The 60,948-nt window shown below is 34.5% G+C and overlaps 1 protein-coding gene and 1 non-coding gene across 5 annotated transcripts; both read right to left on the bottom strand.

The window, feature by feature from the left end:
- Nucleotides 1-9,837: 9,837 nt before the first annotated feature.
- Nucleotides 9,838-44,553, bottom strand: LOC138326072 (sodium-dependent lysophosphatidylcholine symporter 1-like). 4 transcript variants are annotated; one of them, XM_069272199.1, is made up of 12 exons: nt 44,436-44,553; nt 43,597-43,723; nt 33,666-33,744; nt 33,355-33,485; nt 32,099-32,189; nt 30,991-31,103; nt 30,326-30,409; nt 28,028-28,111; nt 27,371-27,483; nt 25,902-26,039; nt 21,623-21,831; nt 9,838-11,547 (listed from the first exon to the last, which is right to left on the bottom strand). In XM_069272199.1, exons 1-11 carry the CDS (start codon nt 44,489-44,491, stop codon nt 21,651-21,653), a joined length of 1,197 nt encoding a protein of 398 aa, XP_069128300.1. In that variant the 5' UTR covers nt 44,492-44,553; the 3' UTR covers nt 9,838-11,547; nt 21,623-21,650. The 4 variants fall into 4 exon arrangements, with proteins under 4 accessions (XP_069128300.1, XP_069128299.1, XP_069128302.1 ...); XM_069272198.1 differs by having other exon boundaries at nt 21,655-21,831; XM_069272201.1 differs by lacking the exons at nt 9,838-11,547; nt 21,623-21,831 and adding an exon at nt 21,926-22,157.
- Nucleotides 15,624-15,696, bottom strand: Trnak-cuu (transfer RNA lysine (anticodon CUU)). Its single transcript has one exon. It is a non-coding gene; the product is annotated as a tRNA-Lys (tRNA).
- Nucleotides 44,554-60,948: the final 16,395 nt, after the last annotated feature.

The following is a 60,948-nucleotide window of genomic DNA, read 5'->3' as shown; positions in this document are numbered from 1 at the left end:
AATAATTAGATAGTCCTCAACCAATCAAACTGTAATGATTTACATAGCAAGGCAATCCTTTGTTTTAATCCTAGTCAATAAATAATAATTAGATAGTCCTCAACCAATCAAACTGTAATGATTTACATAGCAAGGCAATCCTTTGTTTTAATCCTAGTCAATAAATAATAATTAGATAGTCCTCAACCAATCAAACTGTAATGATTTACATAGCAAGGCAATCCTTTGTTTTAATCCTAGTCAATAAATAATAATTAGATAGTCCTCAACAAATCAAACTGTAATGATTTACATAGCAAGGCAATCCTTTGTTTTAATCCTAGTCAATAAATAATAATTAGATAGTCCTCAACAAATCAAACTGTAATGTCTGGAAGTTAATGGTGGTACGATATCCATCATTATGTTTAACTATTCTAAATTTTAAAGATTTACAAAAGAAATTATTTTGAAGTCTTTTTGAACGTTCGAAGATAATTATACCGCATATAAATTTTAGCTAGCAAGAGAGACTCAGTGGAGCTGTGACACGGTTGGGGAATTAGCTGAACTCTTTTAGCTTCACCGTGACACGCAGTGTACCTTTTACTAGTAAATATAAAGAGAAGTCTTGAGTCAAGTCCAAAGTTTATTGCTGTCGTCGAAAGAGTGAAGGACAACAGCTTGGACCAGACTATATCAAGATTCTCAGAACTTTCCTTGACCAATCAAACCTGGGTTTACATTTCATTATTTGGATTTTGAAAGAGAATTATAATAATTAGCCAATGAGGACAAGCTGACCGATACGAAACGTGGCAAGGTCCGGTGACCAATACAGAACCTTAGGGTAAAATTAAATAAACCAGAACAGAAGGCAAGTTTCCGTAAATAAAGTTTAGCGCTGCTTTGATGACGGCTCTTGACATGCCATACGCATCCCTAGGCGAGGAATCGCTTCCTTTTTAAAGTCGAAAATAAATCTTTTTGTGTCATATATATGTACCAGTGACAGCATACAGGTAATAACTATCTAATAAAGAAACGTTGATAAAACCTTTGTGACAATAACCTTTCCGAAGTCTACTAATGTAAAATTTTGTATTTCATTCCGAAATGGTACTTTTTAATTCAACTATTAATAAGGTTAAATTTCATTTTGTATATATTTACATAAAATAAAACAACAGTGTTTTTTTACACTGTGACAGAACTGATGCCTCCAGATATTTATACCAAACACTAGATAGACATTGTAGTTATATATAACATACATTTGTTGTCTTTGCTCCACATATAGTATGGATGAATCAGCCCACCAGTTAATGGATGAATTACCGACAACATTGTCGGAGTAGTAGGCGGATTACTGTAAAAATGTAGGAGAGATTACCGCTCGGCAGTGTGACCCTAATCTATAACATGGCATCACTTCGAACCACTCAGTACTCATGGTTCAGCACTCAATCAGACGAGTTCCGTCTGTAAGGGTGACCTCTCACTACCCTGACCGATATATCATACAACTTGTGGTCAGCTGTGGTCAAACAGACGATAGGCAGGAATGTCTTTCATCAACTTCAGGCCAATGACACGTGAAGGCGAATGATGCTACAGTAGTACTGTATAAACCATAATACACAAGATAGAAGTAGGTATGTAGAAAGTCAAAGATCCACTATAGACTAATACACGCAGCACAAGATAGAAGTATGGGTATGTAGTAAGTCAATGATCCACTATAGACTAATACACGCAGCACAAGATAGAAGTATGGGTATGTAGTAAGTCAAAGATCCACTATAGACTAATACACGCAGCACAAGATAGAAGTATGGGTATGTAGTAAGTCAAAGTCAAGATCCACTATAGACTAATACACGCAGCACAAGATAGAAGTATGGGTATGTAGTAAGTCAAAGATCCACTATAGACTAATACACGCAGCACAAGATAGAAGTATGGGTATGTAGTAAGTCAATGATCCACTATAGACTAATACACATGTACATGTATATATACTGGGTTTTTGACTTATACCTATAACAGTGTAATAGTAAAAAAAATCTGGTTTTAGCAATTCGCAGTTACATATTCATGACTATTGTTCTACAAAAAGTCAATCGATTTTCGCAAAATTCCATATCTCATGAAGAGTATGCAAAACTTATAACACACGGAATTATATAATTCTCTTTTATTATTTTAGATTAATATAACACCATCAAACTCATTTTGAACATTTTGCGTTGATATATACATATAACAATTTTTATAAACAAATTTTATATTATTGTTATATTCTTCTTTTCTGTGTTGTATAATTTAGGAACTTTACAAAAAGAATTTAAAAAAAATGAATAAGGTTTCGAGTTTTATAAGTAAAATATAATGTATATATTTTAGAACAATTTAAAATAATACTAAAACGAAAGTATACATTACAGTTTATTGCTTTATCCATGCGAATAAGAATATCAAAATGAATATGTCAGGATATATTTTCAGAATATTGATTTACCGTAGTTTGTCGGCAACGTTTTCAACGATGTTGAGAATCGCATCAAATCATAAAGGTTAAAAGCTAGGACAGTGTCCCGGTTTTTGACTTCGCCTGATCATCTCTTAGTGTCAATCAATAACATATCTATATATACAGTTGATGTTGTAGCGGTTTTTTTTTATTAATTTAGGGTAGGAATGATTCAGCACGATATATGTAGATATTTGTATTGATGTTCGGGTGTAATAGATAACAATGATAATAAATCTGATATCCATTGTGACATCTATTGTAGCATGTTACGTACATCACTCGTGCTTTAATGTGTTAAAATAGAAAACAACATTATCGCCACATTATCTAACTCATCATTAATATTTCACCTATCAATACGGATTTTCCATAGAAACGAGAAACAAAACTTCTTTCTACAATGAAAGTTATAGTTTAAATAAGGCAAGAAAAGCATTTTCGTAATCACAAATCAATAAGTGTTTTTAATATTATTCACCACAAAAAGTTAGCAACATTTTGGGAATTACAATAGTAACAATGCATATAATTTAATTTTGCTAAGTCAAATAAGAACTTATAATTCATGTCTCCAGTGCAGTAAAAAGACTACCGGTACACACGACCAAACCGAGAAGTCAAGTTGTGTTCATTTTACTGTGATAATAATAATTATAAAGGGACTTCTTCAGATATGTTTTCACCTTTCTGTACAAAAACCATAAAACAAAAAAAACAAAAAACACACACACACACACATACAAAAAAAAAACCAAAAAAAAAACCAATGCATTTATTCCGTGTTGCTGCAAATGCTTTAAAGTAGGATACATGATTATCCGTGCCTTTGAATGATTTTCACAGCTTAATTCACCAAAACATGGTTTTCTATAGATTACTGAAGAACAAAATTGGGACAAAAATGGAATGAAATACAGATTGCGCATCCAAAAAAAGCAAAACAAGTTGTTTTATATTTATATAATTATTTGTGTTAATTAGGTATACGTTTACATGAGTAAACACCAATTACTGTTCAATACCATTCAACTACATAGGAAGCGGAGTGTGAAAAACTTTAGGTTTCAATTAGGGGAAAAGTAAAACTGAAAAATAAGCTTCCTATTTCTCCTTCCTTGTAAAGGGCGTCACCGAATATATAAGTGTATTTGTCTTACTATGTCACACAGACATCATATTGTTCAATATCACATCCCCCGGGCATGTGTAGCTTTTAACTTTCATTTGTCTTACTATGTCACACAGACATCATATTGTTCAATATCACATCCCCCGGGCATGTGTAGCTTTTAACTTTCATTTGTCTTACTATGTCACACAGACATCATATTGTTCAATATCACATCCCCCGGGCATGTGTAGCTTTTAACTTTCATTTGTCTTACTATGTCACACAGACATCATATTGTTCAATATCACATCCCCCGGGCATGTGTAGCTTTTAACTTTCATTTGTCTTACTATGTCACACAGACATCATATTTGTTTCAATATCACACATCCCCCGGGCATGTGTAGCTTTTAACTTTCATTTGTCTTACTATGTCACACAGACATCATATTGTTCAATATCACATCCCCCGGGCATGTGTAGCTTTTAACTTTCATTTGTCTTACTATGTCACACAGACATCATATTGTTCAATATCACATCCCCCGGGCATGTGTAGCTTTTAACTTTCATTTGTCTTACTATGTCACACAGACATCATATTGTTCAATATCACATCCCCCGGGCATGTGTAGCTTTTAACTTTCATTTGTCTTACTATGTCACACAGACATCATATTGTTCAATATCACATCCCCCGGGCATGTGTAGCTTTTAACTTTCATTTGTCTTACTATGTCACACAGACATCATATTGTTCAATATCACATCCCCCGGGCATGTGTAGCTTTTAACTTTCATTTGTCTTACTATGTCACACAGACATCATATTGTTCAATATCACATCCCCCGGGCATGTGTAGCTTTTAACTTTCATTTGTCTTACTATGTCACACAGACATCATATTGTTCAATATCACATCCCCCGGGCATGTGTAGCTTTTAACTTTCATTTGTCTTACTATGTCACACAGACATCATATTGTTCAATATCACATCCCCCGGGCATGTGTAGCTTTTAACTTTCATTTGTCTTACTATGTCACACAGACATCATATTGTTCAATATCACATCCCCCGGGCATGTGTAGCTTTTAACTTTCATTTGTCTTACTATGTCACACAGACATCATATTGTTCAATATCACATCCCCCGGGCATGTGTAGCTTTTAACTTTCATTTGTCTTACTATGTCACACAGACATCATATTGTTCAATATCACATCCCCCGGGCATGTGTAGCTTTTAACTTTCATTTGTCTTACTATGTCACACAACATATATTGTTCAGACATCATCATATTGTTCAATATCAATATCACATCCCCCGGGCATGTGTAGCTTTTAACTTTCATTTGTCTTACTATGTCACACAGACATCATATTGTTCAATATCACATCCCCCGGGCATGTGTAGCTTTTAACTTTCATTTGTCTTACTATGTCACACAGACATCATATTGTTCAATATCACATCCCCCGGGCATGTGTAGCTTTTAACTTTCATTTGTCTTACTATGTCACACAGACATCATATTGTTCAATATCACATCCCCCGGGCATGTGTAGCTTTTAACTTTCATTTGTCTTACTATGTCACACAGACATCATATTGTTCAATATCACATCCCCCGGGCATGTGTAGCTTTTAACTTTCATTTGTCTTACTATGTCACACAGACATCATATTGTTCAATATCACATCCCCCGGGCATGTGTAGCTTTTAACTTTCATTTGTCTTACTATGTCACACAGACATCATATTGTTCAATATCACATCCCCCGGGCATGTGTAGCTTTTTAACTTTCATTTGTCTTACTATGTCACACAGACATCATATTGTTCAATATCACATCCCCCGGGCATGTGTAGCTTTTAACTTTCATTTGTCTTACTATGTCACACAGACATCATATTGTTCAATATCACATCCCCCGGGCATGTGTAGCTTTTAACTTTCATTTGTCTTACTATGTCACACAGACATCATATTGTTCAATATCACATCCCCCGGCATGGTAGCATGTGTAGCTTTTAAATCTTTCATTTGTCTTACTATGTCACACAGACATCATATTGTTCAATATCACATCCCCCGGGCATGTGTAGCTTTTAACTTTCATTTGTCTTACTATGTCACACAGACATCATATTGTTCAATATCACATCCCCCGGGCATGTGTAGCTTTTAACTTTCATTTGTCTTACTATGTCACACAGACATCATATTGTTCAATATCACATCCCCCGGGCATGTGTAGCTTTTAACTTTCATTTGTCTTACTATGTCACACAGACATCATATTGTTCAATATCACATCCCCCGGGCATGTGTAGCTTTTAACTTTCATTTGTCTTACTATGTCACACAGACATCATATTGTTCAATATCACATCCCCCGGGCATGTGTAGCTTTTAACTTTCATTTGTCTTACTATGTCACACAGACATCATATTGTTCAATATCACATCCCCCGGGCATGTGTAGCTTTTAACTTTCATTTGTCTTACTATGTCACACAGACATCATATTGTTCAATATCACATCCCCCGGGCATGTGTAGCTTTTAACTTTCATTTGTCTTACTATGTCACACAGACATCATATTGTTCAATATCACATCCCCGGGCATGTGTAGCTTTTAACTTTCATTTGTCTTACTATGTCACACAGACATCATATTGTTCAATATCACATCCCCCGGGCATGTGTAGCTTTTAACTTTCATTTGTCTTACTATGTCACACAGACATCATATTGTTCAATATCACATCCCCCGGGCATGTGTAGCTTTTAACTTTCATTTGTCTTACTATGTCACACAGACATCATATTGTTCAATATCACATCCCCCGGGCATGTGTAGCTTTTAACTTTCATTTGTCTTACTATGTCACACAGACATCATATTGTTCAATATCACATCCCCCGGGCATGTGTAGCTTTTAACTTTCATTTGTCTTACTATGTCACACAGACATCATATTGTTCAATATCACATCCCCCGGGCATGTGTAGCTTTTAACTTTCATTTGTCTTACTATGTCACACAGACATCATATTGTTCAATATCACATCCCCCGGGCATGTGTAGCTTTTAACTTTCATTTGTCTTACTATGTCACACAGACATCATATTGTTCAATATCACATCCCCCGGGCATGTGTAGCTTTTAACTTTCATTTGTCTTACTATGTCACACAGACATCATATTGTTCAATATCACATCCCCCGGGCATGTGTAGCTTTTAACTTTCATTTGTCTTACTATGTCACACAGACATCATATTGTTCAATATCACATCCCCCGGGCATGTGTAGCTTTTAACTTTCATTTGTCTTACTATGTCACACAGACATCATATTGTTCAATATCACATCCCCCGGGCATGTGTAGCTTTTAACTTTCATTTGTCTTACTATGTCACACAGACATCATATTGTTCAATATCACATCCCCCGGGCATGTGTAGCTTTTAACTTTCATTTGTCTTACTATGTCACACAGACATCATATTGTTCAATATCACATCCCCCGGGCATGTGTAGCTTTTAACTTTCATTTGTCTTACTATGTCACACAGACATCATATTGTTCAATATCACATCCCCCGGGCATGTGTAGCTTTTAACTTTCATTTGTCTTACTATGTCACACAGACATCATATTGTTCAATATCACATCCCCCGGGCATGTGTAGCTTTTAACTTTCATTTGTCTTACTATGTCACACAGACATCATATTGTTCAATATCACATCCCCCGGGCATGTGTAGCTTTTAACTTTCATTTGTCTTACTATGTCACACAGACATCATATTGTTCAATATCACATCCCCCGGGCATGTGTAGCTTTTAACTTTCATTTGTCTTACTATGTCACACAGACATCATATTGTTCAATATCACATCCCCCGGGCATGTGTAGCTTTTAACTTTCATTTGTCTTACTATGTCACACAGACATCATATTGTTCAATATCACATCCCCCGGGCATGTGTAGCTTTTAACTTTCATTTGTCTTACTATGTCACACAGACAGTTCAACCCTTCATTCATATCATTTTGTTCAATATCACATCCCCCGGGCATGTGTAGCTTTTAACTTTCATTTGTCTTACTATGTCACACAGACATCATATTGTTCAATATCACATCCCCCGGGCATGTGTAGCTTTTAACTTTCATTTGTCTTACTATGTCACACAGACATCATATTGTTCAATATCACATCCCCCGGGCATGTGTAGCTTTTAACTTTCATTTGTCTTACTATGTCACACAGACATCATATTGTTCAATATCACATCCCCCGGGCATGTGTAGCTTTTAACTTTCATTTGTCTTACTATGTCACACAGATCATATGTTCAGACATCATATTGTTCAATATCACATCCCCCGGGCATGTGTAGCTTTTAACTTTCATTTGTCTTACTATGTCACACAGACATCATATTGTTCAATATCACATCCCCCGGGCATGTGTAGCTTTTAACTTTCATTTGTCTTACTATGTCACACAGACATCATATTGTTCAATATCACATCCCCCGGGCATGTGTAGCTTTTAACTTTCATTTGTCTTACTATGTCACACAGACATCATATATTGTTCAATATCACATCCCCCGGGCATGTGTAGCTTTTAACTTTCATTTGTCTTACTATGTCACACAGACATCATATTGTTCATATCACATCCCCCGGGCATGTGTAGCTTTTAACTTTCATTTGTCTTACTATGTCACACAGACATCATATTGTTATCACATCCCCCCGGGCATGTGTAGCTTTTAACTTTCAAAAGTTAATTGTGTGATCTATTGTATAAATTTGTCATGATTATAGATAAACATAAAGCCTAAGCATCAATCATACAAGACTCGTGCGGTCAAATGAAGAATTGTTATATATTTGAAAACCACAGGCCTGTATTAGTAGATTAAAAGAAACGTGCATATCCGGACTGTATTAATAGATTAAATGTACAATAACAACATTATGGTTAACCACTGCATTGAAGTCCCGGTTCATTTAGGTCAAACATCAATAAACATTTGTTTTTTCATATTTTTTTTAGATTTTATAATATATATTAACCATAACAATAATCTCATACTGTCGGCATATTATAATTTTGATTATTATACATCACATTCATTTAGAATGCTCCGATTGGACTAGTTAAGCTTGATCACATGACATTGAATAAGTTAGATATTTCACTGGAAGTGAAAGGCAAGGGAAATAACACCAGGGAAATAACCTATGAGGGAAATAAGTCAAGAGAAATAACCCCGAGGGAAATAACCCCACGGAAATAACCCTTGAGGGAAATAACCACAGGGAAATAACCCAATGGAAATAACCCTAGAGGGAAATAACCCTTGAGGGAAATAACCCCACGGAAATAACCAACGAGGGAAAAAAACCAGGGAAATAACCGCTCGTAAGTTCCGCACGTGACAGGGGGTGGAAGTCGTCTGCAAAATGGCAACGGTGTTGATTAAATGTTTACGACAAATGATGCTACAGACAACAAAGGAATCGACTTGGATGTTTATCTTTATGAGTTATGCGTACTTTTGCTCTTATTGGTGTTGAATATAACAAATTTATGGATTTATATAAATTTTGTTCGGTATAATAAAATAAACTATTTCAAACTCGTGACCTTATGATAGATGGAGTAGTGAACACTATAGACAGACAAACCAATGTAATTTTTAACTGGGAGATCGTTCCTGTGTGCAACTGCATGAGTATGAATGGGAAAACCTAATGGTGAACATGTCTGTAAATATCCAGGAAATGCTAAAGGAGATGAGCACAGTTCTTGACTTTTCTGTGTCTTAATGTATTATTTATCATGTAAATATGTGTACTGTAATATTTGAAATGGTATATTGTTTGATTGACATAATCTCTTGTAAAAAGAGGAAATAAAGAATGTCTGTCTGTGTCAGGATACAGCTATAATTGTCTCCTTGGAATGAGTTATTTTCTCGATGGCGAAGTTCCACAGAGGGCCATAATTACATATTATACAGTGAAACCTGCCTTAATTTCTACACAGACTGCTTACTTGATAAGACCACTTTCTTAAGGTCCCAATGGGTCAATTTCAACACAATTTACAGTGTTTAAAAAAATTTCTTGGTGCCTTGGGTGGTTTTTACACATAGCATCTGAACATAACATACACAACAGAATTTCATAATCTTTAATGCATTTTTCATGAAAATATAACAATACATGTATCGAACTACAAATCCAATAACACAATAAATAATAGAATATAATGAATGGTATAGACACAAATATGAGCACAATTGAAAGCCTAGTTTTCTTAGTTTAAAAGATATTTACTGAAGAGGCTGATATCGAACAATGTCTGGTTCACAATGGAAATGAAGACATGCACAAACTTCATCAGAATTTTTCAGTATCCATTCTGTATGAAAAAATGACATTTTAATTATTTTTCTTACAGTTTTCTAATTAGCAGTAATTAGCACGAAAAAAAATAAATTACTTATTAAATTGTTAATCTAATCGATTTTAAATATCAAATACATTCCTGAAACAATTGGTATGATAGTCGTGTATCATTATAGTTGTTTTAGCCAAGGTAATCATCCAAAGATGCATAGACTGTGTAATTGTGAAAACAATGTCAACATTGGACATTTTTAATTTAACAAATTTTAGATTTCTCCTAAAGATGTATCTTTAATGCCTCATATTCTCAGTAAACATTGAGCTTGTACAGGAATTGCGCTCGATTGTTTCTAACATAAAAACTAGTAAAACCAGACCAAAAGTGACCTCAAGTTTGCTTAATTTAAGCGCAATGCGGATGGACTCCCATAACAAATAAAATAACAATAATGAAAAGCTCTAGTGAATGTATCAACAACTTTAAATTCTAATTAACAAACTTAATTTCTTACTTACAATACCAATTTAAAATACATACGTTTTCTTAATTTCTAATACAGTTGCCAATACCAGGGTTTCGAGATACCAAAAAAACCTTGGGTAAAGCACTATTTACCGCCGATTAGTCAAACTTTCCGGTGATTATGACGTCGTCATATGACGTGATTTTTGTGACGTCATAATCACCGAATTTAAGAAAGTAGGCTAAATGACCATATTGATTAACGCTCAGATGACAGGTAAATCTTGTTTTAGCGACCACCTCGGTATAAAGGCCACCTGTTTTGTTGTGGTACCAAGTGAGTCATTTTAACACAACTAGACCTTTAAATATTTCTATGTGTTAAGAAGCTGGACGGCCAGACAATCATGTAAACTGTATAACATTCGTTTTAGATCGTGACATTAGTAGACACCTAATTATATTAACGCATTATAAAAAGTAGTTCAGTGAAAGTTTTTTACACTTTAATTTCGAATTAGTAAAATTGAGTGAAATATGTGAACAACGTTTAATAATCACCTTTATCGAAACAAAAATGAAATATCTTCGTGAAAAATAAGCACCATATGAGGTATAAATCAGCCATTGACATTAAGCTGACCTTTGATTTGTTTTCTTAAGTCATGTTGTGACCTTTAAACAACTATACAAATTAAAAGTGAGAAAAATCAGAAGAATACGGTCAAGGTAAAACGATACCGGTGATATTTATTATATATTGGTTTTCACATAGAAATAACTCCGCTGAATTTTCCAGTGAAAAATTAAAAAAAAAAGTAAAACCTAAACAAACAAAACAAATAACCGTTAAAATATTTACATTTACAGAATTAAGAGTTACAAACCAACAAATACTTTTTAGCATTCAGTACTGTATTCATCTATAGTGGTATAACTAGCACTTCTCAGGAAAGCTTCGTCTGGTGGCGGAGGGCAGGCTTTCTTACCCCGGGATATTGCCTTTCTGAAATTAGAAATTGAAATAACAATTGATGGCATTTATAAAATGATATGAAGTATAGTTGTGCATTATTCTTTGAATCCTAAATTCACGTTTTAACATATAAATGCATTTTGTCAGGACGCGCATCGGAAATAAAATGAATAATTTAAACCAGTGAAAATATGTATCAGTTTACAGTGAAGTGGTTTAACAGGAAATAATTAAATAATTCACACATCAATAGTGACTGTGATCAACGTCATGAATTCACAACGACAAAAGTTCCATAATGGATGTTGGTGGATACACTGAGCAGTTGAATGTCAAGACAATGAATACATACTAGGAAACCACAGAAACAACTTAACAACAACTGTTTTGATTTCCTGTTAAGTTTTACCAAAATCGAATAATTGAGTAAAATTCTGATACAGAGGTAGCTAATTCTAACATATTGCACTAGCATAAAATGGTAATAGGGATTTAAAATAGAATTGAATAGGTTAAGCCTAATACATTTGTATTGACACAAAAGCAGTATCTCTTGAAATTAAGTTTGTAGACAATGATTTAAGAAATATATTTTTACACAGAAGTAGTATCTTTATATAATTGAACTGATTTTATGATATATAGCAAATAAATATAATAAGGGCTTTAGTAAGTACTAATTACTGAAAACTGGTCTTTACTGTGACAATGTACCATCTGGTTTGTCTTATCAGAGCAGACAGCTGGGATTCAAATCGTGTTTATTTTCCTGTAATAGTACAACAGTGAGACAACCATTACAGGGATTTTTTTAAGAAAGTAAACTATTCTTTATGGTATTTACGTCCATCCCCAGAAGGTGCGTACACATTTAATTCAATAGTATGATGCTCGCCTGATGGTGTTTATCAGTACCATCAGAAGTTACCTTACAAATTAAAAGTGAACATATATCATAAAGGGTAGATATGAAGGCGCTCGAGCATGACTTAATATAACAGTCTAAGGTGCTAGCTACCTCTCATTTTATAAATTTGGATAAATGGATTAGGAAAACTCAGAATGATTGTATGTCATGTGGGCTTCAAGAAAATAGCTTAATGGAACAATTGATTACAAAACATATTTTTAATCATTGTTTTATGCTGAAAGACTTACTCAGAGGCAGAGTGGTAAACTTGTGTGAAAGTTTACCACTTGGATTCCATCTTATTGTAAAGAATTCAATGTGTAATGTTGGGCAGTTTTCTAGCTCTGGTACCCAAAATTCTCTGATTTTTCTCTACCACAAAAATTTCAAGCCCCATTCCATTTTTTTTTGCTAACAAACACACCAAACCAAGCTGGTTTCCATGAGTTTTTTTAATTTTTTGTTATGGTGTTAAAAGTAATTAATAAATAAGCGAATTAATTGATACAGAAATAAATTCATTAATCAATCGATGAGTATATAAAATAATATTTTAATCATTCATATATTTTGAAGCAAAAAAGGTAAAATGGATGTTTTTCATCAAACAAGTAATAAGAATTTAATTTTTTCTGATGACTTTTCAAAGGGAATATTATTCCAAACCAGTGCCTCTATAGTGACGTCAAGTGATGTCAAGATAACGTCGGGTTTTATTTTCAAAGTGGTATGACAAAAGTAAACTTGTATATCTTGAATTAGTTGACTAAGTAATAATACTGATTTTACAAGTTGTATCTGTGCAGTCTTGTTATGAATATTAAAGATGCTCCACCGCTGACAAATGGTATTTTTTCACTATTAAAAATTGGAACAGACGATTTAGTATTTTTCTTCAGTTACAAAAGTTACTTACTTTACACCATTACCACCATTGAAAAGTTTGAGCTTCTAATTTTACCTCAAGTTAAAAATATGAAAAATAATTAATTGCATCCCGAAAAAAATCCGTGTCACTATATCCTATATGGAAGGAAGTACTGATTGCGCATGCACCAAATGCGAAATAAACTATCTTATATTTTGTGTTAATTAGACAATATATATACATAATCAAACACCAATTATTGTTCAACTAATGAATATCATTTATGCTCTGTCGGCGGTGGAGCATCTTTAAGTTATTGGTATGTCATTAAGACAATGAAAGTAGGCAACTCTATGTATGTAAAATCACCACAGCTTTATCAGTTTGCTGATTCTTCCTTGACCTTATGACCTAAGGGCAAGATAATACCTCGCCTTTTTTATTTGTGTACAGGAAGGAAGTAAGGAGGGTAGCTACCATAGTTAATCCCCCGTTGGTAACATGTGTTTCCGATTGCATAAGGTCGGTGATAAATACTCTGACTGAGCAATGGGATTAAAAGCCTTACATTAGTAAATCAGCACTTAATTATTATAACTGACCAATGGGAAATAATGAAAATGATATAGAACTATGCCCTGTCTGATGTGAAAACATCAGCACTTCAAAATTTGCAAGGTATGCGGCAGCAGGCAAATGCCTTTCTTTCTATTTTCCCATCCATCCTAGAATTTCCCTTTTTATTTATATTTTAAAACTTAGATTAATTATATTAGATAATTGAGGTAGCTTTAGTAATAAGTATAGAAGGAGGATCACAGTTTAAGTTTATTCTATAAAAATAACTGTATTTCATTATGGTTATATAATGCGCAATAAACTGTGGTCTCAATTTCACCCAAACCAATGTGTGTGTTATTTTGCTCAAAGGGCTAGCATCTTCTACTAGAATTAGGATTAATTCATACATCTAGGATGAACAATTGTAAATTATACTGCACGAATGACCAAAAAGGCGACTAAATTTGGGATTATGTTCTTTACGATTATATGAACTATTTAGATCCTAGTAAAACAGAAAGTGTGCAACAAATATATCAAGACTTCTGATTTTTCATTTTGTATCTGTACAGTCTTATTTCATACAGTTAGGATGAACAATTGCAAAATGACCGAAAAGGAGACTAAATTTGGGATTATGGTCTTTAGGATTATATGCATTATTCCGCTTTGCGTGTCAAAAAATTCTTTTTTTAGACAAGATTATAGTAGAAAAGAAGGTGTACAACAAATTAAGACTTCTGATTTTTCATTTTGTATCTGTGCAGTCTTATTTTATACAGCTAGGATGTACCGCATAAATTACCGAAAAGGCGACTAAGTTTGGGATTATGCTCTTTAGTATTATATGAATTAGTTAGATCTTAGTAGAATAGAAGAATACAAAGTGTTTAACAAATTAAAACTTCTGACGTAACATTTTATATCTGTGCAGTCTTATTTCATACATCCTGACTTGAACAATTGTAAATTCTGCCGCACAAATGACAAAAGGCGACTAAATTTAGAATTATGTTCTTCAAGATTATATGCACTATTCCGCTTTACGCTTCAGGAAATTCTTTTAAGACAAAATTTAAGTATAATAGAAAGTCTACAACGAATTCAGACATCTGATTTTACATTTTGTATCTGTGCAGTCTTATTTTATACAGCTAGAATGAACAATTGTAAAACATGACAGAAAAAGCGACTAAATTTGGGATTATTTTCTTTAGGATTGTACACAGATTTTTATATTAATAACAATTTTATCTGCTATCGTGACAAGCCCCAAGTGGATAGAGATGGAGAGTATTAAAAATATCGATAATGAAAAAAAAATCAACAAAAGGTGGCAAAAACTAAAAAAAGAAAAAAAAAAGGCTAAATGAAATGATTTTTTCAACCTCGATGGATGAATTTATTATCAAATTTCGACATCGCACTTATTTAAAGTGTCATTTACGGTCGAAGGGCAATGTGTCCACGCCCAAAATTTGTGTAATGGAAATTAGTATTCGCACCTGAAATTATAAAACTCAACATATTAAATACATTTTGTTTTTCCAAGAGCGGCCAGAAGATAATGAACTCATTCATGCCAGATACGTCAAATCAAACTGGAGTAACCTTGCTGAAATGGATATTTAAGCATAAAAATAGCTGCGTTTAGCATATTAGATATTGTTATGTTTATGCACTAGTAGTGTCATTAAAGCTTTCATGTTGATGAAATAGATTTGCCTTGAAATCTTTTACTTTTTGAAGAGAAAAGCAAAAATGTAACGCCCAACGTGGGGCTCGAACCCACGACCCCGAGATTAAGAGTCTCGTGCTCTACCGACTGAGCTAGCCGGGCAGATACCCGGACTGAAACGTATCTGAAGGAGACTAATGGTTTCCACAATAGCTAGTGACGTAACTCTAACGAAAAGAAAATATGCTTTTGAATAGTTTCACGCTATCATTTTCATTAACTGACTCGAATAATGTAACAAAATAGATTAAGAACGTTGCCGACGTTCATACACAATAGTCGATATGTAAACGTGATAATTTTCGTGTTGGACGCATGCGCAGTGGCACAATACACTGGTCTAAATAAAGAACGCCCTCTACAATAGCAGTGAGTAGCTAGTGTATAGATAAAGTGTAGTGTAGTGTGTAGTTAGAGGGTAGTTCTGTACACTGTAACGGGTCATACGTGTGTGTTGATAAGGAATACATTGTCAAAGGAGAACAAAAACCTCAGAAAGTGTCCTCTTTTCATCAAACAAAAAGGCCTTAAGGGCCTGTATCGTCAAACAGACTTACTAATACCTTCAAACACCTGTAATTGATTAATATTTTAACAACTTCATTGATATTTGTTAAAGGACCATCAAGATAGATGTAACAGGAGGCACATGGAACCTTACAGTCAGCCATATTTTGTTTGATTCAATACCTTTCTGCCCAATACATGCATCAGTCAGCCCTCGATGACTAATACGCGCATATATAGCATTAAAATATAGTCTGAATGCTGTAAGACCTAATTTTAACAAGAGATCCCAGAGGGATCTTGGCGCCCACCAAAGATTGATCTATGTCTGACAAATGAAAGAGGGATCTTTTCTCTGCTTTTCAAACTTACAATTCTTTTTTCTGCTTTTCAAACTTTAAACTATCAAAATCCAAGATGGTGGTCGCAAAATGCAATAGGCAGAACTAGGGTCCTAGAGGAACCTACATATGATATTTGAGAACAATCCCTTCAATACTTTCTGAGAAATAGCGGTAACAAACTTTAACTATCAAAATCCAAGATGGCCACCGGTCGGCCATCTTGTTGACCGATCAGTCCCAAAATGCAATATGCACAACTGGGGTCCTAGGGGAACCTACATATGAAATTTGAGAAAGATCCCTTCAGTGCTTTCTGAGAAATAGCGGTAACAAACTTTAACTATCAAAATCCAAGATGGCTACCTGGCGGCCATCTTGTTGACCGATCAGTCCCAAAATGCAATATGCACAACTGGGGGTCCTAGGGGAACCTACATATGAAATTTGAGAAAGATCCCTTTAGTGCTTTTTGAGAAATAGCGGTAACAAACTTTAACTATCAAAATCCAAGATGGCTACCTGGCGGCCATCTTGTTGACTGATCAGTCCCAAAATGCAATATGCACTACTAGGGTCCTAGGGGAACATACATATGAAATTTGAGAACAATCCCTTCAATACTTTCTGAGATATAGCCGTAACAAACTTTAACTATCAAAATCCAAGATGGCCACCGGTCGGCCATCTTGTTGACCGATCAGTCCCAAAATGCAATATGCACAACTAGGGTCCTAGGGGAACCTACATATGAAATTTGAGAAAGATCCCTTCAGTACTTTCTGAGAATTAGCGGTAACAAACTTTAACTATCAAAATCCAAGATGGCGGCTTGTTCGGCCATCTTGTTGACCGATCAGTCCCAAAATGCAATATGCACAACTAGGGTCCTACGGGAACCTACATATGAAATTTGAGAAAGATCCCTTCAATACTTTATGAGAAATAGCGGTAACAAACTTTAACTATCAAAATCCAAGATGGCTGCCTGGCGGCCATCTTGTTGACCGATCAGTCCCAAAATACAATATGCACAACTAGGGTCCTAGGGGAACCTACATATGAAATTTGAGAAAGATCCCTTCAGTGCTTTCTGAGAAATAGCGGTAACAAACTTTAACTATCAAAATCCAAGATGGCTACCTGGCGGCCATCTTGTTGACCGATCAGTCCCAAAATGCAATATGCACTACTAGGGTCCTAGGGGAACCTACATATGAAATTTGAGAAAGATCCCTTCAGTACTTTCTGAGAATAAGCCGTAACAAACTTTAACTATCAAAATCCAAGATGGCGGCTGGTCGGCCATCTTGTTGACCGATCAGTCCCAAAATGCAATATGCACAACTAGGGTCCTAGGGGAACCTACATATGAAATTTGAGAAAGATCCCTTCAGTGCTTTCTGAGAAATAGCTGGTAACAAACTTTAACTATCAAAATCCAAGATGGCTACCTGGCGGCCATCTTGTTGACCGATCAGTCCCAAAATGCAATATGCACTACTAGGGTCCTAGGGGAACCTACATATGAAATTTGAGAAAGATCCCTTCAGTACTTTCTGAGAATTAGCGGTAACAAACTTTAACTATCAAAATCCAAGATGGCGGCTGGTCGGCCATCTTGTTGACCGATCAGTCCCAAAATGCAATATGCACAACTAGGGTCCTAGGGGAACCTACATATGAAATTTGAGAAAGATCCCTTCAGTACTTTCTGAGAAATAGCGGTAACAAACTTTAACTATCAAAATCCAAGATGGCTGCCTGGCGGCCATCTTGTTGACCGATCAGTCCCAAAATGCAATATGCACAACTAGGGTCCTAGGGGAACCTACATATGAAATTTGAGAAAGATCCCTTCAGTACTTTTAGAGAAATAGCGGTAACAAGAATTGTTAACGGACGGACGGACGGACGGAAGGACGGACGGACGGACGGAAGGACGGACGGACGACGGACCACGGACGAAAGGCGATTTGAATAGCCCACCATCTGATGATGGTGGGCTAAAAAGTTGGTAAAAAAAAACTTTGAACATTTTTCTTTTTGTCTATTGCGCCACCCCTCGGACCGCTGTACATCAGTCTATGACAAATTGGTTGAAATATACCTAATTATAGTTCAAACTATGGTTGATTGTATAAATAATACTCCAGATATGTTTTCTCCTAAAAACGACAGAAAAGTACCCATCAACTAAGGGACATGAAACTTGCAAAAGTTGTAAAGGGCTCTTCTATCTAAAAAAATATTTATACTACCATGATTCATATGATAAGTAAATTAAATATGAATTTTTAATTTCGTCCGAGCTGCAATAGATTTCGTCCTTAAAAATGAAATAGTGTGAGGCAAAACATGATAAAAACTATGAATTCATAACAAGACAATTCGACAAATTAAAAGAGATCCCAGAAGGATCTTGGCGCCTACAAAAGATTGATCTATGTCTGACAATTGACAGAGGATCTATATTTCAAACTTCAACAACTATCAAAATCCAACTTGGCGGCCTGTTAGCCATCTTGACCGATCGGTCCCAAAATGTAATATGCACGACTAGGGCTCAACATATGGAATTTGAGACAGATCCATTCAGCACTTTCTGAGAAACAGTGGTAACAAACTTTAACTATCAAAATTCAATCAATCATGGAATTTCATCGTTTAGAGGTTTATATAACATAAAAGGTATATGATAAGTTTTTCTTAAATAGAGGTCAATATATATGTCACAGTGACAAAGGTCAATATATATGTCACTGTGACTTTATTACGCAACACACCTAGAACCAATATACCAAATACGAAGTTGCAATGCCTTGTAGAAAGTCCAGAGACAAAATAGTGCACGGTATCACCTAGGACCTATATACCAAATACGAAGTTACAATGCCTTGTAGAAAGCCCAGAGACAAAAACGTGCACGGTATCACATAGGACCAATATACCAAATATGAAGTTGCGATGCCTTGTAGAAAGCCCAGAGACAAAATGTGCACGGTATCACCTAGAACCAATATACCGAATAAGAAGTTGCAATGCCTTGTAGAAAGCCCAGAGACAAAATAGTGAAGGTAAAACCTAGGACCAATATACCAAATATGAAGTAGTAATGCCTTGTAGAAAGCCCAGAGACAAAAGAGTGCACAGTATCACCAAGGACCAATATACCAAATATGAAGTTGTAATGACTTGTAGAAAGCCCAGAGACAAAATCGTGCACGGTATCACCTAGGACCAATACACCAATTACGAAGTTGTAATGCCTTGTAGAAAGCCCAGAGACAAAATCGTGCACGGTATCACCTAGGACCAATACACCAATTACGAAGTTGCAATGCCTTGTAGAAAGCCCAGAGACAAAATCGTGCACGGTATCACCTAGGACCAATATACCAAATATGAAGTTGCAATGCCTTGTAGAAAGCTCAGAGACAAAATAGTGAACTGTAAAACCTAGGACCAATATACCAAATATGAAGTAGTAATGCCTTGTAGAAAGCCCTGAGACAAAAGAGTGCACAGTATCACCTAGGACCTTTATACCAAATATGAAGTTGCAATGCGTTGTAGAGAGCTCAGAGACAAAAGAGTGCACAGTATCACCTAGGACCAATATACCAAATATGAAGTTGCAATGCCTTGTAGAAAGCCCAGAGACAAAATAGTGCACGGTATCACCCTAGGACCAATATACCAAATATGAAGTTGCAATGCCTTGTAGAAAGCCCAGAGACAAATTAGTGCACGGTATCACCTAGCACCATTTTACCAAATATGAAGGTGCAATGCCTTGTAGAAAGCCCAGAGACAAATTAGTGCACGGTATCACCTAGCACCAATTTACCAAATATGAAGGTGCAATGCCTTGTAGAAAGCCCAGAGACAAATTAGTGCACGGTATCACCTAGCACCAATTTACCAAATATGAAGGTGCAATGCCTTGTAGAAAGCCCAGAGACAAATTAGTGCACGGTATCACCTAGGACCAATATACCAAATATGAAGTTGTAATGCCTTGTAGAAAGCCCAGAGACAAAATAGTGCACGGTATCACCTAGGACCAATATACCAAATATAAAGTTGTAGCCTTGTAGAAAGCCCAGAGACAAAAAAGTGCACAGTATCACCTAGGACCTTTATACCAAATATGAAGTTGCAATGCCTTGTAGAAAGCCCAGAGACAAATAGTTCACGGTATCACCTAGGACCAATATACCAAATATGAAGTTGTAATGCCTTGTAGAAAGCCCAGAGCCAAAATAGTGCACGGTATCACCTAGGTGCAATATATCATATATGAAGTTGCAATTCCTTGTAGAAAGCCCAGAGACAAAATAGTTCACGGTATCACCTAGGACCAATATACCAGATATGAATTTGTAATGCCTTGTAGAAAGCCCAGAGACAAAATAGTGCACGGTATCATCTAGGACCTTTATACCAAATATGAAGTTGCAATGCGTTGTAGAAAGCCCAGAGACAAAATAGTGCACAGTATCACCTAGGACCTTTATACCAAATATGAAGTTGCAATGCGTTGTAGAGAGCTCAGAGACAAAATAGTGAACGGTAAAATCTAGGACCAATATAACAAATATGAAGTTGCAATGCCTTGTAGAGAGCCGAATGACAAGATAGTGCACGGCAAAAGGGGCGAGACATAAGCGTGACGTTTCTCTTTTACAGAAATATACTTTAAATCATTTTATTTTCGAACGATTAATTTTTGAGTAATATTGCGGGAGCTGCTTGGACATGAATTGAAATGTTTCAGGAACCTTATCATAAGTATGCACGATTGTCAGTAAACCTTCGGTCGAGAAGTTAACGTTAAATATTGTAAATAATGTGGTTTACAGTATAACATGCACATATAACTTTTAGTGTTTATGATATTTTGGGTGATTTGGGTCAAGGTCACTGCATTTTTTTATCAAGATCACAAAAAAATGGCAATTCATAAATCTACATAAATTTCATAGTTATTTCTATTTCACTTTATTACCGATTATTTTTACTAACTTCCGCCAAGTGTTGTACAACTAAAAATATATGTAAATAAAAACATGCATATTTACCAAAATTATACCAAAAAATGTTTTTAAACAGAAACAAAAAGGCAAAGCAAAAACATATATATATGTAATTTCATGCACGTGTGTAGTGGTAGTGACCTTGACCCTGCATTTGTCCAATCAAACGTTACTTCTTTTCCTCGATCAGGTTGCGGATCTGGTTGCGTCTTGCTTCGTCTATAGGATATATCCAGAGGAATATTAAGGCGACCAGACAGAATATAACTGGCCCGGGGACAATCAGTAGGCGTAGAGCTAGGCCTACAGACTCAGGCTGTCGACATTCACCTGTCTGGTAACCACCTAATCTGTAAATAAACCAAAAATATAAGTGGTAATGGGACAATCAGTAGACGGAGAGCTAGGCCTACAGACTCACTCAGGCTGTCGACATTCACCTGTCTGGTAACCACCTAATCTGTAAATAAACCAAAAATATAAGTGGTAATGGGACAATCAGTAGACGGAGAGCTAGGCCTACAGACTCACTCAGGCTGTCGACATTCACCTGTCTGGTAACCACCTAATCTGTAAATAAACCAAAAATATAAGTGGTCCTGGGACAATCAGTAGACATAGAGCTAGGCCTACAGACTCAGACTGTCGACATTCACCTGTCTGGTAACCACCTAATCTGTAAATAAACCAATAATATAACTTGCCCGGGGACAATCAGTAGGCGTAGAGCTAGGCCTACAGACTCACTCAGGCTGTCGACATTCACTTGTCTGGTAACCACCTAAACTGTAAATAAACCAAAAATATAACTGGCCCGGGGACAATCAGTAGACGTAGGGCTAGGCCTACAGACTCAGGCTGTCGACATTCTCCTGTCTGGTAACCACCTAATCTGTAAATAAACCAACAAGAGATCCCAGAGGGATCTTGGCGCCCACCAAAGAATGATCTATATCTGACAAAGGAAAGATGGATCTTTTTTCTACTTTTTAAACTTTTTCAAACATACTACATATAAAATTTGAGACAGATCGCTTCAGTACATTTTGAGAAATAGCGTACAAACTTCAACTATCAAAATCCCAGATGACTCATTGGCAGCAATTTTGTTGACCGATCGGTCCAAAATCACAATATGCACAACTAGGGCCCTAGGGAAACCTACATATGAATTTTGAGACAGATCCCTTCAGTACTTTCTGAGAAATAGCGATAACAAACTTTGAATGACAAAATCGGTCGGTCCCAAAATGCAATATGCACAACTAGGTCCCTAGGGGAACCTACATATGAAATTTGAGACAGATCCCTTCAGTACTATCTGAGAAATAGCCATAACAAACTTTAACTATCGAAATCCAAGATGGCGGCCTGGCGGCCATCTTGTTCACCGATTGGTCCAAAAATGCAATATACACAACAAGGGCCCTAGGGGAACCTACATATTAAATTTGAGAAAGATCCCTTCAGCACTTTTTGAGAAATGGGGATATCAAACCTTAACTATCAAAATCCAAGATGGCCGCCTGGCGGCCATCTTGTTTTTCCTATCAGACTCAAAATCTGTATGGCACAAATAGGGACCAAGGATAACCTCCATGTGAATTTTGAACAAAATTCCTTCAGTAGTTCTCAAGAAATATCGATAACAAACTTCAACTGCCAAAATCAAAAATGGCTGCCTGGCGGCCATCTTGTTTTTCCGATCAACCGCAAAATTTGTATGGCACAACTAGGGACCAAGGGTACCCTCCATGTGAAGTTTGAACAAAATCCCTTCAGTAGTTCTCAAAAATATCGATACGAACTTCAACTGCCAAAATCAAAGTGGCTGCTTGGCGGCCATCTTGTTTTTCCAATCAGCCTCAAAATCTGTATTGCACAACTAGGACCAAGGGTAACCTCCATGTGAAGTTTGAACAATATCCCTTCAGTAGTTCTCAAGAAATATCGATAACAAACTTCAACTGCCAAAATCAAAGATGGCTGCCTGGCGGCCATATTGTTTTTCCGATCAGCCTCAAAATCTGTATGGCACAACTAGGGACCAAGGGTAACCTCCAAGTGAAGTTTGAACAAAATCCCTTCAGTAGTTCTCAAGAAATATCGATAACAAACTTCAACTGCCAAAATCAAAGATGGCTGCCTGGCGGCCATCTTGTTTTTCCGATCAGCCTCAAAATCTGTATGGCACAACTAGGGACCAAGGGGACCCTCCATGTGAAGTTTGAACATAATCCCTGCAGCAGTTTTTAAGAAATAGTGATAATAAGCATTGTTTACGGACCACGGACGCAGGGCGATTTGAATAGCCCACCATCTGATGATGGTGGGCTAAACATATAACTGGCCCGGGGACAATCAGTAGACGGAGAGCTAGGCCTACAGACTCAGGCTGTCGACATTCACCTGTCTGGTAACCACTTAAACTGTAAATAAACCAAAAATATAACTGGCCCGGAGACAATCAGTAGACGTAGAGCTAGGCCTACAGACTCAGGCTGTCGACATTCACCTGCCTGGTAACCACCTAATCTGTAAATAAACCAAAAATATCCTAATCATATTCGTTGATACCCTGGACCTGGACAGTTGTCAGCCTTTCCAAGAAATATATTTCAATTGGATCATCAATCGCATCCCAATACAGATTAATTAATTTTGTACAGGTAACCCTATCTAACTTGCACAAAGTCAATTTAATTATTTTAAGATTAGTATAACAAATCAAGTATTTATTTAATGATATAGAGGCATAAATTTTTGTCTGTGTCAATTGCTTTAATTACTTATTATTTGTATAAGACAATTGTAGTTAAGATCACTACTCGATGAATATAATTGGGTGTTCTGGCAGTGAAAGGTTCCTCCTCAGCGATCTAGAAGTTTAGGTAAATCTGAGTCAAGGACAAATCTAAAATGAGACTTTAGCCCAAATATAATGAGTAATTGGAACTTCATATAAAGATAAAATGGTATATCAAGTTTTAATAGTTTTACCCTTTACCCCAATGGTTGACGTCATGATCTTTTAAAAAACACAGTTTTCCTTTGTGTCATGAAACCAGGCGTGTTCGTTGGTCATAAGTAGCTTCAATAACAAAAGTGTTGCTATAATGTAATCAGTTGTTTTATATGGTGTTTGTACGATTTGACATAACATTTTGTGAGTATTTATTTATTTATTTGTTCGGGTTTTTTTTTTTTTTTTTGCAAATGTTCAATGTGAATTAAACATAGACATTGATACAAAGTGAATACAGAGTATTATCTAACTAATATAAACATAGACATTGATACAAAGTGAATACAGAGTATTATCTAACTAATATAAACATAGACATTGATACAAAGTGAATACAGAGTATTATCTAACTAATATAAACATAGACATTGATACAAAGTGAATACAGAGTATTATCTAACTAATATAAACATAGACCATTGATACAAAGTGAATACAGAGTATTATCTAACTAATATAAACATAGACATTGATACAAAGTGAATACAGAGTATTATCTAACTAATATAAACATAGACATTGATACAAAGTGAATACAGAGTATTATCTAACTAATATAAACATAGACATTGATACAAAGTGAATACAGAGTATTATCTAACTAATATAAACATAGACATTGATACAAAGTGAATACAGAGTATTATCTAACTAATATAAACATAGACATTGATACAAAGTGAATACAGAGTATTATCTAACTAATATAAACATAGACATTGATACAAAGTGAATACAGAGTATTATCTAACTAATATAAACATAGACATTGATACAAAGTGAATACAGAGTATTACTAACTAAAAAACATAGACATGATACAAAGTGAATACAAGTATTATCTAACTAATATAAACATAGACATTGATACAAAGTGAATACAGAGTATTATCTAACTAATATAAACATAGACATTGATACAAAGTGAATACAGAGTATATCTAACTAATATAAACATAGACATTGATACAAAGTGAATACAGAGTATTATCTAACTAATATAAACATAGACATTGATACAAATATACAGAGTATATACAAAGTGAATACAGAGTATTATCTAACTAATATAAACATAGACATTGATACAAAGTGAATACAGAGTATTATCTAACTAATATAAACATAGACATTGATACAAAGTGATACAGAGTATTATCTAACTAATATAAACATAGACATTGATACAAAGTGAATACAGAGTATTATCTAACTAATATAAACATAGACATTGATACAAAGTGAATACAGAGTATTATCTAACTAACTAATATAAACATAGACATTGATACAAAGTGAATACAGAGTATTATCTAACTAATATAAACATAGACATTGATACAAAGTGAATACAGAGTATTATCTAACTAATATAAACATATAACGTATACTCACTCTAAAACAATTTGAGAAATTCCTAGCGCCAACCCGGCTGCTAACTTATTGAAAAACACATAAAATGAATAAAATATTGCATCCTTCCTTTGCCCCGTTTCCAACATAAACTCATCTAGGACATCAGGAAGCATAGACCTAAAACATGAGAATAGAATAATAGAGACGCCGTATAGAAAAATACATAATGCATATATACGTATGTAAGTTTCGATTTTGTATCTTAGCAATTAAAAGTTCATTCAACTATAATTTCTTTAATGATTATTTCTGTACACCTTCCCATTTTTAAATAATTTTATCGCAAAACTGATTTTCACCAATAATAGCAACATGAAAATTAGCGACCAAAAAAATATTGTACAAAAACATATAAAGAATAGGCAAATATTACATTTGTATATAAACAGCACGAGCAATGTTAATCAATCTTTTACTTAAGGATGTATTCTTCTGAGGTTTCAGTCCCGTTGAAGTCTCGTTTCGACAAAGATCAAAGAAGTTATGAGATTTTCAAATATACTTTATCAATATCTGTAGCAAGTTGCCAGATGCAAATTTTGTCAAAAAATCACATTTCTATTTTCAGTAGTTTTTTATACAGGGATTTTAAGGAACTGCACATTTGACGGCCATTTTGAAATTGTGTCTTTTTCCTCTATGAGTAGAGCCATAGTTTAACCATTTTTTACTGAAATTGTTTTTACTTAAATCATCACTGCACCAGCATTTTTAGCTGTATCGAGCTAATTTTTGCTGTTAATCTTTACTAGGTTCGTGGTTATTACAATATTGACCATTATTGCGTGAAGTGATACGCTTTTGTCAATTTATTTTTACATTTAATGGTAATTTGATCACTTTTATTTTTTACTATAAAATGCTGAAAAATAACACATATTCAAATGGGGCAAAAAGTAAGCACACTGACCCCACATTTTTCTGCCTAATTTAGAAAGACAAACCCATTCCCTATTGATATGCAAAATATTAACAAAAGTTTAATACCACAACTGTTTCTATAAAGGGTTAAATTTGGCAAAAATGGCTGGAAATGATGTATTTTGCAGCTCAAAATTAAGGGGTAGGGGTAGCATATGTTATTCTGAGAAAAAAATATGAGTCTTATTAATCAAAACTTGTACATTTTTAAAGAAGACTACAGGAAAATAAATTCTTCAAACTTCCACACATATCAAACATCTCATTAGGAAATTATGCCTTTAAACTCTTGTGTATATGGTCAAGATTTTGTCAACTTGGTATCTTTGAGTGACAATAGTTCAAAAACAAGCACACCGACATATGTTTTTTCTTCCGTTTTCTTGTATGGTATGAACTCCGATTTCCAAAAATCTATATGAGAAAAAAAGTTTAATACAAGAAAATTTTGACTTCTCAGACGTGTACATCCCAAAATTGTATATTTATATCTAGTTATTGTATCAATTTTGGAAACAAGAACGCACCATGGTAATAACAATGAGACAGCGACACTGAAGCCGGCGAGTACCAGTATGGCGAAATAGACGTAAACATTGTCTGTGATGTATAGCTGGGACAACAGAGTCGGGATAAATAGCTGCAATAACCAGAATCACATAAATATATCAAAATAATTCCATTTCCATTGGTTAATTAAAATTTTTAGTTTGATTAACTGAAACAACAGGTAGTAGTTGCTATGAGAATAAAGCCATGCGATACAGAAGGTTACACACGAATTAGATTAAATTACAAGGAAACACTTCGCATATTCGTTTATACATAAAGTACAATAAATACAACGACAATAACATCTGTTTCAAAAAAATTGGTAAAATTATAAAAAATGAAAAGAAATAAAAGAAAAATATTAAGTATCAAATTAAACGACTAAGGTACTTTGATAATTGAAGTAATTCTAACTGTAAATAACTAAACAGATGGAGTTGTATCAATAACTCTTTTTTAAATACGTCGACATTTAAAATATATTTCCATCGATATAACGATTTACCGACGGTAGGTTTCTTAATTGCAAAAAATATGCCAGATGATATAGGTTAACGAAGAATATAGTATAATATATGATATAATTATATAAATATACATGATATATTAAAACATGATTTAATTCTACTCACGATTATACCAGCTGCATATGTTGATTTCTTACCGAATCTTAATAATACTTTCTGCCATATAGGAATTGATAATATAGACGTTGCCTGTCAAAAGAAAACCCCAAAGAACACCATATTAACAAATACGTTATTTTCTGTATATTTAGATTGTTAGGTTATTCAATATTTGTCAATAATGTAATTTGAAGAAAGCCTTCTGGTAAGAGTGGTGCTCAAAGGGAGGTAATAACTGCGAGAAATCGTTTGATTATGATCTTGTTATACCAACAAAAATAACACAATCACAATACTTTGTTTTAGAAACCAAACCGTTTTGATTTAATAATTTTAGATTTGTTGATAAATTTTCTATCTATGATAACATAATGGACGATACTTAATTAATATTTATTCTATTCAATTTTTATTTAATGTTTCGTTTACATATAATGATATTTACATCGTATTACAAATGGAATATACAAAAGAAGATGCGTATTGAACAACTTAACATGAATAGCAAATTTCTGTCTTTAACGACGGAAATACCAATAAGAAAGCTGGGCCCAGTTTCATGAACATTCCTTAACTTTAAGGAATCCCTTAACTTACAAGAGGCCAATGGGCCTTAACGGTCACCTGAAAATTTAAGCCCACACTGGGATCCACCCCTCAGCCTTTGGGGATGAGACAGTGTCAAAATGACATAATAACAAAATGTCCTCTTGTGGTTATAATGTGAATCAAACGTTTGAACAATTTCCAGTAGAAAATAAACAAAATATACCCAAGAAGTATTCAATATAAACTATAGTAAACTTACCCTCCTCCCCAGGGGCAAACAAAGAGGCCAAGGGAAATAAATTTCACCATTCTGATAAAGCACCACAATATCTTTAGAACACAAGGTCCAATAATAGCATTATTACAAAGGACATGAACTCTATAATATAGTTACCGTCGAAAAATTGCCTTTTTCAAACTCATTCTAGATCGTGTTGATATTAGGCTACATACAGAGTTTCATCAAAATCAGTTCACATTTACCAAAGTTATCTTGTTCACAAGCACAAAGATAAAATTAGAACAAAGGGCAATAACTTGTACGTTACTGTCGAATAGTTCCCATTTTTGAATTCGTACGAAATTGTTGATATAAGGCTAGTACATACAAAGTTTCATCAACCTCGGTTAACATTTACTCAAGTCATCATGTTCACAAAGTAAAGTTAACGCACGATGGACAATAGGCTATTGCAGTAGGTCACTATGACGTATGGTCAGGTGACCTAAAATAGTAACATTGACCTTGACCTTGACCTGGCAATCCTGAAACTGTATCTTGTCGAAAATATTATGGTCCTTTAAATTTGTGTGAAGTTTGATCAAAATCACTCAAGGAATGAAGCCGCTAGAGCACTGAAAATGATTTTCTAAAAATAGTAACGGTGACCTTGACCTTGACCCTGCAACCTTGAAACTCAAACTTTTTCAGTCCTTTGTATTTGTGTGCAGTTTGATCAAAATCACTCAAGGAATGAAGCCGCTAGAGTGCTGACAAAGAAATTATCTAAAGATAGTAACAGTGACCTTGACCTTAGTATGGCAATCTTCACACTCAAACTTGTCCGAGATATTATGATCCTTTGTTTATGTGTGAAGTGTGATCAAAATCACTCAAGGAATGAAGCCGCTAGAGTGCTGATAGGGATTTTCTAAAAATAGTAGCAGCGACCTTGAACTTGACCCAGGAACCCTGAAACTCGAACTCGTCCGAGATCTTGTTAATATTAAGCTACATACAAAGTTTCATCAATCTCGGTTCACATTTACTCAAGTTAATCGTGTTCACAACAAAAAGTTAACGCACGACGGACGACGGACGACGCACGACTGACGACGACGGACAAAAGGCTATCGCAATAGGTCACCGTGACCTATGGTCAGGTGACCTAAAAATTCACCATAGGAAAGCATTACAGATTTTAAGGAGGATCCTTAAGTTAAGTTTTTTTCCTTAACTTCTGTAATGCTTTCTAATGGGGAAATTTAAGTTAAGGAATTCCTTAAAGTTAAGGAATATTCATGAAACTGGGCCCAGGTCCCCTATAATATGTTATATAATACCAGGTAAGCAGGTCTATCAGATTATATATATCTATGTGCAATAATTATAAAATTACAAAATGCAGAAGAGACATGATTCATCAGAAATTAACAGTTTATCACGGAGGAAGATTGCAATTGTCTAATTTTCGTCATAAAAGCGATATCACTAAAATAAATGAGATAATGTTTATTGAAATGTGTGGTACTTACTAAAAGAATAACCATAAACGTAGAGAAATATTCGCTTAGGTGAATGGCATGGGTTGTAAATAGTGCTAGATTTCCCTGGACAACCTGAATAACATAAACAGTTTGTCAAAACAAATTCATTTATATTTCATTCATATCGATATTGTGACGTATAGCTAGTTATTTACGCACATACGATTGTTTCGCAGTTTCGCGTGATATCGTCGCAGTCGCAAAAATAAAAATGCGAATATTAAGTAATTATTATCATCTACATTAATATAGACAGATCGTGCTATTATATACATTAATATAGACAGATCGTGCTATTATAATTCGTTTTAAAGTAAATATACTCTTATATAACCGACTAAGCAAAACTAGTTAAAATAATTTCCTAATAGTATACTACTATGTTTCTGCAATTAGAAGTATTGAATCGCCAGAAAAAAATAATTGAATGCATTTCATGCTTTATATATATAACCACTTGTTCTAAATGGCCGAGTTTTGCATTTGATTTATGGAAATACTTCAAAAGAACATAACTGACTTATGACGAAATGTTCGTAGTGAGGACGCCACAAAAGACAACTTAATTACAATTACCATCGCTTCTTTCGTACTCAATGTTACATAAAATATATCAATATCTCATTGGGCATTACATACTGAGGGGTACTTACGGCTATAGCAAGAGAAATGAAGAGAAAGGCAAAAGAGAGACGGACATAAGATTTACTGCCGAGTACCAGCTTCAGCCCGGAACAAAAACTTTCACTATCATCTGTTACAATACCTATGAATATAAAAAATGTATTAAAAAATATATACTTTTGATGTTAATACATAAATATTTATACTTTTTTTATAAGAATGTACAATTTTAATTTCTAAACTCATAATAATAAGATACAAATACAAAAATACATATTTTCAAATCCGAAACTAATGAAGCAAAAAATAAAAATCTTTCAAATCCGGAAAATATGAAGCAAAAATCTGAAGCAAAAATCTGTTATCAAAATCTAAAAAGTGTCAATGAAATGGGAAAAATCACGGAAAGTAACTCCCATTATCAACACGAAACACTTGTTCGGTATTAACCACAGTGTCTGTTATCATATCCAATGGATATGTCTGTTATCATATCCAATGGATGTGTCTGTTATCATATCCAATGGATGTGTCTGTTATCATATCCAATGGATGTGACTGTTATCATATCCAATGGATGTGTCTGTTATCATATCCAATGGATGTGTCTGTTATCATATCCAATGGATGTGTCTGTTATCATATCCAATGGATGTGACTGTTATCATATCCGATGGATGTGTCTGTTATCATATCCAAAGGGTGTGTCTGTTATTATATCCAATGGATGTGTCTGTTATCATATCCAATGGATGTGTCGGTTATCATATACAATGGATGTGTCTGTTATCATGTCCAATGGATATGTCTGTAATAATATCCAATGCAAGTATGAAGTTTTACTAGAAAACATCCATGAAAGTGAAAATCAAACCTTAAATGCAGATGTATGTAAAAATAGACTTTTGGATACAATAATTATAAGTTGAAAGAAATAAAACCTATGGTTTAAAGACTGACAAGATTAGCGTTTAACTATTGGCATTAGCAAATGGGCGTAAAGAGTGACAACTCTTGGTCGAAATTGATTTTCATTTGGTCCTTATGTAGCAGCGCTACAAAGAAATCTACACAGAAAATCCATATTGAAGCAAAAATGTAAAAGTATCTATAATTTTATAGTGGACAAAATCTAACCTTGGTTTTCTTTGGTTCCAAAAAACACTGTTATTGAACAAAACAGGTAAATCCCGATCATTACTACAGACCCGTATATGTAAGACATCTCCTGAAGAAATAGAGAATACTTCATAAGGTTATAAATCAAGAACATTCTGGAATGTTTAGGACGACAATTCCGATTGTAATCACATATTCATATACAATGTATGTACATGCATAACATCTTCTGTGATCATATAGAACATTCCATATGGTTAAAGGAAAATTTTGTACTGTTAAGGACGAGAAGTGATGTATTGTAAATATCACAATTAGAGTAAGTTATCACACAGAGTAAGTGCTCGATATCACAATTAGAGTAAGTTATCACACAGAGTAAGTGCTCGATATCACAATTAGAGTAAGTTATCACACAGAGTAAGTGCTCGATATCACAATTAGAGTAAGTTATCACACAGAGTAAGTGCTCGATATCACAATTAGAGTAAGTTATCACACAGAGTAAGTGCTCGATATCACAATTAGAGTAAGTTATCACACAGAGTAAGTGCTCGATATCACAATTAGAGTAAGTTATCACACAGAGTAAGTGCTCGATATCACAATTAGAGTAAGTTATCACACAGAGTAAGTGCTCGATATCACAATTAGAGTAAGTTATCACACAGAGTAAGTGCTCGATATCACAATTAGAGTAAGTTATCACACAGAGTAAGTGCTCGATATCACAATTAGAGTAAGTTATCACACAGAGTAAGTGCTCGATATCACAATTAGAGTAAGTTATCACACAGAGTAAGTGCTCGATATCACAATTAGAGTAAGTTATCACACAGAGTAAGTGCTCGATATCACAATTAGAGTAAGTTATCACACAGAGTAAGTGCTCGATATCACAATTAGAGTAAGTTATCACACAGAGTATCAGTGCTCGAGTTATTCAATCTTTATTCAAGGTGGTGGTTTGATGAAAATGAATTTGACAAATTACAACCGAATTAGCGAATAATAAGAGTTAAATGATAACTTTGTGGAACATAGTTTGAAGTATCGGTTAGGACAAATTGCATAGGTTGAGAAAAAAACAAATTTCGCTCGGCAAGGTATTATGCAAAGATTGAATGTATTTCTAAAATATATATCCTTGGTTTAAGAGCTTAAATAGAATGAAAATGAATTTAATTTTGAATTTTGGACAAGAAGTTCATCAAATATTGAAGACATAATTATAATATCACACTGGCAAATACATTTCGTTCAAAGACACTGACCTGATCTTTAAGTTGTGTAGGGGATGCGGTGGCCTTCTCGTCCTTACAGTCCCCTGCTATACGGTACTTATTGATCATTTGTCCCTGTACCAGTGACGCCAGCAGTACGCCCACAGCCTCCGATACCATCCCTGGAACAAAGGACCAACAAATCTGTCTCCGAGTTACAGAGACGTAACATTGATAACATGAGAGTCTCTTACACCAATAAATATAATTGTTTATTTTGTTTATTACAAGATTAACAATATACTGTAAGCCAATGCCGATTTATTGTTTACAGTATTACTGACTCTGAATTGAATACTTACTGTAAGCTGTAGCAGAGTCCCTCTCTTTCTGACTACCAGTAATATACATGGTTAAGGACGTGTACGGCACGTGAAGACACTATAATAATATAAACAAGAGATCCCAGAGGGATCTTGGCGCCCACCAAAGCATGATCTATATCTGACAAAGGAAAGATGAATCTTTTCTCTACTTTTTAAACTTTTTCAAACATACTACATATAAAATTTCAGACAGATCGCTTCAGTACCTTTTGAGAAATAGCGGTAACAAACTTCAACTATCAAAATCCAAGATGACTCCTTGGCGGCCATCTTGTTGATCAATCGGTCCCAAATAACAATATGCACAACTAGAGCCCTAGGGGAACCTACATATGAATTTTGAGACAGATCCCTTCAGTACTTTCTGAGAAATAGCGATAACAAACTTTAAATATCGAAATCCAAGATGGCTGCCTGGCGGCCATCTTGTTAACCGATCGGTCCCAAAATGCAATATGCACAACTAGGTCCCTAGGGGAACCTACATATGAAATTTGAGACAAATCCCTTCAGTACTATCTGAGAAATAGCCATAACAAGCTTTAACTATCGAAATCCAAGATGGCGGCCTGGCAGCCATCTTGTTCACCGATCGGTCCCAAAATGCAATATGCACAACTAGGTCCCAAGGGGAACCTACATATGAAATTTGAGACAGATCCCTTAAGTACTATCTGAGAAATAGCCATAACAAACTTTAACTATCGAAATCCAAGATGGCTGCCTGGCGGCCTTCTTGTTTTTCCGATCAGCCTCAAAATCTGTATGGCACAACTAGGGACCAAGGGTAACCTCCATGTGAAGTTAGAACAAAATCCCTTCAGTAGTTCTCAACAAATATCGATAACAAACTTCAACTGCCAAAATCAAAGATGGCTGCCTGGCGGCCATCTTGTTTTTCCGATCAGCCTCAAAATCTGTATGGCACAAATATGGACCAAAGGGACCCTCCATGTGAAGTTTGAACAAAATCCCTGCAGCAGTTTTTAAGAAATAGTGATAACAAGCATTGTTTACGGACGGACGACGGACGACGGACGCAGGGCGATTTGAATAGCCCACCATCTGATGATGGTGGGCTAAAAATGAAATATTTTTATAGGCCATAACGGTACAATATAAAAAAAATTTATCGGGCCATAACGGTACAAAATAAAATATCTTTATTAGGCCATAACAGTACAAAATAAAATATTTTTATAACTACATACTTGAACTGAATTGAAATATATACTATATAAGAACTATATGTACTATACCATACTCACATTTCAAGACGAAAATGTATTCAACATAATTTCTGACAAGTTATGGTACAAATGACTTTAAATGAGTGTTCATTTACATGGGATTTTATGGAACGAGCTTAAAAGGTTTTTATATTTGCGAGCCATATGTGACCATATGTTGTTGTTTTTATCGACTAATCATACAAATAAACTAAATCAAATTTTATATTTCTTTTAGACAAAGTTAACATGTATCTACACATAAATTTAATTCATATAATGTGCAGCATAAAACCGAAAATGTACTTATAACGTCTAACTAATTGTCTTATTATACAACAAGAAACCAAACTGTATTAGTACATTTAACGTTATATGTTGTATTGTTATAAGACAATTAGTACATTTAACGTTATATGTGGTATTGTTATAAGACAATTAGTACATTTAACGTTACATGTTGTATTGTTATAAGACAATTAGTACATTTAACGTTATATGTTGTATTGTTATAAGACAATTAGTACATTTAACGTTATATGTGGTATTGTTATAAGACAATTAGTACATTTAACGTTATATGTTGTATTGTTATAAGACAATTAGTACATTTAACGTTATATGTTGTATTGTTATAAGACAATTAGTACATTTAACGTTATATGTGGTATTGTTATAAGACAATTAGTACATTTAACGTTATATGTTGTATTGTTATAAGACAATTAGTACATTTAACGTTATATGTTGTATTGTTATAAGACAATTAGTACATTTAACGTTATATGTTGTATTGTTATAAGACAATTAGTACATTTAACGTTATATGTTGTATTGTTATAAGACAATTAGTACATTTAACGTTATATGTTGTATTGTTATAGACAAAAAGTACATTTAACGTTATATGTTGTATTGTTATAAGACAATTAGTCATTTAACGTTATATGTTGTATTGTTATAAGACAATTAGTACATTTAACGTTATATGTTGTATTGTTATAAGACAATTAGTACATTTAACGTTATATGTTGTATTGTTATAAGACAATTAGTACATTTAACGTTTTATGTTGTATTGTTATAAGACAATTAGTACATTTAACGTTATATGTTGTATTGTTATCAGACAATTAGTACATTTAACGTTATATGTTGTATTGTTATAGGACAAAAAGTACATTTAACGTATTTGTATTGTTATAAGACAATTAGTATTTAACGTTATATGTTGTATTGTTATAAGACAATTAGTACATTTAACGTTATATGTTGTATTGTTATAAGACAATTAGTACATTTAACGTTATATGTTGTATTGTTATAAGACAATTAGTACATTTAACGTTATATGTTGTATTGTTATAAGACAATTAGTACATTTAACGTTATATGTTGTATTGTTATAAGACAATTAGTACATTTAACGTTATATGTTGTATTGTTATAAGACAATTAGTACATTTAACGTTATATGTTGTATTGTTATAAGACAATTAGTACATTTAACGTTATATGTTGTATTGTTATAAGACAATTAGTACATTTAACGTTATATGTTGTATTGTTATAAGACAATTAGTACATTTAACGTTATATGTTGTATTGTTATAAGACAATTAGTACATTTAACGTTATATGTTGTATTGTTATAAGACAATTAGTACATTTAACATATATGTTGTATTGTTATAAGACAATTAGTACATTTAACGTTATATGTTGTATTGTTATAAGACAATTAGTACATTTAACGTTATATGTTGTGTATTGTTATAAGACAATTAGTACATTTAACGTTATATGTTGTATTGTTATAAGACAATTAGTACATTTAACGTTATATGTTGTATTGTTATAAGACAATTAGTACATTTAACGTTATATGTTGTATTGTTATAAGACAATTAGTACATTTAACGTTATATGTTGTATTGTTATAAAGACAATTAGTACGTTATATGTGTATTGTTATACAATTAGTACATTTAACGTTATATGTTGTATTGTTATAAGACAATTAGTACATTTAACGTTATATGTTGTATTGTTATAAGACAATTAGTACATTTAACGTTATATGTTGTATTGTTATAAGACAATTAGTACATTTAACGTTATATGTTGTATTGTTATAAGACAATTAGTACATTTAACGTTATATGTTGTATTGTTATAAGACAATTAGTACATTTAACGTTATATGTTGTATTGTTATAAGACAATTAGTACATATAACATATATGTTGTATTGTTATAAGACAATTAGTACATATAACGTTATATGTTGTATTGTTATAAGACAATTAGTACATTTAACGTTATATGTTGTATTGTTATAAGACAATTAGTACATTTAACGTTATATGCTGTATTGTTATAAGACAATTAGTACATTTAACGTTATATGTTGTATTGTTATAAGACAATTAGTACATTTAACGTTATATGTTGTATTGTTATAAGACAATTAGTACATTTAACGTTATATGTTGTATTGTTATAAGACAATTAGTACATTTAACGTTATATGCTGTATTGTTATAAGACAATTAGTACATTTAACGTTATATGTTGTATTGTTATAAGACAATTAGTACATTTAACGTTATATGTTGTATTGTTATAAGACAATTAGTACATTTAACGTTATATGTTGTATTGTTATAAGACAATTAGTACATTTAACGTTATATGTTGTATTGTTATAAGACAATTAGTACATTTAACGTTATATGTTGTATTGTTATAAGACAATTAGTACATTTAACGTTATATGTTGTATTGTTATAAGACAATTAGTACATTTAACGTTTATATGTTGTATTGTTATAAGACAATTAGTACATTTAACGTTATATGTTGTATTGTTATAAGACAATTAGTACATTTAACGTTATATGTTGTATTGTTATAAGACAATTAGTACATTTAACGTTATATGTTGTATTGTTATAAGACAATTAGTACATATAACATATATGTTGTATTGTTATAAGACAATTAGTACATATAACATTATATGTTGTATTGTTATATAAGACAATTAGTACATTTAACGTTATATGTTGTATTGTTATAAGACAATTAGTACATTTAACGTTATATGTTGTATTGTTATAAGACAATTAGTACATTTAACGTTATATGTTGTATTGTTATAAGACAATTAGTACATTTAACGTTATATGTTGTATTGTTATAAGACAATTAGTACATTTAACGTTATATGTTGTATTGTTATAAGACAATTAGTACATTTAACGTTATATGTTGTATTGTTATAAGACAATTAGTACATTTAACGTTATATGTTGTATTGTTATAAGACAATTAGTACATTTAACGTTATATGTTGTATTGTTATAAGACAATTAGTACATTTAACGTTATATGTTGTATTGTTATAAGACAATTAGTACATTTAACGTTATATGTTGTATTGTTATAAGACAATTAGTACATTTAACGTTATATGTTGTATTGTTATAAGACAATTAGTACATTTAACGTTATATGTTGTATTGTTATAAGACAATTAGTACATTTAACGTTATATGTTGTATTGTTATAAGACAATTAGTACATTTAACGTTATATGTTGTATTGTTATAAGACAATTAGTACATTTAACGTTATATGTTGTATTGTTATAAGACAATTAGTACATTTAACGTTATATGTTGTATTGTTATAAGACAATTAGTACATTTAACGTTATATGTTGTATTGTTATAAGACAATTAGTACATTTAACGTTATATGTTGTATTGTTATAAGACAATTAGTACATTTAACGTTATATGTTGTATTGTTATAAGACAATTAGTACATTTAACGTTATATGTTGTATTGTTATAAGACAATTAGTACATTTAACGTTATATGTTGTATTGTTATAAGACAATTAGTACATTTAACGTTATATGTTGTATTGTTATAAGACAATTAGTACATTTAACGTTATATGTTGTATTGTTATAAGACAATTAGTACATTTAACGTTATATGTTGTATTGTTATAAGACAATTAGTACATTTAACGTTATATGTGTATTGTTATAAGACAATTAGTACATTTAACGTTATATGTTGTATTGTTATAAGACAATTAGTACATTTAACGTTATATGTTGTATTGTTATAAGACAATTAGTACATTTAACGTTATATGTTGTATTGTTATAAGACAATTAGTACATTTAACGTTATATGTTGTATTGTTATAAGACAATTAGTACATTTAACGTTATATGTTGTATTGTTATAAGACAATTAGTACATTTAACGTTATATGTTGTATTGTTATAAGACAATTAGTACATTTAACGTTATATGTTGTATTGTTATAAGACAATTAGTACATTTAACGTTATATGTTGTATTGTTATAAGACAATTAGTACATTTAACGTTATATGTTGTATTGTTATAAGACAATTAGTACATTTAACGTTACATGTTGTATTGTTATAAGACAATTAGTACATTTAACGTTATATGTTGTATTGTTATAAGACAATTAGTACATTTAACGTTATATGTTGTATTGTTATAAGACAATTAGTACATTTAACGTTATATGTTGTATTGTTATAAGACAATTAGTACATTTAACGTTATATGTTGTATTGTTATAAGACAATTAGTACATTTAACGTTATATGTTGTATTGTTATAAGACAATTAGTACATTTAACGTTATATGTTGTATTGTTATCAGACAATTAGTACATTTAACGTTATATGTTGTATTGTTATAAGACAATTAGTACATTTAACGTTATATGTTGTATTGTTATAAGACAATTAGTACATTTAACGTTATATGTTGTATTGTTATAAGACAATTAGTACATTTAACGTTACATGTTGTATTGTTATAAGACAATTAGTACATTTAACGTATATGTTGTATTGTTATAAGACAATTAGTACATTTAACGTTATATGTTGTATTGTTATAAGACAATTAGTACATTTAACGTTATATGTTGTATTGTTATAAGACAATTAGTACATTTAACGTTATATGTTGTATTGTTATAAGACAATTAGTACATTTAACGTTATATGTTGTATTGTTATAAGACAATTAGTACATTTAACGTTATATGTTGTATTGTTATAAGACAATTAGTACATTTAACGTTATATGTTGTATTGTTATAAGACAATTAGTACATTTAACGTTATATGTTGTATTGTTATAAGACAATTAGTACATTTAACGTTATATGTTGTATTGTTATAAGACAATTAGTACGTTATTTAACGTTATATTTAGTTTATGTTGTATTGTTATAAGACAATTAGTACATTTAACGTTATATGTTGTATTGTTATAAGACAATTAGTACATTTAACGTTATATGTTGTATTGTTATAAGACAATTAGTACATTTAACGTTATATGTTGTATTGTTATAAAACAATTAGTACATTTAACGTTATATGTTGTATTGTTATAAGACAATTAGTACATTTAAACGTTATATGTTGTATTGAAATTATAAGACAATTATTATAATTAGTACATTTAACGTTATATGTTGTATTGTTATAAGACAATTAGTACATTTAACGTTATATGTTGTATTGTTATAAGACAATTAGTACATTTAACGTTATATGTTGTATTGTTATAAGACAATTAGTACATTTAACGTTATATGTTGTATTGTTATAAGACAATTAGTACATTTAACGTTATATGTTGTATTGTTATAAGACAATTAGTACATTTAACGTTATATGTTGTATTGTTATAAGACAATTAGTACATTTAACGTTATATGTTGTATTGTTATAAGACAATTAGTACATTTAACGTTATATGTTATTGTTATAGACAATTAGTACATTTAACGTTATATGTTGTATTGTTATAAGACAATTAGTACATTTAACGTTATATGTTGTATTGTTATAAGACAATTAGTACATTTAACGTTATATGTTGTATTGTTATAAGACAATTAGTACATTTAACGTTATATGTTGTATTGTTATAAGACAATTAGTACATTTAACGTTATATGTTGTATTGTTATAAGACAATTAGTACATTTAACGTTATATGTTGTATTGTTATAAGACAATTAGTACATTTAACGTTATATGTTGTATTGTTATAAGACAATTAGTACATTTAACGTTATATGTTGTATTGTTATAAGACAATTAGTACATTTAACGTTATATGTTGTATTGTTATAAGACAATTAGTACATTTAACGTTATATGTTGTATTGTTATAAGACAATTAGTACATTTAACGTTATATGTGTGTATTGTTATAAGACAATTAGTACATTTAACGTTATATGTTGTATTGTTATAAAGACAATTAGTACATTTAACGTTATATGTTGTATTGTTATAAGACAATTAGTACATTTAACGTTATATGTTGTATTGTTATAAGACAATTAGTACATTTAACGTTATATGTTGTATTGTTATAAGACAATTAGTACATTTAACGTTATATGTTGTATTGTTATAAGACAATTAGTACATTTAACGTTATATGTTGTATTGTTATAAGACAATTAGTACATTTAACGTTATATGTTGTATTGTTATAAGACAATTAGTACATTTAACGTTATATGTTGTATTGTTATAAGACAATTAGTACATTTAACGTTATATGTTGTATTGTTATAAGACAATTAGTACATTTAACGTTATATGTTGTATTGTTATAAGACAATTAGTACATTTAACGTTATATGTTGTATTGTTATAAGACAATTAGTACATTTAACGTTATATGTTGTATTGTTATAAGACAATTAGTACATTTAACGTTATATGTTGTATTGTTATAAGACAATTAGTACATTTAACGTTATATGTTGTATTGTTATAAGACAATTAGTACATTTAACGTTATATGTTGTATTGTTATAAGACAATTAGTACATTTAACGTTATATGTTGTATTGTTATAAGACAATTAGTACATTTAACGTTAATATGTTGTATTGTTATAAGACAATTAGTACATTTAACGTTATATGTTGTATTGTTATAAGACAATTAGTACATTTAACGTTATATGTTGTATTGTTATAAGACAATTAGTACATTTAACGTTACATGTTGTATTGTTATAAGACAATTAGTACATTTAACGTTATATGTTGTATTGTTATAAGACAATTAGTACATTTAACGTTATATGTTGTATTGTTATAAGACAATTAGTACATTTAACGTTATATGTTGTATTGTTATAAGACAATTAGTACATTTAACGTTATATGTTGTATTGTTATAAGACAATTAGTACATTTAACGTTATATGTTGTATTGTTATAAGACAATTAGTACATTTAACGTTATATGTTGTATTGTTATAAGACAATTAGTACATTTAACGTTGTATGTTGTATTGTTATAAGACAATTAGTACATTTAACGTTATATGTTGTATTGTTATAAGACAATTAGTACATTTAACGTTACATGCTGTATTTGTTATAAGACAATTAGTACATTTAACGTTATATGTTTGTATTGTTATAAGACAATTAGTACATTTAACGTTATATGTTGTATTGTTATAAGACAATTAGTACATTTAACGTTATATGTTGTATTGTTATAAGACAATTAGTACATTTAACGTTATATTTGTTTGTAACAATTAGTACATTTAACGTTATATGTTGTTGTATTGTACATTTATATTTTTATCAGACAATTAGTACATTTAACGTTATATGTTGTATTGTTATAAGACAATTAGTACATTTAACGTTATATGTTGTATTGTTATAAGACAATTAGTACATTTAACGTTATATGTTGTATTATTATTAGACAATTAGTACATTTAACGTTATATGTTGTATTGTTATAAGACAATTAGTACATTTAACGTTATATGTTGTATTGTTATAAGACAATTAGTACATTTAACGTTATATGTTGTATTATTATATGACAATTAGTACATTTAACGTTATATGTTGTATTGTTATAAGACAATTAGTACATTTAACGTTATATGTTGTATTGTTATAAGACAATTAGTACATTTAACGTTATATGTTGTATTGTTATAAGACAATTAGTACATTTAACGTTATATGTTGTATTGTTATAAGACAATTAGTACATTTAACGTTATATGTTGTATTGTTATCAGACAATTAGTACATTTAACGTTATGTGTTGTATTGTTATCAGACAATTAGTACATTTAACGTTATATGTTGTATTGTTATAAGACAATTAGTACATTTAACGTTATATGTTGTATTGTTATAAGACAATTAGTACATTTAACGTTATATGTTGTATTGTTATAAGACAATTAGTACATTTAACGTTATATGTTGTATTGTTATAAGACAATTAGTACATTTAACGTTGTATGTTGTATTGTTATAAGACAATTAGTACATTTAACGTTATATGTTGTATTGTTATAAGACAATTAGTACATTTAACGTTATATGTCAATAAAGGATAATGTTAAATGTAATTATTGTCTTATAAGACAACAAAAATATCGTGATAATAATTTGCCGCAAATATGTTTCAAATACAGGTTAAACGTACCTGTGTAGATCACGTTGTGAAAAGTCGTTATTTATAAAAACGCCATGCTAAAATGTAGCAAAGATAGGTTTACTTACAGTTATCATGTTCCGATATACTCACCGTCAAAAACCCCTGGAATAAACAATAGAAGGCAAAGTAGTACGCAAGTTTGCCTTCGTCGCTTAGGTCAGGAACGTACCACAAGAAAAAATAGGTTACACATCCTAAAGGAGTGGAAAACAGTATCCTACAATGGAAATATGAATACAAAAATCGCATTTCTAGTATTGAATCTATACAGTGCTATATATTATGAAAGCCTTTTCGTTTCATAAAACTTTAAGTGAAAATTCATTTTACATGAATGCGCGTGCATATAGGATTTTGTTTCAAAATCATATCTAACGGAAATATGGTCAACATAATCTTAAATAAAATTATAAAGCTGCTTTAAATTGGAAACACATTTTAATGCACAGTCCTACTGAATGAGTGAATAGTTTCACAACGCTAAAGTTCAAAACATTATAATGACTTTGGTAGTTTGATTTCATTCGACCAATTAGTCTGAAGATAATATCGATAAACTGACATAAGGCGTAAATCAACCGAACTAATTGATTTACGTGTATAAACTGAAAACCATTTTCCCGCGGTTTTTTCCCGCGTTCATGTATTTTGTAATCCAAAGGAATTTGCAAAATAATTTTCTACGATAATATTTCAATTTGGCAGAGACCAATTCGAATTGTGCTATTCTCAGAAGAGAAGTATTTTGAGACAAACTTTCAACTTATAGACAGTAAAGGCTCCAAGAAAATAGGAGCTTAAATAGAGTGGCCTGAATTATATTCGAGAAGAATAAGAAGAAGTTTCATAATACAAAGTCTTATAAGTCTAGCACACGACTAATAATTGTCGCGATTGGTTTACAGCACCGTGGAAGGAGGTATACCTACCAAGGTCTGAGCTTGCCGAATCTCGTGGTTGTACGACTGACACAGAGTCCAATCATGGGATCAGTAACGGCGTCCCAGGCCTTCCCACTGAACACAATGACGGACACATACAGCGGCGGGATCTAAAATATACAGAAGTATAACGTGGCGCTACCCACTGCACACAATGACGGACACATACAGCGGCGGGATCTAAAATATACAGAAGTGTAACGTGGCGCTACCCACTGCACACAATGACGGACACATACAGCGGCGGGATCTAAAATATACAAAAGTGTAACGTGGCGCTACCCACTGCACACAATGACGGACACATACAGCGGCGGGATCTAAAATATACAGAAGTGTAACGTGGCGCTACCCACTGAACACAATGACGGACACATACAGCGGCGGGATCTAAACTATACAAAAGTGTAACGTGGCGCTACTCGTATAGGTACAGTTTTAATATAGATGATGCAGAAGTTTCAGTTTACAACCTTACCTGACAATAACTGTCCTGAACAAAAATTAACAGTAACTGTGACAATTTATGTGGCATATTTTTCCTGTTGCTAATTATCCCTTTTTAAACATGAAAAAAACGACGTCGTGCGACAACACTAAAAACCATATATTTTAAAACAATGAAAACAATTGTTGAAAGGGACCTTTTTGATAGATATGTTACTTAAATCCTTTAATGAATTCAAACATTTTTATCATGTCTAGACATTTATCAATCAAATCAAATTTAGGAGGTGTACCATTTTGGGTACTCAAACATGCTGAAACACAGGGCTAGATCGGGCATGCTTCAAAGCTCTCTATTTATAAATATATGCACTGCTGACAAGTAAACAAATCATGACATTAAAAATGAAGGCATTTATTTGTGGAATGTTAAACGAAAAATTCGGATTCAAGCACACGCAGGAAAATTTCAACAATTTTCTTCATAAAGTGTACCATTTTGGGTAGCGTCGCGTTAGGAAATAATCCGGATATGCAGATATATTTTGTAAGAAAAACTTTCACTTTTCTAGTAATTATATAAACAGCAAGGATGAATTGTAACTTCGTAAGGACCAGTAACTTTCAGACAGGACAGGTAACTTTACGGGTCAGCCGGTCCTCAGGGCTAGCAGGAAAAAAAACTTTAGGGAGAACACTGGGGACCTCACCACGGATAATTGATTGGTTTATAAATCTTAGATCGTTCTGGGGCCTCACCATGGCTTATTGATTGGTTTATAAATCTGAGATCGTTCTGGGGCCTCACCATGGCTTATTGATTGGTTTATAAATCTGAGATCGTTCTGGGGCCTCCACCACGGCATATTGGCTTATTGATCGTTCTGGCCTCACCAATGGTTATTTATAAAATCTGAGATCGTTCTGGGGCCTCACCATGGCTTATTGATTGGTTTATAAATCTGAGATCGTTCTGGGGCCTCACCACGGCTTATTGATTGGTTTATAAATCTTAGATCGTTCTGGGGCCTCACCATGGCTTATTGATTGGTTTATAAATCTGAGATCGTTCTGGGGCCTCACCATGGCTTATTGATTGGTTTATAAATCTGAGATCGTTCTGGGGCCTCACCATGGCTTATTGATTGGTTTATAAATCTGAGATCGTTCTGGGACCTCACCATGGCTTATTGATTGGTTACCACGGCTTATTGATTGGTTTATAAATCTGAGATCGTTCTGGGACCTCACTACGGCTTATTGATTGGTTCATAAATCTGAGATCGTTCTGGGGCCTCACCACGGCTCATTGATTGGTTTATAAATCTGAGATCGTTCTGGGACCTCACTACGGCTTATTGATTGGTTTATAAATCTGAGATCGTTCTGGGGCCTCACCATGGCTTATTGATTGGTTTATAAATCTTAGATCGTTCTGGGACCTCACCACAGCTTATTGATTGGTTTATAAATCTTAGATCGTTCTGGGACCTCACCATGGCTTATTGATTGGTTTATAAATCTTAGATCGTTCTGGGGCCTCACCATGGCTTATTGATTGGTTTATAAATCTGAGATCGTTCTGGGACCTCACCACGGCTTATTGATTGGTTACCACGGCTTATTGATTGGTTTATAAATCTGAGATCGTTCTGGGACCTCACTACGGCTTATTGATTGGTTTATAAATCTGAGATCGTTCTGGGGCCTCACCACGGCTTATTGATTGGTTTATAAATCTGAGATCGTTCTGGGACCTCACTACGGCTTATTGATTGGTTTATAAATCTGAGATCGTTCTGGGGCCTCACCATGGCTTATTGATTGGTTTATAAATCTTAGATCGTTCTGGGACCTCACCACAGCTTATTGATTGGTTTATAAATCTTAGATCGTTCTGGGACCTCACCATGGCTTATTGATTGATTGTTTATAAATCTGAGATCGTTCTGGGGCCTCACCATGGCTTATTGATTGGTTTATAAATCTGAGATCGTTCTGGGACCTCACCATGGCTTATTGATTGGTTTATAAATCTGAGATCGTTCTGGGACCTCACCATGGCTTATTGATTGGTTTATAAATCTGAGATCGTTCTGGGACCTCACTACGGCTTATTGATTGGTTTATAAATCTTAGATCGTTCTGGGACCTCACTACGGCTTGTTGATTGGTTTATAAATCTGAGATCGTTCTGGGACCTCACCATGGCTTATTGATTGGTTTATAAATCTGATATCGTTCTGGGACCTCACCACAGCTTATTGATTGGTTTATAAATCTTAGATCGTTCTTGGACCTTCTTACGGCTTATTGTTTGGTTTATAAATGAGATCGTTCTGGGGCCTCACCATGGCTTATTGATTGGTTTATAAATCTGAGATCGTTCTGGGACCTCACCACGGCTTATTGATTGGTTTATAAATCTGAGATCGTTCTGGGGCCTCACCATGGCTTATTGATTGGTTTATAAATCTGAGATCGTTCTGGGACCTCACCACGGCTTATTGATTGGTTTATAAATCTGAGATCGTTCTGGGGCCTCACCATGGCTTATTGATTGGTTTATAAATCTGAGATCGTTCTGGGGCCTCACCATGGCTTATTGATTGGTTTATAAATCTGAGATCGTTCTTGGGCCTCACCATGGCTTATTGATTGGTTTATAAATCTGGGATCGTTCTGGGGCCTCACCATGGCTTATTGATTGGTTTATAAATCTGAGATCGTTCTGGGACCTCACCACGGCTTATTCATTGGTTTATAAATCTGAGTTCGTTCTGGGACCTCATCACGGCTTTAATTTGTCACCCTTGATAACACAAATACCGACATTTTGTATGAAAGGACCATTATCACCATTATCACCATAATCATGAAATGCGAGAAACGCCCAATCGTCGCTTCAATCATTCCATTCAACGTTCCCTAAACCTCGTTTTGTCGCTTCAATCATTCCATTCAATATTCCCTTAACCAAGTACTGAAAGTTGTGATTACATAATTATGTTATTACAAATACACAACAAAGTCATTTAATTACAACGCACATGCAATGTAATTGTCCTTTTCCGTCATACAGTACAAAATATTTATATAAAATCATTAACGAATGATACTAAGCATTATATACAGAAAGAAGGGCAGGAAAGATAAGCAGTAATTATGAAATGTTGGCCTTTTTTGGAGGGGAGTTTGTGTTATGGCTTAATGACAGAACTATACCTAGAAAGGGTTACGTCCCCTAATCAAGGAAGATTGTTTACAACAGCTCCGAAAGAGGTTCATGTAATGGCTTTAACCAGTGATATTTTGCAAGCCTAAAACGCATTACTGTGCTGCAATTGAACAGAACTAATTTCATTAATTGTTGGTATATACCCTGGCTAACTGTCAGTCTTACTGTTGATAAGTAATTTGTGAAGCTGCTTGTAAATTTCAGTAAAATAAGAGAAAAATGTATATTTCTGGAGAAGACATAGAACTCGTGTGAATTGCATTGATGGAACCAAATAAACATGCTATCGTGTTCAGTAGTGACTATGCCAGGTACTCCAACAGTTTGTTTGGCAAAATCGGACCAGCGAATAGCGCAGGAGCCTATTGTTGTAAATGCAAATGGCTGCTTTAAATGGCGGATCACAAATATAGCATATAAAAAGACATTTTAATTGATACAAGTGCTCTTATATACACTATATAGGCCATGGGCTAGGAGGGTCCCACATGCACCCCCCCCCCCCCCAAACCTCCGAACCAATATTTTTCTTACCCCTTATGACCCACTGATCACAAATCAAAATGTTAACATTGCATAAGTTGGGATGAACTTCCGGTTATGACGTCATCAAGATGGCCGCCATCTCAAATTTCACTAAAAAATGAAAAATAGTCATTACATTGACATTTTTCAATCGAAGTAGACAAATGAGGTATCAAAATGACCACAATAGAACACGAAAAACACATCAGGACCAAATAACCAAATATATGCAGTGATTTTTACGCAGAGAAGGATTTTAAGCTCAAAAATGGTATTTTTTTTTAGTAAATTTTTCATATTTTGCTTGACGCAACAAAAACGTTTTCCAACCGCAAACTATTATTTCTAATTAGTTTTTTGTCCACTTATAACTCAGTTTAAACAAAAACAAGAAAAAAAAAACAATGTTAACATTGTATAAGTTCCGGTTATGACGTCATCAAGATGGCCGCCATCACGAATTTCACTAAAAAATGAAAAATATTCATAACATTGACATTTTTTCAACTGAAGTAGACAAATGAGGTATCAAAATGACCACAATAGAACAACAAATACATATGAGTACCTAATAATCCAATATATGTAGCGATTTGTACGTAGGAAATGAATAAATAAGATTTTAAGCTCAAAAATGGTAATTTTTCAGCAAATTTTTCATATTTGTCTTCATGAAGCAAAAATGTTTTCCAACAATTATTATTGATCGTAATCAGTTATTTAATCTCTTGTCAATAAGTAAAAACAACAACAAAATATATAGAAATGCAAAAAAGAATTATTGTTATACCATCATTTGGTTTACAAAGCATCACCGTTTGCGTATACAGGTCATATGATAGTGTATTTTTCCCAAACCGCCGAGACTACAGTTTCCTGGTGTATTAGAATTTCCTGAATATAAAAGTGGCTACTGAAAATTTAAATCTTAACAAAGAATTTTAGGTTGGCTGAATATCTAAGTGGGACTTCAAAATAATTCAATAGCGATGAGCTGATGTGACATTACATTACCGGGTTGTCATCGTGGTTGTAGCTTGTAAACCGTCCATGGCCAGAGTTAACATCAGTGTCATGTAGGAGCTCTTCCTGTTTCCAATCTAGTGATTCAAATATCGTATATGATGTTCCAGACTATCAGATCCACATTCTGCGAAGGTTTGAGCTGGTTCTCCTTATTTCGTATGAAGCACAATTCCTCATTCTTGTGAACCTTCAGTGACCATAGATGGCACAGGTGGATTCTTTGAGGTCATAAATGAGGTCTGCAGTGAAGTTCCACTATTTTAGTCATTAATGAATGGTACTTCATACAAATTATGGAGCTATGTGCTAAGGAGAACCAATTCCACTATTCGAATAATGTGGATCTGGTGTAGTTTCCATTATGCCGAAGAAGTCTGGAAAAGTATATACGATATGTTAGAATCTGAGGGAGATCCCACATCTCCGAACCTATTGTTCCTGATATGAACTCTGGCCAAGGATGGGTTATGAAAGATGACAGGCTAGAACAACACTGGTAATGTACTGTCACATCAGCTCATCGACAGTGAAGACAGCGCTATGGCTTTCGACGAATTTGATACTGATATCTCGATTATTCTGATAATTTGGACTACCAGCTACCAGACATGCCGAGTCTCTTCAGTGGATGGAGCAGTGAGGCGAGATAGCACGTACAATGATAATGGTTATCATTAAGAACCAGTGAAAGAAATATGTGACACTGTAGTAACCATCTAACATTTTGCCTATGCGATGCATAGGAAATAAACAAGAGGCCCAGAGGGCCTGTATCGCTCACCTGGTTTGTAATGCCAAGTAATGTTCTGAATACAGGTTCATTGTTTCTTTTCTGAAGGAATTTTAATATTAACCTCTAAATCCCCTATTGGGCCCCACCCCTCCCGCCCCCAGGGGTCAGAGCCAAAATTTATACAAGTTCTGTTCCCCTTCCCCCAAGGATGTTTGTGGCCAAATTTGGTTACAATTCATTAAGAGCTCTAGGACAAGTAGAGATTAAAAAGGATTTACCTCTATTTCCCCTATTGGGCTCCGCCCCTCCTGCCCCGGGGGTTCAGAGCCAAAAAATTAATACAAGTTCTGTTCCCTGTCCCCCCAAGGATGTTTGTGGCCAAATTTAGTTACATTCCATTCAGAACTCTATGACTAGTAGCGATTTAAAGGATTTACCTCTATTTCCCCTATTGGGCCCCGCCCTCCTGGACCCCCTGGGGGACCAGAGCCAAAAATTTATACAAGTTCTGTTCCCCTTCCCCCAAGGATGTTTGTGGCCAAATTTGGTTACATTCCATTCAGAACTCTATGACAAGTAGCGAATTTTACAAGGATTTACCCCGCGCCGTCTAATTTCTTCCCCTTATAGGGGGGAGGTGGGATGGCCCCGCCCCCCCACCATCCTGCCCTCCAGATGGTAACCAGAGTCAAAATTTACTTGATACATAGTTCTGGCTGTTCCCCTTTCCCCAAGGATGTTCGTGTGGCGCGAATTTGGTTACAATTCATGTTAGAACACTCTATTGACCTAGAAGCGATTATTAAATGATTTACCTCTATTTTTCCCCTATTGGGCCGCCGCCCCGCCCCTTGGCTCCTGCCCCCTGGTGACCAGAGGTCAAAAATTTAATACAAGTTTCGTGTTCGCGCCCATCCCCCCAAGGATAGTTTGTGGTGCCAGAATTTGGTTACATTCCATTCAGAAGCTCTATAGACAAGTAGCGAGTTTAAATTGATTTACCCTATACTTCCCCCTATTGGGCCCCGCCCCTCCTGCCCCCTGGGGACCAGAGCCAAAATTTATACAAGTTCTGTTCCCCTTCCCCAAAGGATGTTTGTGGCCAAATTTGGTTACATTCCATTCAGAGCTCTATGACAAGTAGCGATTTAAAGGATTTACCTCTATTACCCCTATTGGGCCCCCGCCCCTCCTGCCCCCGGGGGGTCAGAGTCAAAATTTATACAAGTTCTGTTCCCCTTCCCCCAAGGATGTTTTGTGGCCAAATTTGGTTACATTTCATTCAGAACTCTATGACTTGTAGCGATTTAAAGGATTTACCTCTATTTCCCCTATTGGGCTCCGCCCCTCCTACCCCCCGGGGATCAGTGCCAAAATTTATACAAGTTCTGTTCCCCTTCCCCCAAGGATGTTTGTGGCTAATTTTGGTTACAATCCATGGCAGAACTCTAGGACAAGTAGCGATTTAAAGGATTTACCTCTATTACCCCTATTGGGCCCCGCCCCTCCTACCCCTGGGGGACCAGAGCCAAAATTTATACAAGTTCTGTTCCCCCTCCCCCAAGGATGTTTGTGGCCAAATTTGGTTACAATCCATGCAGAACTCTATGACTAGTAGCGATTTAAAGGAAATGTTGACGGACGGACGGGACGGACGGACGACGGACGGACGGACGGACGACGGACGCCGCGCCATGACATAAGCTCACCGGCCCTTCGGGCCAGGTGAGCTAAAAACTCTGTTCCCCTTCCCCTATGCTTCAGGCCAAATTTGGTTACATTAAATGCAGAACTCTATGACAAGTAGCGATTTATAGGATTTACCTCTATTTCCCCGGTTGGGCCCCGCCCCTCCTGCCCCAGGGGGGGGGGGGGGGGTCAGAGCCAAAATTTTTACTACAAGCTCTATTCCCCTCCCCCCAAGGATCTTTGTGGCCAACAAATTTGGTTACAATCCATGCAGAACTCTATGACAAGTAGCGATTTATAGGATTTACCTCTAATTTACCCTATTGGGACCGCCCCTCCTGCCCCAGGGGGGTCAGAGCCAAGATTTATACAAGCTCTATTCCCCTCCCCCCCCAAGGATGTTTGTGGCCAAATTTGGTTACAATCCATGCAGAACTCTATGACAAGTAGCGATTTATAGGATTTTACCTCTATTTACCCTATTGGGCCCCCGCCCCTCCTGCCCTAGGGGGGACAGAGCCCAAGATTTAATACAAGGCACTTATGTTCCCCTTTCCCCCAGGATGCTTCAGGCCAAATTTGGTTTACATTAAATGCAGAACTCTATGACAAGGTAGCGATTTATATAAGGATTTACCTCTATTTCCCCTATTGGTTGGGCCCCGCCCCTCCTGCCCCCCCCCCTAGGGGGGTCAGAGCCAAAGATATTTACAAGCTCTATTCCCCTCCCCCCAAGGATCTTTGTGGGCCAAATTTTGGTTTACAATCCATGCAGAACTCTAAGACAATAAGCGATTTAAAGATTTACCTCTATTTTCCCTATTGGGCCCCCCGCCCCTATTCTCCTGCCCCAGGGGGGGTCAGGAGCCAAGATATTATACAAGCTCTATTCCCCTCCCACACCCAAGGATGTTTGTGGCCAAATTTGGTTACAATCCATGCAGAACTCTATGACAAGTAGCGATTTATAGGATTTACCACTATTTACCCTATTGGGCCCCGCCCCTCCTGCCCTAGGGGGGTCAGAGCAAAGATTTATACAAACTTTGTTCCCCTTTCCCCAAGGATGCTTCAGGCCAAATTTGGTTACATTAAATGCAGAACTCTATGACAAGTAGCGATTTATAGGATTTACCTCTATTTCCCCTGTTGGGCCCCGCCCCTCCTGCCCCAGGGGGGTCAGAGCCAAAATTTATACAAGCTCTATTCCCCTCCCCCCCAAGGATGTTTGTGGCCAAATTTGGTTACAATCCATGCAGAACTCTATGACAAGTAGCGATTTATAGGATTTACCTCTATTTACCCTATTGGGCCCCGCCCCTCCTGCCCCAGGGGGGTCAGAGCCAAGATTTATACAAACTCTGTTCCCCTCCCCCCAAGGATGTTTGTGGCCAAATTTGGTTACAATCCATGCAGAACTCTATGACTAGTAGCGATTTAAAGGAAATGTTGACGGACAGACAGACGGACGGACGGACGGACGGACGACGGACGACGGACGCCGCGCCATGACATAAGCTCACCGGCCCTTCGGGCCAGGTGAGCTAACAATGAATTTTCTCATTTTCAAAGACACAAACGTTCTGGACAATGATATAAACAGAAACACAGGCTAATATAGGTTACATTTGTTACTTTATCAGTAGGTGTTGTGCTGTAATAATTATTTTTGAGACGCTGGTCAGCGTCAGCGGTTTCGAGTTCGAAAAATAGCATATGCCCATTATACGCACCTGGTGATGTTTTGTAAACCTAATGGGGATATAACAATAATTATCTTTTGCATTTCTATATATTTTAATTTTTGTTGGTGTTTTCATTGATTTATTGATTGATAAGAGATCAGATAACTGATTACGAATAATGATTTGTTGTTGGGAAACATTTTTGCTGCATGAAGACAAATATGAAAAATTTGTTGAAAAATTACCATTTTTGAGTTAAAAATCTTATTTTTTCATTTCCTACGTACAAATTGCTACATATATTGGATGTTTTGGTCCTGATATGTACTTGTTGTTCTATTGTGGTCATTTTGATACCTCATTTGTCTACTTCAGTTGAAAAATGTCAATGTTATGAATATTTTTCATTTTTAGTGAAATTCGTGATGGCGGCCATCTTGATGACGTCATAACCGGAACTTATACAATGTTAACATTGTTTTTTTTTCTTGTTTTTGTTTAAACTGATTTAGAAGTGGACAAAAAACTAATTAGAAATAATAGTTTGCGGTTGGAAAACGGTTTTGTTGCGTCAAGCAAAATATGAAAAATTTACTAAAAAATTACCATTTTTGAGCTTAAAATCCTATTTTTTCACTTCCTGCGTAAAAATCACTACATATATTTGGTTATTTGGTCCTCATATGTTTTTAGTGTTCTATTGTGGTCATTTTGATACCTCATTTGTCTACTTCGGTTGAAAAATGTCAATGTTATGACTATTTTTCATTTTTTAGTGAAATTTGAGATGGCGGCCATCTTGATGACGTCATAACCGCAAGTTCATCCCCAACTTATGCAATGTTAAACATTTTGATTTGTGATCAGTGGGTCATAATGGTAAGAAAAATATTGGTTCGGAGGTTTGGGGGGGGGGCATGTGGGACCCTCCCTACGCCCATGGCCTAATAAGGTACTCTGAACATGACAAGAAGAATATTTACGAAAAAAATAGTTAAAATGTGGACTTTAAGGCTCTTTCCGGAAATTTGCATTTTTCGCCCCAAACAGATTGTTTGAACTATTTTTTTCGTGAAGAGTCTTCTTGTATGTTCAGAGTACCTTTTGGTGTCTATAAAAACATTTGTATCAATTTGAGATGGCTTCTTATATGCGATATTTTATCGATCCGCCATTTATAGCAGCCATTTGCATTTATTACACTAGGCTCCTTGCGCTAAATTTGCTGGTCCGATTTTGCCAAACAAAAATTTACTGTTGGAGTACCTGGCATATTCACAACTGAACACGATGGCATGATTATTTGGTTTCCATCAATGCAATTCACACGAGTTTCTATGTCTTCTCCAGAACTATACATTTTTCTCATATTTTACTGTATTTCACACGCAGCTCCACAAATTACTTATCAACAGTAAGACTGACAGTTAGCCAGGTATATACCAACAATTAATGGAAATTAGTTCTGTTCCAATTGCAGCACAAGTAATGCGTTTTAGGCTTGCAAAATATCACTGTTTAAAGCCCATTACATGGAACCATTAAAGAAAGGGTAACGGCAGGTGAAAAGATAGTTGAAGGGGTTGGGGGCCTTGTATGTAATTCTGAATCAGGTGTCTGAGTGTGAGTATACATGTTTACTTTATGAGAATATACGAACTAACACATTTCTTTTAAAAAGAAGAACGCGAAAATGATCTATGTAGAAGTACTTTTCAACAGTCGGAGGGTGTGAGTGATTATGTAATGTTTTTCGGCCGCTCAGCTATATGAGTGGTGATCGATTACACCTGGTGAGCTCTCGAGGAGTCAGTCACACGACAGTGATGATGATACTTTGTATGGCGCACTAGTGTTAACAGTGAAAATATGTTTCAGTCATACTATCTGACATATATCTGGAAATAACGTCACACATCCTCCGCCAACCGCTTGTAATGGAGATTGAATATAGGGTTGACACAAATTTGGTACAATGGCCCAATAGCACTTGGAACTTTGTGGTATTCCGATTTCGGTGCCTGGATTGAAACTCGCACTTGAGAGAAAGAACGAGATACACCGAAATCACAATCAAAGCAAGATAAATAATGGGATGTGATCTACGCAGAACTTTACAAGGGGTTGTGGTTGCGGAACATAGAGTGGGTCCTATAATCAGGTGCTCGATTTGGTGATCAACGAGACCACCACTGGTTCGTGTCGGGGGGTGGTGTGGGATCATACAATTGATGGGAAAAACAGTTTACTGTATTGGTGTGTTTTCACTATTCTCTTCGGATGTCAATGTCGCGCACCGATTTTCATATCTGTTGGAAGTCCACCTCCGCGGGAGCCCTCACGATATCGTGGACCAAGTAAGCACAAAATGTGCGCATAAGGTAACCATTACAGACGGCTCGTGCATGACATAGGCGTAAAAACAACTGTAGGTGTATGTGTAATAACAAGGAAACACTTGAATTTCTGAAGAATATTCAATTAGCGCTTGATAAAAAGATGGAGGAAATCAAAGCGGAAATGTTAAAACAAACTAATAAGTTGGAAAGAGAAATAAAACGTTACAAGCATGATTTAATGGAAAAAGAAAAAAGACACGACAATCAGTTTACTTCAAACAGAAAACGACAGAGAGAAAAATGAAAAATGAAAAAGGCAATTGTTAAGAAATGAAATACGAATGATTCGTGAACACAATAAAATGATTGAACATTCCACAGAGGTCTCTAATGAAAAACTAATGCCCACTCTTGAAAAGATAAACAAAAAAACTCAATGGAATGGAGGCCCAAGTTAGATAGAAAAAACACAGTTGAACCAAAATCAAACAGGCAATGTAATGATGAAGAAGTTAACAAAAACAACCGACGTCCAGATGACGTATTAAATGTCTCCGACAGTCACGTTATACAGAATCAAATGAGTGAATGGTACTGTATCTGAGGGAAAGAGATGAACACCAGTCTTTTATCGATAATTAAACACTAATACTTCAGGTGGGATACGTCTACAAAACAATGATACTCCGAACCCCGAAGGTTCGACATCATCGCAAAGACCAGAAAGGTTTTTCTTTGTCCACGGAGAAGGATTCTTATCCGACGTCTTATGCACCAATGAACAAGTAGAGTCTACGATAAATACGATGAGACAGCGCAATCGTATTCAAAAGTTGTTTCGCAAAATCATCAGCACGATCAAGAGTAATGGACAAGCTATACCAACGAAAATTACGTCTCAATATGAATTTTGCGGCGTCAAGACGGGGACCGCGAAATAAAGCGCATCGTATTATCGCGTGTAAAAGGTGGACGATCACCCGAATCAGTTTAGTCACCAAAACCATAAAAGAGTATGCCTTATCTCGTGGTAGTTATTGTGACATTTGTTCGTGTGCTAAAGAAGGTGGGAAGGTAATCGTTGGGTTCCGCCGAACTACACTCTGCGTCTGAATATTCGCGCAGACTTGTTATGATAGATCCATGGCAGAAAAACTTTTGGCCCTTCTGACATAAAAGGCCCGAGTTTTTGGGAAACAGCGTCGAATAGGCAAAGTGATGGATTTGCGTGATATGGATAACACAACTGCCATGTTCTTTATTGATGTTGTTAGTGATGGCCACTGCCTACAAGTATCAAACATAGTTGGTTGGAACGCACGCGGTGTTATGTATGGTGCTCCGTATTTGAGCGAACTCTTAAATTCCAATGACATCGTGATTATCACAGAAACATGGCTACTACCTCAACAATTCCGACTTCCATAATACAATTGTTAACCGATTTAGCAGTTACAATATGACAGATAGCCGAATACCTACTGATATCGAAGAACGGACCCGAGTGACGGGTTACGGTGGCATTGGCATAATGTGGAGAAAAACTCTAGGGTCTCTCAGTGATCTCCATAGACTGTACTTCCCGGATAAATATGTGCTGTGATTCCATGTATGACCAAACGAATTATATATATAATTGGTGTTTGATGCCGTCATCAAACTGTAAGTAAATAACCGATTACATCAATGCTCTCGAAACGCTAGAATGTCGCTACGACAAATACACAAATGACGGTAACCGTACTCATAATAGGAGATTTCATACGCCCACGTCAGTAAAGATTTTGGGACAAAAAAACCATAAAAGTGCAAACGGAAAAAAAGGCATATTATTTTTTACAATCATTCATACAACAAAACACAACTCAGTGTTCAATAAATAGTCCAACATGGTCTTTCGGAACCTGATTACACATTTTATGGACAAAATATATTGGAATTTCTATTGACAACATTTATCCATATCCAATGGATATGTCTGTTATCATATCCAATGGATGAGTCCACTGTTATCATATCCAATGGATGTGTGACTCGTTATCATCATCCAATGGATGTGGGTCTGTTATCATATCCAATGGATGTGTCCCTGTTATCATGATCCAATTGATGTGACCCAACATGATTGATGTGTCCGGGTTAATCATATCCAAAAGGATGTGTCCCCTGTTATTATCATATCCAATGAACCATGTGATGTTTTCCTGTTATCAAATCCAAAGGTCTTGAGACAATTATCATGTCCACTGGAGTGTCTGTTTTATCAAATATCCAATGGATGTGTCCCCTGTTATCATATCCAATGGATGTGGTCTGTAATTACATATCCAATGAAAGTTACTGTAACCAACAACACCACCTAGCCATATCGATCTCCCCATCCAATGGATGGATATCACTGTAGTTAATCATATACAAAGGAAGTGTTGTCCTTACAACAACAAAATGTATCCAAAATCCAATGGAAAAGACTGACAACATATCCCATTATCAACAGCCTAATTGAACCATGAGTAATAAACATCCTATAGTTTATGATACAAAGACTGACCTAAGATTAAGGCATGTTTAAACTTTTAGACATTATGTAGCCAAATGTGTTCCTGTAATAGAGGACAATCTCAAACACCAAATGTGATGTGTTCAAGTGTTATAATATAACTAAACTCAAACTCCCCATTGTGGTACCCTGTTTACAAGCATCTACAAATGGACGTCCTGTTTATCATAAACCAAATGTTTGTACCCGATACTGCCTGATCACCCCCTCATTCCAATGGAATACCCCATCCACACTGTATCTATAATATCATGCACCCCGTTAGTGACCCAAAAACTAACCTTTCCCCCACAACCCCAAGTAGAAAACAATCCAATGAAAACACCCCCCCCTTATTGAAGTGCCATCAAACCCTGTAAATCACCAGACCAAAGTACTCGATAACAGGTACAAGTAGAGCGTATAGTTATGACATCTCCAAAGCAAATAGAGAATACTCTCAAAAGAGTAAGTTATAAAGACAAGTAAATTCTGGGAAAGTGCTAAAGATACGACAATTCCGTGAAGTTGTATCAACACAGTATTACCATATGGAACACAATGTGATGTAAGTGAACATACCATATGTGTTCAGTCGAAAAAATCACTGTAATTAGAGAAGAGCAGACAATCACATATGAGTCCCACATAAGCAGAACGAAAATATCACCAGATTAGAGCACTACTAACCACCCGACTACGAAAAGTGCTGAAAAAATCCACATATTAGAGTAAGTTATCACACAGAGTAAGTGCTCGATATCACAATTAGAGTAAGTTATCACACCAGAGTAACCTGGTGCTCGATTTCACCAATTTGGTAAGTTATTTCACACACAGTAAGTGCTCGATATCACAATTAGAGTAAGTTATCACACAGAGTAAGTGCTCGATAATCACAACTTAGAGTAAGTTTAATCACACAGAGTAAAGTAAGTGCCTCGATAACTCACAATTAGAGTAAGTTATCACACAGAGTAAGTGCTCGATATCACAATTAGAGTAAGTTATCACACAGTGTAAGTAAGTGCTACGATATCACAATTAGAGTAAGTTATCACACAGAGTAAGTGCAGCGATATCACAATTAGAGTAAGTTATCACACAGTAGTAAGTGCTCGATATCACAATTAGAGTAAGTTATTCACACAGAGTAAGTGCTCGATTATCACAATATAGGAGTAAGTAAGTTATCACACAGAGTAAGTGCTCGATATCACAATTAGAGTAAGTTTATCACAACAGAGTAAGTGCTCGATATCACAATTAGAGTAAGTTATCCACACAGAGTAAGTGCTCGATATCACAATTTAGAGTAAGTTATCACACAGAGTAAGTGCTCGATATCACAAAGGTGTAGAGTTGCTCTCAAGGGTTGCGTGACGCGTGTATAACATCACACAGAGTAATGTGCTCGAATAATCACAATTAGAGTAAGTTTATCAAACAGAGTCTGTAAGTGCTCGTTATCACACATTAGATTATTATCTCAATCTTTATTCAAGTGCATAAGTGGTTGAGTTCTGATGACACAATGAAAGTTCGACAAAATTACAACCGAACACGTTAGCGATTAACTAATTAAGAGTTATCTCTACCCGCAGATAATTTCTTTGTAGGAAATCACAACATAGTTTGAATATCCCCCCTAGAATGTATCGTGATCCGACGATTAGGACAAATTGCATAGTTTGTTGAGAAAAAAACAGAATTTCGCTCCAGATATCAAGGTATTATGCAAAGATACGAATGTATTTCTGTGAGTAAAATATATTATCCATTGGTTTAAGAGCTTAAATCACTTTTCCTAGAAAGAAAATGAATGTTATACGTCTCATTGAATTTTGGACAAGAAGTTCATCAATCACTATTGAAGATATCATAGGTATTATAAAGCTCTTCTTCTGATCACACTGGCAAATTGAAGTGTCGTTTGTGCCTGAACTTTGGTTGGGTAGTTTGCTCTTGCCGCTGTTCATGCTTCAGACCACATGACCGTGCTAATCTTAAGTTGTGTAAGGGGTTGCGGTTTGGCCCAACTTCTCGTCCTTCACTCTAGTCGTGCCCTGCTATACCGGTTACTTATTGATCATTTGTCCCTGTACCGCGAGTGACGCCAGCAGTACGCACCCCACAGCCTCTCGATTACCATCCCTGGAACAAAGAACCAACAAATCTGTCCAGGAAGTCTCCGAGTTACAGAGACGTAACATTGATAACATGAGAGTCTCTTACACCAATAAATTTATTACAAGATTAACAATTTAACTGTTTATTTTT

The sequence above is a fragment of the Argopecten irradians genome, chromosome 6 (assembly GCF_041381155.1).
Source record: "Argopecten irradians isolate NY chromosome 6, Ai_NY, whole genome shotgun sequence".
NCBI lineage: Eukaryota > Metazoa > Mollusca > Bivalvia > Pectinida > Pectinidae > Argopecten > Argopecten irradians.
This window is presented reverse-complemented; position numbering and strand designations above follow the sequence as displayed.

Excerpts from the sequence above, each read along its gene's own strand:
- LOC138326072 (XM_069272198.1), bottom strand. The coding sequence starts at position 44,491 with ATGATTGGACTCTGTGTCAGTCGTACAACCACGAGATTCGGCAAGCTC. Across the intron at positions 31,104-32,098 it reads TGGAACCAAAGAAAACCAAG|GTATTGTAACAGATGATAGT; the intron begins GTTAGATTTTGT and ends TTATATTCATAG. Across the intron at positions 28,112-30,325 it reads CGTTTATGGTTATTCTTTTA|GCAACGTCTATATTATCAAT; the intron begins GTAAGTACCACA and ends TTCTTTTGACAG.